We start from the raw sequence: 72,089 nt of genomic DNA on the forward strand, positions 1-72,089 counted from the left end.
GGAAAATTTTGAGAATTCCTACCTTGGAAATCGGTTCAAAAGTACTAATTAAAATTTTTGGACCTCACGGTGACGTATATGACACATACGTTCTATCCATCCATTTTACCACAACAGTTTGAGACATGAGGCGAAAAATTATGTAAATCAAACACTCAAGTGGCCCACAGTAAAAGAAACAGTGGCCCTGAGAAGTTTTTAATGGTAAGTGTTTGATTCACTTTTTTCTATTGCGCGGTCCACTAGAGCTTTGGATATGCCTCATTTTTTTACTCATGTCATAAATTTAGCTGCCATAATGGATAAGCAGTGTGGATGAACGACATGCATCACGGTGGGACCCATAACTATTTTGCAGCCTTTTCGATTTTTACATCCAAAAAGTAAGCGGTCAAATCAAATAAAGGAAGATTGCAGTAAATGCATAAGGAAATAATCATTATGCATTTACACTGCATTTACCACCGAATTGAAAAATCAAACAAGTCCTAAGAGAGTCTAATTCATCCACTTAACCATACCATTCTAATCTTGTGTGGTGCATTGTGTTATACCTTACGATTCCTTTATCTTTACAAAACTAATTGAATTCCCCATAAGTGAATTTCCTGCCATTATGTCCTCAATGTTTTCTCATGTCGCCCTAATTGTTTTTCACCATTGCCTTCTACTATTTAAAGTTGATAAAAACTTCAAATTTACTTTTCAGAAAGTAAACCCACGCCTTTCTAGAATAGTCGTCAATGAACATAACAAACCATAACAACCCTCCACCAGAAACTACGAGTGATGGCCTCCATACATCAAAATGCACATAATCCAAAACCTCATTATGACATGTTTTCCAAACTTAAAAGATAATATTGATTGTTTATCATATATACAATGGTTGCATATACTAAAATCAATGATTTTAAAAACTAAGATCAAACAATGGTCAGAAAATATTTTCATGCCACACTTGCTCATGTGGCATAGGGGCGCATGTCACATAAATGCAGATGTGGAATCCGTTACAAATGTTACGGTTCCACCCGATGAAGTGCTCCCAATTAACCTATAAAGGTTATCATTCCTCTGTGCTTTCATTACTATTAGTACACTCTTTGAAACGTTAAGGACATGATCAAATTTAGTGAATTTCCATCCAAGTGTCTCGAGTACACCTAGGGATATCAGACTCTTCCTCAACTAAGGAATGTATCTCATATCGATCAAGATATACTTCATTCCATCAAACATCTTAATGCACACCGATCAAACACCAACTACGTTACAAACATTATCATTACCCATAAATACTTAGTCATCATCGCACTCACTGTAACTGGTAAACTAACTCATTTGAGGGGTCATTTGATACGAAGTCCCCTCTTCAAAATCATTCACAATCAAAGTATTCGGATTTTGATGCAGTCATCACATCACTAGCACTCGCCTCCTCAATAGATTTCGTAGTGTTGGCCTCTCTTGGAGAACTTTCTAATTTCTCATTCATAAACTTGGGATTCTTTGTCACGCCCTAAAAATCGTCACGCCATTATAGAGACTCTGATATCGAATTCACAGGTATGGAACTTAATAAAAATACACGTGTGTCCTCATTCAGATTCACATTCATTTCATACACAAATAATTAGAGTAACATATTTCAACTTAGCAAATGCAAAGTAAGATTATATATATAGGGCCCTAAGAAATACTGGATTCAAGAAAAAAAAAAAACTAATAATAATAATAATAACATCTAAACAAGGATCATAGATTAACTTAGCAAAGACGTGATCACTACTTTAATTATCATATGAAGTGGATCGATGGACCATGTTGATAGCTCAATAAATCACCTGTTTGTTTTTTTTTCTTTTTTTTCTTTTTCTTTTTCCTTTTTTTTTTTTTTTTTTTTTGAGCCGTGGTGTCTAATGGGCTGTGGCATCCATTTACATGGCTTCCGTACCTTGCTCCCTTCTTCGATGAATAGTAGCGTGAATCACAACCTTTGACGCAGGGATGTTTTTCAAAATAATACCATTGGATATTTTTCATTTTTTATAGCTCAGTGAATTACTAATTGGGGTGGGACAATTAGACATTCTAATACATTGATCCTGATCTTCCCATTATATCCGACACATATTTAACAGGCTACCATGCAAACATCACACCAATCTGACAACTATTATCCATTTGGTTGATGGAATTTTATATGGACGGTCAAGATTAGTCACATAAAGATAGGTTAGGACCTATCATGGTTTTCATTTCTTATGACTTTCAAGAATCATATTGGTTAGGAAATCATAACCATCCGATCCATGGCTTCCAAAAGGAACGGCACAAATTGGACTCCGGCACATGGATGACACTCATCAGAAGTCTTTTTAAGTCAAGCCAATGGCATCCAGAGATTCGTTGGAAGGTAGGCACACAAGTCAAGTCAAGCGAATGGCGGCCAGCGACCTGTTGGATGTGCTCCGTCCATCATAAGACTCTGTGGGGCCAATTGCAATGTCTGTCTGAAATTTACTCCGTACATCACTTTCTCAAACTCATGTTAGGGAGTCCCTCGAAAGATGAGGCTGATTCAAAGCTCAGGTGGGCCACACCACAAGAAACAGCCGGTTTTAATTGGGGTCCTAAAAATCTTTGATCTGGCTGATATGTGTGTTTTCCCCTCATCATGGTGATAATCACTTTATGAACGGGTATGAACATCATAGAGGACAGCAATAACATTTCAATGGTGGCCGTTCAATCCCACTATTTCTCGTAGTGGGCCCCACCTGAGTCTTAGATCTGCCTCATTTTTGGAACAACCTCTTAACATTAGCTGGAGAAACTTATGTACGGAATGGATGTTATGTGGACTTCGTGGCAGACCCACAGAGCATTATGCTGGACTTGCGCAGTCCAGCGCGTTGGACGCAATCGCGTCGCGCTGTGGACACAAGTTGAGTGGCTACTTTTGAATATAAAAAAATCCCCTCGTTTCTTTCTCCGGAACCTGAAAGAGAGAATCTTGTCTCTCATTCTGTCTGAAAGCTGAGAGAGAGATCTGTAAAACAACAAGTCACACAGATGGGTGGAAATGTCATGAAGCAAAGGAGAAGATAAGGACCAGTTCCAGGTGCTTCTTTCATTTATCTTTCTTTCTTTTTTTCATTTCTCCTAAACATATTACATTCTAGCCGTCCATTTGGTGGGCGGCACCATCTAGATACCCCTTCCCAATCAGGGCAACCCACGATGCCAAACCAGAAGGATGGTTTTGAAAAGCTTGGCTAAATCTTCACTGTAGCTCAACCGATCATACTGGATTAAGGGACCATCTCATGGACCGGTTGGATCTCTCGCACGTGTGCAATTTTGGCAGTGGCGTGTAAATGCGCTTCCACCCATCAATGGCTCAGATCAGTGAAGTCTGGGGTGGGTCTTCTGGATGCTGTCAAGCCGGACACCAGTGATGCTATGTGGGGCCCACCATGATATTTATATGACATCCAAACCGTTCATTAGGTAATTCTAGCTGGGATGAACTAAAATCACAAATATTAGCCCGATCCAAAATTTATTTGGCCATATAAAGGTTTCAACGGTGGTCGTTCCATCCTCACTGGAGCGTGCACCTGCAACTGTCTCCGGGAATTTCTCTAGAGCAGTACATCGCCCAAGCTCTGCGGCTGACTGTGATTCATGTATTTTATCCCACCGTCCATTCGTTTCTCCAACTCATTTTAGGACACGAGGGTAAAAAGGAGACGAATCGAAAGCTCAAGTTGACCATGTCCCAAATAACTGTGGGGATGATGACGCCCACCGTTGAAACCGTCCTTGGGCTTACCTTAATGTTTATTTATCATCTGATCCTGTTCATAAGGTCACACAGATCTTGAGGTAGTGTGGTCCATCTGAGCGTTTATTTATCATCTGATCGTGTTCACTAGCTTAATCCAAAACTTCGATGGTCCCAAAGAAGCTTTAATGGTTACCATACAATCCCCACTGTTTACTGTAGTGTGGTCCATCTGAGCGTTGAATCTGCTTAAATTTTGAGCTTATGCAGTAATATGAGATAACAAAACGGATGGACGACATGGATAAAAGATATACATCATGGTGGGCCCCACAGAGCCCTGCTTGGACGGATTACAGTCTGGGCGGGGGTAGGAGGCAATCCGCGTCCCCCGTCGTGGGGCATTATGTCCGGTATGTCCACGCAGTCCATCTATTTTACTAACTCATTTTAGGACATGACCCCAAAAATAAAGTTAGCTTAAATCTTAAATAGACAACGTGACACAGAATCGGGGTGATTGACCATTAAAAACTAATTATTAAGCTTATATTTGTATTTTACTTTCATCTAGATTTGTAGATTTGTATGAACTTATCAATAGCTTTCTAATGAAATTTTTAATGGTCGATTTTTTAATCACTACTTTTTTGTGGTGTGGTTAACCTGAAACTTGGATCTACTTCATGTGGCGGTCATGCCCTAAAATGAGCGGAAAAAAAAAAAAAAAAGGCTAACATGGATATATAACACATACATCAAGGTGGGACCATATCAAGGCCGATTCACCAATTCCACGCGAGTATGAGTTAGCAGTGGCCTAGTATCCATCTTCAAGACTTGGGACACGTGCCAATTGAACCGCTGATTAGAGATCCCACCAAAACGTTCTAAGGATGGGATGGTGAGGATCTTCAACGAGATGATATATATATATATATATATATATATATATATATATATATATATATATAAAAGAAAGAGAGCGTCTCCTGAGATTTTGTCCCCATGACGTGTGTAAAGGTGTAAAGGTGCGCAGGGGCTCATCTAAGTGCATACATATGTATTTATCTCTTAACTAGGCAACTTCTTACGTGAGCACCCATCCGAACTTTGCACACGTGGTATGGGCAAAAAATACGAATGATCCACATGATAGGCCATGTTAAAAAGAAATAGTTTCCTTCCTTAATTTGTATTTCTCATTTCTATAGCCCATCAAAGTTTTGGATTAGGGGTAAAAGTTGAGTTGTGAGGGTTTCATGGTATTGTATTACATGGATCATGCAGATTTTGTGCCCATGACATACATGTAAAGGTGCACACTGGGGCCTACCTAAGGTGAGTAGTTCTCTCGGACGTGTATTGCGTCCCACCCCCGCCCAGATGGTAATCCATCCAGGTAGGGCCTTGTGGGGCGCACCGTGATGTAAGTATTTTATCCATGCTGTTCATCACTTTTCTCATATCATTTTAAGGTTTGATCCTAAAACTGAGGCAGGTCCACAGCTCCAATGGACTACACTAAAGGAAGCTGCAGTGATAATGACACCCACCATTGAAACCTTTCTAAGGGCCACCGTGATGTTCTTTTACCATCCAACCTATTCATAAGATCATGCAGACGTGGATGAAGTGAAAACACATATATCGGCTTGATCCGAAACTTCTCCAAGTCCCAAGAAGTTTTTAATGGTGGACGTTCAATCCCTACTCTATGGTTCAATTAAGCCTTGGACCTTCCTCATTGTTTGTATGATATCTTAAAACGATGAACGGCGTGGATAAAGCACTTACATCATAGTGGGCCCCACAGAGACCTGCCCAGACGGATTACTGTCCGGGCAGGGGTAGGACACAATCGGCGTCCATTTCTCTCATGCACACCATCTTCGGGGCTATAGTAAAAAATAGCATACTTTTGAATCCTTTTAAAAAGAAACTTCTTTTATTTTGTACAATTGTATGGTTTAACTTAGACTAATGGATGGCCAATGAATATGACAGTTTATCTCATTAAAGACTTTATCACCCTAGTTGGCTTTCAGTTTAGTTTTGTTCACGTGTGGTATGTGGGGATGTGTAACCTATTATACGGCTCAATTCAAATAGAATAACTTTACCCCAAGCACCAAGATAAACAGATACGTTGAATGCGATCATATATGACTGAGATCTAAGAAGTTCGGTCGCCTATTCAACCAATCACAAGATAAATATATGATAACTAGGTGATTGTCGGCGGGTGAGGTTCTTCCTCCGAAGATGGGTTGCACATTGCCTTTTGTCTGAAATGATTTTAATAAGAGGAAACACTCAAACAAAAAGAAAATACTTACCGTTCAATTACAGGGAGCAACTGTAAGATGCTTTTTTGAAAGATGAAGTGATTATATTGATATCGGGAATAGTCCAACACAAAAGCATAGACTTAGATTGTAGTTAAATATTACTGTTACTAGATTATGACTAAAGATTACCGTTACCGAATTATCGCTACTCTTAGGATATAGGTAAAATATGATAAGGAAAGATAATTTGATTGGTTTGGTGTGAGACGACTTTGTTAGATTTCTTACTATTTATATATTTCTATTGTGGCTTTTCTTCAGGCGTTTCCATTCTTTATTTTAATGGTTATGGAAATTAAATCGTTGCCATGTTCGGTCTTCCATATCTTTCATTCTCATCTTGGCATGTGTCTTCCTAACTGCTCTTTTCACTCAAAACCGCTTTTCGCCTCTTGGACTGCTTGGTCATGCCCCATCATCAGCTGATGGGTACCATCCAGATCAACGCCAATTGTACTTTCATGAAAAGTGCACTAAATATCTCTAAAAATATTTCACAAATTATACACTTTCCATACAATGACATGTGTCCTTTATTAATTAGCTATCTCAGGAATAGTCAGAAATAGGGTACAATGTTGCCCCCCTCGTCGCTTTGCCTTTGGACAAAAAGGTGAAAGCGATGGTCGCTCTTTGTCTAATGCAATAAATGTAATTGGTCGTCTTTCCATGTGTCGGCTCCCCATTACTTCTTCTTGACCAAGATGAAAACCGAAAATGGTTTTGCTTCTTTTCAACGGGTGTCATTGTGACACGTGGCATAAAATTGTGTCGTACGAGAAGCTATGATTATCATCTCATTAATGCACACATCCATGACCAATATATACGCGCTCCTTTCTATGATTCTTGTTCTTAACGCTTCTCCTTCTAAGTCTCCTTTCTCGATCAAAATCCCTACAATCTGCTAAGGATGCTTTTTCTTCTTCTAATCCAACTTATTTTCAAGAATATTTTCTTAGAGAAATAGATGTTTTTCAATCTGATATGGTGTTTAATGAGATTATTTTTAACACTCCTGTTGAACCAGACAATCATTCCTTACCCTCAGCCCAATTTTCATCTTAAAACTATTCTCAAACAGATCCAATCCACAAACCCATTCTTCCCTAGTTGTCTAAGCGAAAAGCTTCTTCTTCAATCTGATTCCCTTCCGGACCATGTTAACGCTTTGAAAACCTTGAGATCCTAGCCGAGACCCATAAAGGATGGTCAGAATGGTTTGATCCTATATCAAGACAACATGGTGATTCATGGAAACAAGTTCGTATCTATGAATGTATCAGTCTTTCCTTGTATGGCTATACAACTAACACTTCTCTCTCCTCATGGCTACTTTAATTTTTTGGAGTCGATCGACCAACACCTTTCATTTCAGATATAGTCCCCATGAGTCCAACAATTATGGATGTTTGTGCTTTCACCCACCTTCTTTCTTTCGAAGATTCGGTCTATCCAAACTTCTCCCAGGACGAGGAGCATTAATTCTTCATTTTAGAGAAGAACGGGCAAGCTTATTCTACCTATGCCACTTAGCATAATTCTCATGATGTTGTTGATGACTAGGAGCATATGGCATTCCTATTGATGTGGATTTACTGCTACTTGCTTTATGTGAATGCTGCTTAGATCACCAAAGATCACGTTTATTTAGACAAGGCACTAGCTAGACAATGTCGGCTAGCTCTCACTCCATTCGTGCTTGGCCACTTATACCATAGCATGTTTAATACAACCACCAAAGGTTTTTACCACAGCAAAACACCTTCTAGCTTTTCCAAGTGTGGTTGTGTGAATACTTTTGCTCTGCTCTTGTGATTCCTATTCCCCTCTAGGATTCTTTTACTTCCTATGGCCATCGTAACATCTATTACCCTAGAGCCTCCTATTCATTTTCTATTTATATGAAAACTTTCATTTCTCTTGACTCAAATAAATCACATTCTTGCTACCCTTTTATTGAAAAAGTGTTCGCCCCGGCTTGGTTTAGGAATGAATATGAGACAACCTATGTGGAGATGGCTGAGCTCCGAGACAAAGCTTGGGAAAGCCATCTCATTTGCAAAGACATTCTCTATAGGCTATAGTTAGGAAAATTAAAGAAATTTAAACACTCAAACATCCAAATCCCTTCATAACGCTGAAGACAATGTAAGGCCACTGTCTCCCAAAAGCTTATATAAACAACACTCCACAAAGAGCTCCAGGCCTCATTCCAATACAACCAAGCATAGTTTTATTTTTTTCCGTCCACTATTTTTGTTTATTTATTTATTTTAGTTTAGCCTCATTGCTACTCATAGCATAGGATCCATAGTTAGTTTTAGTTCTTAGTTTATCCATCCACAACATCCCCATGGATCGCAAGAAAGATCATTCAGTTTCAAACGGAATGCTGCAAAGCTTTCCTACTATGTATTAGGTGATTCCGCTAGCCATCTCGCCATGAAGTTTGTTCCACACCAGACGATGAACGGATAGTCAATTCATGACTATCTCGCCATGTGCTTGGTTACAACCAAGATGACATATAGGTTATCACCTCACCGGCTATCTCGCCATGAAGCTCGGTTCCGATCCATTGACAAACAAATTATCGAAGATCCACCCTCCATCAGTTGTCTTGTCACGACGCCCAGTACTGATTAAATGACAAATAGACGTGCATCCCGTACATCACGACCATCCCACTACGAAACTCAATTCTAATTGGGCAACGAACATATCGTTGTCCCTCAAGCCGCTTGTAAATGCCATTTTAAAAAAAAAAAAAATCATTAATAGAAGAATAGTTTCGGCTTATATTTTTTCTTCTATTTTTGTTGTTGAACTTTAGCAGCAAATCATGTTGAAAGAAAAAGTCCTTAAGTCCATAAACTCACATTTATTGTCATAAATGAAAAAGAACTTATTCGAAAGGATTAGCCTCATTTCCTTTCACTAGTCACTTGAATAGAGCTCAATGTTAGTGGCTGAGAGGTGTTGAGGGTCGAATATTGCATATCAGACCCTAGTTATTGCCAAGATTTACAAACATAGTACTGTTTATTGGCCTGATTTAATCATGTTTGTGATGCAGGGCGTATTCACGAGCCTGAACTGGGAAAGGGTACTAAAAGCATGGATTTAACGGTCTGAAGTCACCAAGGCAAGCGACGGACCCTAGGAGACCAAAATCGACAGATTTGCACGCCAGGGATCCAAGAAAATCGAGAAATTGAATCTCAAGTAGCCTGAAAAGTGTCCAGAATGCAAGATCATAGGGTTCTCACCATCTGATCAGTTCGAAACTCCATACGTGGTATGAGGACCATAAATTAACCGTACACGTCGAATTTCATCTGTTCAGTACCTGTGGAAGTGTCCCAACGGACAGATCAACCCTAAAATCTTGAGTTGGGGCCCACTTGATGTATGGATATGCTCCATTTTTTGTCCCAACCGCTTAAATTAAATGAAAAAGAGGATGGACGGATCAGATTGCTCACATGCATCAAGCTAGGACCCACCGTGCGTACGTGGGAGTGCACATGGGCTGTGCACTCGCAGTGCACCGAGCAAAGGAAACAGTCAAACTTGCGTTTGACCGCAAGTTCCGCCCGAACGCAATAGAGCCCACCTCTGTTTACAATAGATGGACGAACTGTCCGTCCTCCATCTTAGTATGGGCCACCAACAAGATGATCGGGACTGTCCATTTGTTTCAGAGGGTCAAACCGACCATACATATAAGGTTTTTCCTGATCTATGCTCGCATACACAGGAGAATACTGCCCAAACGTGGGACGGACGGCTAAATGAAAGCATCCATGGACCACACCGATTTTGATCCAAAAATAGTGATTCCCGCCTGGTTTTTCGAGCAGAATGCAGTGAACGGCGTGGATTTCCCAAAACAAAAGCGATGTGGGCCCCACCATTAGACAGCGTAAGTGCGTAACGCACCCTGTTTCGCAACCAGACGTTGTCCGACTTTTGCGGCGGGTTGTGCGCTCTTGGGGGCGATCGGACGGCTGATCTGAACCGTTCATCATGTAGGTCTGCCAAAAAAATCCCAGAGGACGTTCTCCTTTTAGAAAGAAAGCAAGAAAAGTGGGAGTAGAGGGTGCTGTTTTCTTGACTGCATAGCAAGATTTACGCAGAGGAGGGTTTTTGCTGTGCAAGGAGTGCGGCTGACTGTATTTTGCGCACAGAGTTCCTTCTCCGACTGGACCTCTCCACGCTGCCAGTGGACCGACCTGGGTGGTCTTACAAAAGAAAGACGTGAGAGAGAAAAAAAGAAAAGAAGTCATTCAAGGAAGGAGGGGAGCTTGGCTTGGTTGGAACGAGAAGACAGGAAGAGGAAAGGGAATTTTTTTCCTTATTTTCTTTTTCTTATTTTTTCTTTGCTGTTATTTTTTTTTCCTTATGACTCCTAAGGATTTTAGCCTAATCATGGTCGGCTAACCCTCTTAGCTAGGGCTAAGAGGTGAAGCCTGTAGCGAGATGGGAGATTCTATTTTGTGTTTTTAATTTAAATGCATGAACTGAATTTGTTTTTTTTTGTTATGAAAGGAATGTTTTTAGTCTTTAATGGTCTGTTGTGACTGAAATTACAATAGGGTCTGCAATGGCTTTGAATATTTCCTTTTTCCCTTTTGATGTTATGACGTCAGGAAGCCCTGTTGTTCACCATCGTCTCCTGGGCATGGTAGGATGATGGTACTCTTCCTGACATTCATACATCACTTAGATTGGTTGTGAATTGGTTTGATTTTGTTGCTTGCTTTGTCTCATGGGCATGGTTTTGTGATGGAATCCACTCTAATTTACACCCATCTGATCTCATGAAAACTAGATTAAGTAAGTTCAGTTTAAATTCTATAATTCTTGATGTAGGCATAAGATCTCCCTGATCTCTACAAGTGGATCCTCTGAATCCCTAGTTTCCTTCCTCTGAATTCCTTAAGTTTTACATTAATCTCTCACCATTATTCATCAATTTATATTTGATTTAGATTGCATCTTAAGCTAGTTCTATATCTACCTAGTTTCAGGAAACGTACAAGTTTCAGTCCCTGTGGATTCGACCTCGGTCTTACCGAGTTTATTACTACATCACAACCCTATACTTGGGGAGTGAACAAGAGGACTCTAATTAATCTTCAATCTTAGTATCTACTTTGCCTATCTTGATAAAAGGGGCATCAACAATTCAATCAATCAACCCTTGATTTAGGTAAACTTTAAGACACCCGTGCATCTTATTCTTACACATGTATTCAATTTAGACCCTTGGTCACAGAGTGATCTAATTTAATTGAATTGGAGTACAATACATTTAAAGTGAGAAGCAGCATACTAGTGACCTAGATTACCTAGCGGGTGCTTACCAGTTGTCACAGTTGAAGTTTGAAGAGCTTTTATTTTTCTGGCGAAGAGGAGTTAATAGCTTTTGCATGGAAGGATTGCTTCCTTATTATTGGCAGCTTTTGGTGAACTTTTTCCACATAGAGGTAGTGCTGAGGGACAAATATTGCATATTAGACCCCAGTTATTACCTGGATTTACGAACATGATACTGTTTAACGGCTTAATTTAATCGTGTTTGTGATGCAAGGTGTATTTACGAGCTTGGATTGAGATAGGAGGCTAAAAGCATGAATTTGATGCTCAAAATTCACCAAGGTAAGGGACAGACCCCAGGGGACCAAGATCGACGGATTTACACACCAGAGATCCGAGAAAATCAAGAAACTGAAGCTGGCCTAAAAGACGTCCAAAATATAAGATCACAGGGTTCCCACCATCCGTTCAGCTCAAAACTTCATAAATGGCCTGAAGATCATAAGTTAACCGTACACGTAAATTTTCAACCATTGGATCCCTCTAGAAGAGGCCCAACAGACAAATCAGCCCATGAATATCTGACTTGGGGCCCACTTGATCGCTGGATACTCTTCAATTTTGGATTCAACGTCTTAAAGAAGCTTAGAAAACAGATGGACAGAGCGGATTTCGTATATACATCAAGGTGGGACCCGCTTTACATAAGTGGAGTGCACAGAGACTGCGCTCGTCGTGCACCAAGAAAGTGAAGTCGGTCAATATGGTGTTGACCGACTACAATTCAAAAACGGCAGTGTCGTTCTCTGTTTAAAACAGGGACCTGAGGTCCTCATTTGTGGGCCATCATCACGGTTCGGAAGTCTAATCCGAACCATCAGTTAGAATCTCAGGGTCCATGTTACTAGGGCCTAGGTGTCTAAACTTTAAGAAGATAGCAAAAATGGTGTCCTAACCATTCCAACAGCAGAATCGTTGCCGCAAGATCAATCAAGTGGGCCACGTTATCAGCACTCCAAAACAACTCATATTGTAATGGTTTTTGGAGAAGAAACTAATGAACGGTGTGGATATCTCAAAACGTTACCCAAAGTGGGCCCACTAAGCTTCAGCGCAGCTTGGCGTGCGTAATCACGAGCGTCCGGACGCTGCCCGATTTCTCCGGTCGTAACGTGATCAAGATCACATTCTGATGCGTGATCCGAACCGTTCAAACGTTAGAAAAGGGGGTCTTGACCCCAACCATGAAAACAAAATCAGAGTTTGGGACGATCTTTGGTCCCAAAACTCAGTCCTAACGCAGGCGCGGTTTGCGTTTTCGCTGCGTAGCCTCTGTTTTCACCGACTGCTTACCGACTCTTGTGCGAAAGAGTTCCACCGACACCGAGCATTCCACTGCCCTTTGCTTCCTATAAGAAAGAAAGAGAGAGAACGTGAAAAGGAATTCAATTCCACGGCTAAGAAGGTGGATGTCCGACTGAGAGAGTATTTTTTTTAGAGTTTTTGTTTGTTTATTTATTTTTATTGTTATTATTTTTTTAAGATGTAGTCCAATCATGTTGAGCTAAACCGCTTAGCTAGGCCTAAGAGGTGAAGCTTGTAACGTGATGGGAGACTTTTTGCTATGCCTTTTTATTTAGACTGAATTGATGTTAATTTTGGTTTAATTAAGGGAATGTTTTTAGTTTTTAATGCTCTGTTGTGACTAAAATTACAATGGGTCTGCGATGGCTTTAAGCATGTTCCTTTCCTTTTTACGTTTATGACGTCAGGAAGCCCTATTGTTCACCATCATCTCCTGGGCATGGTCAGATGACGGTACCCTTCATAACCTTCATACATTGTTGATTGGTTGGTAATTAGTTTAATTTTGTTGTTTACTTTGTCTCCTAGGCATGGTTTGATGATGGAATTTATTCTAATTCATATACCTTTCATCTCTTGAAAATTATATCAAAGAAAGTTCAGTTTGATTTCCATGGTTACACCCTTCAACTGGATGAAGATGGGACTCCAAGTCCAGTTGAGTTCTTGAAGCAGGCATAAAATCTCCCTGATCTCTACAAGTGGATCCTCTGAATCCCTAGTTTCCTTTCCCTGAATTCTTTAAGTTTTAAATAATTATTTCATCATTATTACCCAAATTACAATCGATTTAAATTTCATCTTAGTCTAGTTCTAGTTCTACTTAATTTCAGATTACGTACAGGTTTCAGTCCCTTGGGATTCTACCTCGGTCTCACTGAGTTTATTACTACATCACAACCCTATACTTGGGGAGTGAACAAGTTTTTGGCGCCGTTGCCGGGGACTGACGGTTGCGTTTTTCTGAAATTGACTAGTTTTAGAAGTAGATTAAGATTAGGATTTTCTATCTTTAGGTTTAGATTTTTCTGATTTCTAGAAACTAACCTGTTTTTCTGTTTTGTAGGTCCTTGACATACACATTCTAAATTGGAAATCTCTTTCTAATTTTTTAGTCTTTCTGTTTTCTATTTTAGATTAGTTTTTATCTTTAAAAACTTTCTAAATCTAGGATTTCTTCTAATTTAGAAAATAACTTTCTTTCTATTTTAGGTTTAAAATTTTCCTAATTTGTTTTTAAAAACTTTTTATTTTCCTTTTTAGAAAATTTTCCTTTCTTAGAAACTAGTTTACTTTTTATTTTTGGATCTCCTGCTATTTCTAGACTTTCTATCTATAGAAACTAACTTGGTTTGTGTTCACTCCCCAAGTGTAGGGTTATGATGTAGTAATAAACTCGGTGAGACCGAGGTCGAATCCCAAGGGACTGATACCTGTACGTTGTCTGAAACTAAGTAGAACTAGAACTTAGACTAAGATATAATCTAAATCAAATAGAATTTAAGGAATAATTGTGGAATAATTATCTAAAACTTTAAACAATTCAGGGAAAGGCAACTAGGGATTCAGAGGATCCACTTGTAGAGATCAGGGAGATCTTTTGCCTGCATTAAGAATCATGGAAATCAAACTGAACTTACTTGATTTAATCTTCACGAGATGAAAGGAATATGAATCAGAATGGATTCCATCATCAAACCATGCCCAGGAGACAGAGCAAACAACAGAATTAAACTAATTACTAACCAATCAGATGATTATGAAGGTTAGGAAGGGTACCGACGTCCAACCATGCCCAGGAGACGATGGCGAACAACAGGGCTTCCTGACATCATAATCAAAATAAGGGAAAAAAATGCTCAAAGCCATTGCAAACCCATTGTAATCTCAGTCACAACAGGCCATTAAAGACTATAAATATTCCCATAATAAAATCAAAAATCAATTCAGTGTAAATAAAAGGCATAGCAACAGTCTCCCATCACGCTACAGGCTTCACCTCTTAGCCCTAGCTAAGAGGTTCAGCTAGACATGGATGAACCTGGATCTCTTAAAAATAAACAAATTACAATAAAAATAAAAAGAAAAAGAAACTCTCTAGCTTCCTTGTCTGCGCCACGGCTGCCCACTATCCCCGTCCTGACCAAGCCTCCTTTCAATCACCCCGGCAATTGGATCCTTCTCCTCTTTTATAGGCACCAAACCCCTCAAGAAGCAGTCCTGAACTCCTCTTTTACGCAGCCCTTTACACAGAAAAGGTTTCCTGCGTAAACTCTGTTTCTCGCAGCAGGAAACGCATAAAAAGCTGCGTTTGGACTAAAGATCCGGACGTTGATCGTCCCGCTTACCGTATCTGCCATCATGGCTAGGGTCAAGCATGGCTGGGGCTTCCATTAAACGGTTCAGATCTCTGATCCGATCACGTTCGGGGTCACATAACTCCACGAAAGATCTGGATTTTTCGGATGTGCAATCTTGGCTCCAACCTCCGCTGACGTGTTCGGTGGGGCCCACTTCGCTTTTATTTTGAAAATCCACACCGTCCAGTAGATTCATCTCAAAAAACTGTTTTAATATGGTTGGTTTTGGAGTGCTGCTGACGTAACCCACTTTCTTTTCCATTTTGCCGTCCAAGCTGTGTTTGAACGGTTGAAAACCGATCTGTGTTTTTATCTGGAATTCCGACACCCAGGTGTGGGTTGAGGCTACCACACGAGACGAATGGACGGTCCAGATTATTTATCTGGATGATGAACGGGCCTCACAATCTGTAAAAACGGACGGACAGCGAAAACGCTGTTGCGTTTTCTGATTTGGAAGAAGAAGTCAGTCAGCGTGCACTGACCGACTATGGCTGTAATGGTGCACGGCTGGTGCACGTGTACACCTTGCACACGCACTGTACATGTGGGTCCCACAGAGATGTTTATGAGACATCTGTTCCATCCATCCGCTTTCCCATTGAATATAAGGCGTTGAGTCAAAAATTGAGGCATATCCAGATGTCATGTGGGCCCAAAATCGACGGTTTATGAGCTGATCTATCCGTTAGGCCACTTCTACTAGGATCCAATGGCTGAAATTTGACGTGTGCGGTTAATTTATGGTCCTCAGGCCATGTATGGAGTTTCGATCTGAACGAATGGTGGGAACCCTATGATCTTGCATTCTGGATGATTTTTGGGCCACTTGAGCTTTAGTTTTCCGATTTTCTCAGATCTTTGGTATGTAATTCCATCAATCTTGGTCCCCTAGAGTCCATCCCTTGCCTTTAGTGTCATCAGAGCGTTAAATTCATGCTTTAAACTCCCTTTTCAGTCCATGCTCGTAAATACACTCTACATCACAAACATGATTAAAGCAGGCCATTAAACGGTATCATGTTCGTAAATCCAAGCAATAACTGGGGTCTAATATGCAACATTTGACCCTCAACAGTTTGTTTTGTTTTGTTTTATAAATTCTTAATTTAAGACTTCTATTTTGGCAACTTCCTTTCAACTCTTTTTTCTTATTTTTTTTCCTTTCTCTTAGGTTTAAGTTTAGAATTTGAATTGAGGACTACGAGTGTTTCATGCCCAAAAGGGTCTGTGACAGTACTCTACGTCCCAAGGAAGATTAGTTGAGGGGTTATCTATCCATCGCAGGATTAGACACCACTTGAGATCCTCAGAGTTAACTGAGGTTATGGCTGTAAATCAACCTGTTTTACCCCAACCTAGGGTGGAGGACATCCAGGATGAGAACGAGGTGCATCAAGCACCCCCGCCTCGTACGTTACGAGATTATTTACAACAGGTGGGGGTGAGTATATCCTCATGCATGGTTTTTCCAGAAAATACATGACACATGAATATTAAGTCAGGGGTGATCCAACTCGTTCCAAAGTTTTATGGGCTTGAATCTGAAAATCGGTATCTACACTTGAAAGAGTTTGATGAAATCATAGTCAATTTATACTTTCGTAACGTATCTGAGGACATGGTCAGGCTGAAACTCTTTCCCTTTTCTTTGAAGGAGAAAGCTAAGACATGGTTACATTCACTATGTCCCCGATCCATTGTCACATGGAATGACATGATGAGGGAGTTCATAAAGAAATTTTTTCATATCACAAAACGAACACCCTTAAAAAGTCAATCATGAACTTCGCCCAAAAGGAGAATGAAACATTCTCACAATGTTGGGAGCGGTTCAAGGATCTTGTCAGCTCATGCCCACAACACGGATTTGAAACGTGACATATTATACACTTTTTCTATGATGGACTGACATCTTCCATGCGTCAATTGGTCGAGACAATGTGCAATAGAGAATTTATGAATAAAAATGTCGTTGATGTGTGGGATTACTTGGATAGACTTGCAGAAAACACACGAGCATGGGACACATACCCAAAATCAAATACCACTTCTAGGCCCACTCAATCAAAGGAAATGGGTGGAGTATACCTTTTAAAAGAGGATGATGATCTCAATTCTAAAGTGACTAATCTCATAAAGAAATTCGAGGCCATAGAATCAAGGAAGGACAAGGGTAAGGAAGTTGTTTGCGGTATTTATCATTGTAACAGTCACACAACTGAAAATTGAGCCGTTAAACAGTATCATGTTCGTAAATCCAGGTAATAACTGGGGTCTAATATGCAATATTTGTCCCTCAACAGGTAGGCACTGGACAACTCAATCTGGCTAACTCGACTCGCCCGACTCGACCCGAACTTAATGGGTGAGTCGGTCCGAACCAATTAGGCTTTGCCCAATCCAAACTCAAACCAAGTCGAGTTCGAGTTACCTAGTAACTCGACCCGACTCAACCCGAAACTCGATCCGGTTAGACCCGACTCTCTAACCCTATCCACCACACCCTACCTCGACCAAATCCCAAAATCTATCTCTCCCTCCCTCATCCTCCTCATCTTCCAAGCCCGGCCTCTCTCTCTCTCTCTCTCTCTCTCTCTCTCTCTCTCTCTCTCTCTCTCTCTCTCTCTCTCTCTCCCCCTCATCTTCCAACCACCCACCACCATCACCCTTCTCCTTCTCCTCTAAGCCCGGCAACCACCCGCCACCATCACCCTCATCCTCCTCTCCACTCTCTCAGTCTCTCCCTCCCTCATCTTTCAATCCAACTCAGTGCCAACTCAACCTGACTCAGTACTTCTGACTAGATCAGACTCGGTCCGAATAAGTCCAAGCCAGATTGGACTCGGATCGAGTCAGGCATGCTAGACTCGGTATCGTGTCGGATCGAGTTCGGATCAGGCCTATTTCAAAATCGGATCGAGTTGAGTCAGCCCTAAGTCGGTTCGACTCAACTTGATGCCCAGCTATATTTCCACGTATGATTTGCACCCTATCCAACCTCCATGACCATTATCATTCATGCGGATTAAAAAAGGTTGAACCTAGGCCATACTCTTTAGAGAAGCTTCTAAGGTGACCCACATGCCAATTAGGCTGCAAACTGTCGACGCAAAAACCTGGACATCTGAATAGGTATGTGAATTTCCTGCATTGTGTGAACTTAGGTGGGGCTACCATTATGTTTGTGAGAAATCTACTCTGCCCGTCCATTCTGCGAGCACATTTTAGGACACGCAATTCTAAAAAAGAAATAGCCAGATCCAAGACTCAAGTGAGCCACATGAGAAAGAAAATGGGGATGAGAAATGCCTGCTGTTGAAATCTTCTAGGCTCCACCTTGATGTTTATACGACATCCAAACCCTTTATAAGGTCATTCCCAGTACAAAACTTTTATGGCACTGTTGGATTAATAATATTTGGTGGTGAGCCTCCACCTTAGAAAAAAAAAAAAAACCTTCTATGGCCACATGAATTTTTCAATGGTGGTTGTTCAATTCTCACTGTTTCCTCCCGTATGTCCTACTTTAAGTCTTTGATTGGCTAAAATTTTGTCGGACGTCCTAAAATGAGCTTGCAAAACGGATAAACAGGTTGGATTTCTCAAAAACACCACGGTAGTGGTGTCACCTAGGTTCCCACCGCAGTAACTCTCTGCAAAAAGGGTTTCTAGGAAATCCTCGTTCTCTGAATATTCCATGGTTCCTTGAATGGAAGCTCGATGTCGTCTCTCACAATGATTGATACACCGGGACGGATGACGGCATCAAATAGTCGGCACGAAGTAGGGGTGTCCCCAGTTGCGTGCGAGCAGAAGTAGCAGTACCGCATCACTTTGATTGATTGCTCGAGACCAGTCGCATTAGAAAAACCTTCTTCAAGCTAATCCCATAACTTCTCTCAAACCAGAATTCCCCAGTGGCTATGTTTAGCCCCCTTTGAAGTAGAGAAGGGCCTTCCTCTCCGTCTTCAGATAACTGCAACTGCCATCTTTGAGCAGCGACACTTGGGTGTGTTGTATCATATCTGAAGTGTTACCGCCAGATGTTTCTCAGTCGATCGAACCTGTAACACCCGCCAAAATCGACCACTAGAGAGAATTGCCGGTGCAATCTTAGCTCCAACATGCCACATTGCAACTGGGTCTTTCAAAGAATGGGGGCAAGAAGAAAACATGATCCCGCCCAACCGACGGCTTCCAAGCCTAACTCCCCCTAACCAAATCCACCACATCCCTCTGCCTCTCATAATCCTCATTCCCCTCCTTCTTCCCAAACACCGCCTTCCCCATCTCCAGCTGCATCGCCACGCTCAGCTTCGCGAAAAATGGCACGAAAACAACATCTGCTTTGTCCAAATCAAAGACCCACCTCAACATGGACGGCCTTTAACGGCTCGGGCGTCAACAGATCGCTGAGTAGCCAGTACTCGCGCTGTACTTCTTGATTAGGGCCTCTCAGGGTACGGTGAGAACTCGGACTTCGAAGATCTGAGATCCCTGTCGGCATTGGTGGTGTGGATCCTGGAATCGGCGGAGGTGGACCAGTATTAGTCGAGAAGGCCGTAGTTGTAGGATCTGATTGGGAAATTACGGGTTGGGTTTGAAGGGAAGAAGAAAATGAAGAGAGAGAGAGGGGTTGGTGCTTCTTTCCTTTAGTTTGCATTCATACGCTATCTCGGAATCCTATGGCGTGCTGTGACACAGACAACCGACATCGGCGGTGTGTTGACGTCACCAACAAGTTGTGGGTCCCGCCATGATGTATGTGTTATATCCACACCGTTCATCATTTTGCGAGATCAATTTAGGGGCAGTATCGTAGAAGAAGGCAGATATCAAAGCTCAACTGGACCACACCGTAGAAAGCAATGGGGATTGAGCGCTTACTGTTGAAAACTTCTCGGGGGCACACAGGTTTTGGATCAAGCTGATGTTTATGTTTTCCCTTAATCCAGGTCTGTGTAACCTTATGAACCGGTTTGATGGTAAATAAACATCATGGTGGCCCTAGGAAGGTTTCGATGTTGGGCATCATTGTCTCCATGTCTTTCTGTGGTGTGGTCCACTTGAGCTTTGGATCTAACTCATTTTTTAAATCATCACCTAAAATGATCTCATAAAATGGATGAACAGTGTGGATATAACACATACATCATGGTGGGGTCCACAGAACTTGGTTACGTCAACATACCACCAAGGCACGCAATCCACTTCTACCTCAGTTGAGAATCATACTTCTGTTAATTTACCTGTTTTTTTCCCTTTCATTTCCCTTGGGCCCCACCGGACCATCTACTCTCCTAACCATCGGTCCACCGTACGCAAAAGTGGACCCACCTGATCGATCATGTGTGCTTTATACACAATGTGCCCCATCCACAACGGGGCACACCAAATGAACCGTCACGATCAAAGGGGTTGGGCTAACATGTACGATAGGGATTGAGGCAACACATCGACTGAAGTTGATCTCCATAGTTTGAACTTTCCCGCGAAACTTCCACCAGCCCAGTCACAGTGGACATAAGTTACGTGCGGTTTGTAGTAGTGTCCATGGTTTCAACTTTCCCGCGGAACTTCCACCAGCCCAGTCACAGTGGACATAAGTTACGTGCGGTTTGTAGTAGTGGATATGAAATTTCAAATGCAAAGGCCATTGTATGATAACTGTCTGAAGAGATATCACAAACAAACAACAAAGGTAAGGGTGCATTGCAATGGAAAGATTAACTTATGTCCACTGTACGCAAAAGTGGACCCACCTGATCCATCATGTGTGCTTTATACACAATGTGCCCCATCCACAACGGGCCACACCAGATGAACCGCCACGATCAAAGGGGTTGGGCTAACATGTACGATAGGGATTGAGGCAACACATCGACTGAAGTTGATCTCCATAGTTTGAACTTTCCCGCGAAACTTCCACCAGCCCAGTCACAGTGGACATAAGTTACGTGCGGTTTGTAGTAGTGGATATGAAATTTCAAATGCAAAGGCCATTGTATGATAACTTTCTGAAGAGATATCACAAACAAACAACAAAGGTAAGGGTGCATTGCAATGGAAAGATTAATTACTTTCACAAACCCACACAAAAATGAAAAGGGTAAATTTCTCTTCATTTTCTTTCATAGAGACACTCGATCATAGGATGCTAAAAACAGATAAATAGAGGTGCATCCTTCCCTCTCTTGCTATCTCCTCTCTTTACACATAGCAAAGCTGCTGTTGTACTAAGAGAAGAAGCTCCCTAACATGGCTACTAACGAACATTCCTACTCTTCTTCTTCCCTTCAAGGGCCTTCATCTTCTTCCCCCATCCTGCAAGTACAACTTCCGCCCGGATTCCATTTCATACCCCATGACTGGCAGTTGATAATGCACTACCTCTTTTGCCGTACCCATGAACTTGAGCCTCCAGAGGACATAAACATCCCTGAAATAAATATTTATGATCACCTCCCTGATGATCTTAAACGTGAGTAGGAGCATGTCAATGCTATTTTCTCGTTTACTTTTGTATATCTTTTTTTTGGGTCTTTTCTTTTTCCTTCTTATTTTACTTCTGCATATTGGACAAGGGTGGAGGGATACTCACGCCATAAATAGGCCGGGCTTGATTTCTTGGCCTAGAGTTGGACCTGATTTTCTTGGGCCCCTTGGGAGAATATACGGGTCTCTTCTTTTTCCTTCTTATTTTACTTCCCACATATTGGACAAGAGTAGAGAGACACTCACACCATAAATAAGGCGGGCTTGATTTTTTGGTATATTTTTTTTTGGATCTTTTCTTTGTTCCTTCTTATTTTACTTCATACATATTGGACAAGGGTAGAGGGACACTCACACCACCAACAGGTAGGGCTCGATTTCCCGATATATCTCTTTTTGGGTCTTTTCTTTTTCCTTCTTATTTTACTTCTCGCATAGTGGGCATGGGTGGAAGGACACTCATACCACACCATAAACTGGCCAGGCTTGATTTCCTAGTCCCTAGGGCAGACCTGATTTTCCTTGCCCCTTTGGGAGAATATATGGGTATTTTCTTTTTCCTTCTTATATATTTTACATTTGCATATTAGACAAGGGTTGATTTTCCTAGCCCCTTTGGGAGAATATATGGTTTTTCTTTCTTTTACTTTTTGATTTTCAAAATATATTGCTAAGACCTGATTTTTAGGGGCCCTTAGGAGAATATATTACTGGGGCATATTTGTTGTTCCCAAAATTCGAACACAAAATCTTCGACCCAAATACCTTGTCAAGCAACCACTTTCTATAAAAGCAATCGTGTATCAATGTATATAAAGGGACTTTAATGGAATTTATTTCCTTCCTTTTGTTGGTATTTTGAATTGCAATTGCAACATAAGTTTAAGCTTCATTAATCTAAGAATAGCTCCACCTATTCTTTGTGCTTTTTATGATGGCATTTTCTTACATTTCTTCATTTCTTGTTAGACTAGTTATTTTGTTGATTTCTTTCATATTATATTCTATCTCATGTTAATAGATTATGTATATATACACGTGCACATGCATACAGAAGATATATTCGCAGGCTATCATGCCAAAAAAAAAAAATTGTACTAATTGGATGATCCAATCCATCCTTCATTTTGCCTTATTTTATAAGTTGGTCCTTTTTTTTGGCCATCGATGGGATGGCTAGGATTTCCTAACAAAAGTGATTCTTTAGAATCATAAGTAGTCCATGATGATCTCTATCAAATAGATAGATAAAATCATTGATTGGACATATTTTATGGAATTACTGACAATCCAAATTAAATACCATTGCTTGAATAGATAATATTTGTTAGGTTGGTGTGATTTTTGCATGGTAGACCAAGAAGTATTCTTTGGATCTAATGAATGGTCTAGATCAATGGATTGGACAGTCCAAGTGCCCCAATGCAACTAACTACAATTAGGAGCACTATACTGCTCGGAGAGCACAGGAACATTTTATGTATGGATATATTCATGTATATATTATGGATGCACGGAAATGCTAATGTCCCTACCTTGGGGATCTGAGCAACGTCCCCAAACCCATTGCCTTACACATGGGACATGAAATCATTGATAGAGAGCAACGGGAGCAATCCATGGTATAAGAATCATACCAATGGGATGATCCTAACCTTTCCAATTGGACGAATTTTACAATGGCCATAGCTCAAATGGTTAGAATCACCCAACCAAAAATGCTACTTCGGAATTAATACAAAGCAGGATCTATAGAATAGATGTTTCAAGATGAGGATTGGACTTATTTTACTTCTCCGCTCAAATCTTGACTATGCATTTTCCATTGTATTGATTGGATGGTTAGAATCATCTATTTGTCATGATTCATGCACCATGGCTAGCCTCTACCTGTATGAATGAATGGATGCTTCAAATCGATAATGCTTCATCTCATGCGTCATTGCTAACCTCCACATAAAGGTGTCCACGCTAGCATTTCTCTACATGCGTGCGTGCACATTCACACACATATCTATGTGTCTTTGTGTGTGTGTTTTGAATTGCAATTAATTTGATTGTAATAAGTGGTTTTTTAGTCTTAGATTTCTTTTTATTTCTGTATATCTTTTTTCTATTTCTTGGTCATATCTATTCTTTGTTACTGTAGTTCGGGAACTTTTTTTTATGTAATTCGATGTATTGAATGCAATAACATTAATATATGAGGTTATCTCTCAAAAAAAACAAAAACACTTCCTATATTGTTTTTTTTTTTTTTTTTTTAAATCCCTTTTTTATTGTGTTAGTTGGTTCTGTAGTACTCTTTTCTTCTCACTTTGGGTTGAATTGTGTTTAGACTAATATCAAGATCTTGTTGAATCAATGATCAGTTTTCGTGTTTCCTTCTTCTTTATAGGTGTTCCCTCTTCTTTCTTTGTTTTGAGTATTTTGCCAGTTCAGTTCTGTTTGATTTTATCTATCATGTTGTTATTTTTTATTATGACTAAATCGGACTCCGTGGCCTTGTTTAAATCTAGGATCACTTGCCTATTATCTTCTATATCTTCTGTTATCGATAGGCTGTTTATTGTTTCTTCTCTCTTTGTTACAACTGTGGTTTCTATACCAAAATGTGAGTTCATATAAGTGTTTGTGAAATCTTAGATCAGTCCTCATTCCTTCAGTGTTCTTTCTTCTTTCATTGCTTCAACTGGTGAGAAAGTTCTGCTTTGTCCATTTTATCTTATCTTGCTGATATAATGAATCTAAGAACTCCATTGATTTGTAGGCAACTTCTATTATGGCTTCGAAGGTGACATGTATTTCTACACTCGTAGGAAGTTCATTGGAGAGCGGGTAGAACGCCTTGTAGCTGGCGGTCGTGGATTTTGGAAGAATACTGGCAAGGATGACAATATAAAAATTTCCAAGGACATCGTCGGGATTAAAAAGGCATTTGCCTATCGTGAGGAGAATGGAAAACATGCGACCGGTTGGCAGATGCAGGAGTATAGGCTTAAGAATACGGAGGTAATTATGATTTGGTGATGTCGACATTAATTATCAGTGTGTGTGTGTATAATGGTACTATGAGGTCGACCTGTGTGGGCCCCAGCGTTACGTGTGTTGAACATCTACACCGTGTATATGATGGGTCCCTTTAGTTTATGGTATAATTATCCCAAAATTCAGCCGTATATGGAATTTAGGTGGGCCATACCATCTAAAACCATGTGAGGACATGCCTAAAATGTATAAAATCACTTGGTGGGGTCTACCTTAGTTTTGGATGCGGCTGAAACTTGGTCCGACCCCTCATCCAGGTGGGACACACACATGGATGGTATGGAATTGTGAATCACGTCTCAGTGCGCCTAATAAAGTATTATGAATGTTTTAATGGAAAAATAACCCCTCTGTTATATGTGGTGTGGCCCACACAAGTCATGGATTGACTTGATTTTTAATCCCATGGCCCACCATGGATTGTTGCATCCGACTTATGGGTAGTTCTCATGAGGTCGAGCTGCGTGGCCCCACCGTGATGCATGTCGAACATCTACCCCATTCGTTAGATGCATCATTCCATGTTGGGCCTTGGGTTTAAAAATCTAGTCAATCCATGACTTGTATGGGCTACACCACATATAAAAGTTAAAAGGGGTTACCATCCCATTAAAACATTCATAATTATTTATTGGCCCACCAAGATGTGGTTCAAAAATTCAGCCCATCCATTATGTGTGTCACACTTGGATGAGGGGTCAGACCAAGTTTCATTGGCATCCAAATTATAGGTGGGCCCCATGAAGTGCTTTTATATGTTTTAAGCATGTCTTCACATGATTTTAAATGGTATGGCCCACCTAGTTCTGTATGTGGCTGATTTTTGGGATATCCAATAATTTAAAGGGGACCCATCAAATGCATAGTGTCTATGTTTGACACGCATCATGGGCAGAGTTCCCATGAGGTCGAGCTTGTGGACCCCACCGTGATGTATGTTGAACATCCACACCGTGCATTTGGTGGGTCCACTCTAGGTTAGGGTGTCTCAAGAAACTGCCGTATCCAGAACTTAGGTTGGCCATACACTATGGAACCATGTGAAATCATACTTAAAACATCTAAAGGCACTTGGTGGGGTTCACTTGAGTTTTGAAATGGCCTGAAATTTGTTTTGATTCCTCGTCCAAATGACACAAATAATGAATGGGTCGGATGTTTGAACCCCATCTTAGCGGCCTTGTAAAAGGAAGGTTTCAATGGGTGGGCATCCACTCTCAACTGTTTTCTATTGTGTGGCCCACCTAAGTCATGGATGGCTTGATTTTTAGGCCCATGGCCCACAATGAAAGGGTGCATCTAATTGATGGTGGACGTCCAACACACATTATGGTGAGGCCGGCAGAGTTGATCAACCTCATGGGAATAAAGACTCTTAGACCCTTGCCACACACGGAGAGAAATATTCTCTTACTAACTACCCGTACCTGTGAGCAAAGGGGTCCATAGTTCGGGTGGGCCCCACTGTGATGTATTTCCAATATCCACTCCAACCATCACCTGCATGATTGCATTTTAGGCCTTGGGCTAAAGCACAAGAAAAATTCATGATTCAAGTGGGCCACACCAAGGAAACAGTTGGAAGGGGGACGCTCACCGTTAATTATTTTACAGTGCCCATCATAATGATCATGTAAAATCCACTCTAACCATCATTTGTACCATTCATATTTAGTCCCAAGGCCAGAAATCCGGCCGAACCGCAATTCAGGTGGGTCGCACAGTAGGAAACAGTTGGGATAGGGCAATGTCCACCCTTGAAATTTTACAGGGCTCACCATGAATCCACTCCGATCATTATTTTCCTTGTGAAAAATATGCCTGGCGAAACTTTCATTAGTCACAATGGTTATTTATGTGGGCCACGTGAAAGGAAACAATTTGGCTGTTTCCACTCATGTGGTCTAATCAACTGAATAAAACAAAAGCCCTTTTCAATATTATTTTCTATGGTTTCCTCTATCCACGTTTTTCTTTAAATGTAATGTTTTCATTTCCAAATCTTTTTTTTTAATTCCACCAAAAGAGGCCCTTCCCCGCCTTCCATATTCTCCTACATTCGTAATATGTACTTAAAATTGAAGGTTCCAAAGGTTTCATCCATCGTTGTAGGTTGAGAAAAATACCTTGTTCAACCACAATATATAGGACAGAAATTTGAATCAACTTGTATTTATCAAAGCACGTCATTTTTTGGGTTTAGGTTTGTTGGTGATCTTTATCAAAGTGTGTGTGTGTGTATAAAATAACCTAATCATTTTAAGATTTCTCCACCTGGTTGTACAAAACAAAGTTCATATGGTTGTATTTACAAAACAAAGTTGATAGTTTTGTCACGATTTCTTGTTATCTCCAAATCCATCATCACTCCATTCCCATTTCCGGGTGCATTTTGTGGATGGAAGCATTCAGTACATCAATCTGTTCGAATTCACTGATGTGCCAAATGGCTCTTGACTTCCAAAAAATAAAAATAGAAAATTTTGTGAGCTTGGACATTGATCTTTCTTTAATTTGCTCCATCATTCTTCTTTACATTGTTTCTCCTTGCAGGCAGACGACGTTGTTCTATATAAAATTTACAAGAACTAACCGAAGCTCTCGTTCCGGAGGTATACAATCAATGGAAGCAACCAGCCACAACATGCATAGCAAATGCAAGCTTCGTTTGAGGACTCTTTCACTCCTAACTCCACTTGAGTATATAGGATTTGGGTTTTATATATGGAAGTTTCATATGATATCCAGATGCATTATTTGATTTCATTCCTTGGAACTCTACTTAAGTGTATAGGATTTGGATTTTATATATGGAAGTAATTTCAAATGATATCCAGATGCATTATTTGGTATTAGAGCCTTGTTAATTAAACCCCACACGCATGCAATAAAGTTCTTGTCCGTGCCATATATTGGCCAGCATGGCACGATAGGTCCTAGATCTAGTCCATCCTTCAGAACAGGACTGCTATAACGATGCCCTAGACCAAGAATCAGGTTAATCACTGGTTAGGTGGGCTATATTTTCTGAACAACCGTACGGGTCTGAAAACTCGTTGAAGTTTTCTAACCCATCAACCTGTTTCCATTATTAGGCCCACATGCTGAGTGCACCATATTTATTTTTGTGAAATGGTAGTGGATCCTCTTACCTCTATCATGGTATTAACCTCGGCCTTGACTTTGAAAATAGTCGATGGGATGCAGCTAGGGGTGTACATGGGGCCGAACCGAGTCGAACTGGGCTCAACCCGGCCCGGTCCGCTCACCAGCCAAAGCAGCCCGACTCGGCCCGGCCCGGTCACTGGGCCAACATGTCTAGCCCGAACCCGGCCCCGGTCAGCAATCGGGCGAGTTCGGGCCAGTTTCGAACTCACGATTTGGACGACCTTGATTTTTTGACTCTGCTCTATCTACTCCATAGGAAGAGCTTAGGCAGATAATTTAAATGGCCTTCATTTTTGGAAAGAATTTTTGTCATAGATTTTTAGGACTTTGTTCCATCTACAAAGGAACCTACGATTTGGATGGCCTGGATTGTTGTAAATGGTTTGGGTAACTAGGTAAGAATTTAGAAATATATATATATATATATAGGCCGAGTCGGGCCGAACTGGAACCTATCCGAACTCGGCCCGAACTCAGTTTCAGGCCGAAGAAAATGGCCCGTCCTGACCCGAACTCAGTTATGGGTCGGGCCGGGTCGAGCTTTTTCGGGCCGAGTCGAGCGAGCTAATCGGGCTAGCCTGGTTTGTGTACAGCCCTAGATGCAGCCCCAAAAAACCTGTGCCATGTGTGGCCCACCTGATGCGTTGACCATGCAGATTTTTGTTTTTGATCATCTAACTGATTAATCCAGGGTAAATTGACCATTGATTGTTGATCCATGACCCTTACTCTTCAGCTTGGTCCACCTAATCGACTTCGGACCATCAGATGTAAGCATACACAAATCATGCCATTGGATCTCATGTTAAGTGGTTGGGTGTTGGTTTAGACAACTTGAACCGTTGATCTTCTTTTGAATGGTCAAGAGTCGCATTGGTTAATCAATTTGGATTGGCGATATACAATTATGTTTGTGCCCTGTGATCCGTGTGCATGTGCATGGCTGCATGAGATGGCTACAAAGCCTTTTACAGCATGTTGTCATGGCTTATGTTTGTGAGATCCGAGCTATTCATTAAGCAGGGATTTTACCATGACCATTCCCTAGCCCAAGATTATGCCAGGCCACTCACTAGTCAGGTCAGGCTTGTATAATATAGACCGTTGGTCATCTTTTGAACCATGTACGTTGTCTTACACTAGTATAGACCGCTGGTCTCAGTTCAAGACCATACAGATGACACAAGTGAATTTGATATGGATTGTTAGGGGATTTTTGCTCGACGGGTCAGATTGGCCTGCAGGTCAACTGGCTAGACCCGATTCTGAGGTGAATTTAGACCAAGCTGAACTGGTAGTGGATCAGGTTCTGGTTAGAAATATGGCCGTTACTTAAATAGGTCTGGCTACCATTCCGAGCCCAGCCGCCCATATAGTTTTCAACGTGCTGGGCCTTGGGTGTGTCAATGGGCTAGGTTAGGGCCAGGCCAAGCTCTGCTCAAGCCCAGCCCACATTTTTTAACATTAGTACAAGCTCAACCTGGCCTGTGATGAGCCAAAATAGTCCAGCCCAAGCCCAACCCGAGATGTTTATCCTTGGCTTGAGCATAAACCCTAGTCCAGGCTAATGGGCTGTTGTTCACAGTCCCAACCTGTATTTAAAATAAAAAAAATAAAAAAATATTTACGCGCACACCACAATGGGTACTCGAACCTATGCCATTAGTATTGAAACTCCTGTAAGCCTACCACTAAGCCATGAGTAGGGACCCAGTCGCCCCCTATCTAGATTTGAGTAATGGTCCTCAAGCCTGACCCTTGAGATTGATACTCTAGCTGAAGCCCAGCCACAAGCAGGGTAGACCCAAAAGCCCAATGGCCACACCGGCAGCCCTAGCTGCGTAGGATGCTGGTTCCACCCAACCCAAAACAAATTAACCAATAATCAAATAGATACACTCATAATGTATGTATCTAGTAACTAGAACAAGATTGTATACTTTTAGCCCCATATGTCATTATCAAACGTAAAGTGAACTCCCCTTGGTTAGGCTGATTAATAGAGCACAACCCAATTACAATTAAATGGCCAGGTCAGGTCTTCAGTTTGATGAAATTTTAAGTGGGTTAAGTTGGCCGGGGCCACGGGATAATGGGTCATAGGTCAGGCTTGGGCTAGAATAAACAGGTCGCCTTGAGCTGACCCAGACATGACCAGTTGCATGCCCCTGGGTCATTTAATACTCTAGCAGATAACCCCCCTTCAACACTACGGTCTTGGTATCGATACTCAGGTGGCAGACTCTGGCTGCAATCAGACCGTGAATGGAGTATATCTATACCGTGAATGGAGTATATCTATAGAGCTCAGTTTGGATTAGGCGAGATCCCGGCCTCACCTTAGATGGTGTGGCCCTTAGCATAGGGTTACCATGGGGCCCACCTTGATGTATGCATAATGTATATATTGATGTTGTCCATCCTTTTTTACAAATCATTTTAGGAAATTATCCCAAAAATGAAGCAGATCCAATTATCAGGCAGACTATACCTTAAAATGATTTGCAAAAATGACTAGACAATACATAGTACCTGCATCAAGATCTACTTCAGTTTTATAATAATGCCTTGAGATAATTTGAAAAATAAAAATAAAAATGAATAGACAATACATATACATACATCAAGGTGGGCCCCATGGTAACCGCATGATAAGGGCTGCACTACACCATCTTAGGTGAGGCCAGGTCTCACCTAAACCGCTCTCTACCAGAGAGCGGATTGCATCCTGCCCCTGCCTGACCAATTCATCTAGGCAAGGGCTCTTTGGGATCCATTTTATCCACTTAGTTCATCCATTTTACCATATCATTAAGGCTATGAGCCAAAAATGCAGCATATCCAAGGCTCAAGGTGGACCTCAAAGTGGGGATTGAATCCATGCATCACGGTGGGCCCCTCAAAGCACTAGCCTGTTCTGAACTCGGGACAAGGGTGGAAACTAAACCACCCCCACCACTGGGCGCTGCAAAAGCCCTATCGCAGGAAGTTCTTGCCTGGAATACTAGGTGGGGCCTACCTTGATGTTTGTGAGAAATTCACTTTGCCTATCTGTTTTTCTGAATTATTTTAAGACAATAAAACATAAATCAGATCGATTCAAAAGTTAAGGCATCCATACCAGAAGAATCAGTGGGAATTTAGTGACCAATGTTGAAAATTTTGTATGGCCACAAAAGTTTCATATCAAACTATGTTTTTAATGTTTTCAATTCATTTCCATGAAAATGACCTTATAAACTTGGATGGCACATAAACATCAAGGTAGAGCTATGAAGGTTTCAACAATAGAAAACTCTATCCCTTGTTTACCCTTTTGTATGGCTGACTTTAGTTTTGGGTCCACCTGAATTTTGGTCTCGTATTCTAAAACGATAGGCAAACAAATGAATAAAGTAGATTTCTTACAAATATCACATTGAACCCCAACTAGCATCCCAGTTTAGGACTTCTTGCCAAAGCCCTCACAGGAAATCTGCGTCCAAGAAGTACACACTGTTCCACGTCCAGAACCAAAATTCAGTAGATTGAATATTTTTAACAGCCAATTCTTGGACACCTGTTTGTTGAAGTAGAACCATTGATATTTTTTATTTTTTTACCATCCAATAACTGTCTGCCAATCAGTACTCACGTAATTAAGTAAGAGTTTTTTTTTTTTAATGGTAAAACTAAACTAAGGTACATGATTTGAAACACCCAGATCCATAGCTTAACTGGCAGACTGAGTGGACACTTGAGGTCTTGGTATGATCCCTAGTGGGGGTGGCTAACATGGAGTGTCTACTGACATGGGTGTGTACTAACAAGCAAACCCAAAAAAAAAAAAAAAAAAAGTACATGATTTGAAAAGTTTAATTATAACTACTTGTATGCTAGGTGTGTCATAATCTTTAAGTGCCTGCCTTTCATCTTTCACCAATGCCAAGGTATCTTACCTATTACCCAATAAAATAAGGGAACGAATTGTCCGTGCCCATCCATGGAAGTTCCGGTGGTCACAAGATATGCAGGGGCACAGATATTCCTGTGAGAATTCAACTATGTCCATCAGTTTTCCAAGCTCACAGTAAAATAGTATTAAAAAAATATATATTAAATAATAATATAAAAAAAAAAGGCACGTCCAAAACTCACATGGGCCACATCACAGGAAACAGGCACCCATTATTGAAAACTTTGTGAGGCCTGCAGAAGTTTTTTTTATCAAGATAATATTAATTCCTAGGTTTTATCTCAACTGTAATAAACTTGTGAATGGTTTGTATGGCATCTAAATGTCACCATAGTTTCCACAAAGGTTTCCACACTGTACATTTCCATTCTCAATGTCAACTGTAATAAACTTGTGAATGGTTTGTATGGCATCTAAATGTCACCATAGTTTCCAGATCCTTTTAAAAAGCCATGGCCCACCAAAAAATTAAAATTTGATCCATTCCTTCACCGGTTTAATTGTCATAAACTCAAAGATAAGCTGAATTTTAATTTTTTAGTGGGTACCTGTCCTTTATGAAACGATATTTTCCATCTCAAAACAAGAGCCTCCCATATGAGATGCAGTGGTGAGAGGATTATTTTTGTAAAAATAAACTCAGGTCTACAAATTTTTAAATTTGGTATACACGGGCTCCTGCAATGACAACGGCACCATACGTCTGGCAGGGTCATCTGTGTTTTTATTTTAAAAAAAAACTCAAAGGTGAAGTATGGGCGGCATCCATGGAAATGATTCAGTAGATCTGGGTTGTCTGGATTTCCTGAGCTTCTCCATCAATAATTCACGCAAGCACTCACCGTATACGTGGAAGAAGATGTATCTGAGCCGTCCATTAATCACCCTGGAAGGCTAGCCTTTAACACACAACCGATTGGGAAGATCAAAACAAAAATTATTGATGGTCTGTATTTATGGGGGAAAATCGGTAAAGATCTCAGCAGAATCAAATGGTTCGTTTTTTTAATCTGAACTTGGGTTCAACTGAAGTTGGTGTTCATTGGATGAACGATCCAGATTCACCATAACCCTAGCCAGGTGTGCCACAGGAGCTGGGCTGGCACAGGTGCTGAGAAGAGATATGCACCAATGGATAATTTCCCTGGCGACAGCGACCTCGGAACATGTAAACGGCATCCACACCATTAATTGGATGGGCCTCATATGGAGATGCTGTAGCCATAACGACAAACCATTATGAGCGGCATCGGGAGCAGTGACTTGGAAACACGTGTGACTCACACATTTTTGCCTAACGTTGATGACGTGTTATTCGTTTCTGACCATCCAAACACGTATGCTCGACCTCCCACGTGCGGATTGTCTGTGGCCAATGGCAGAAGAACCCCTCGACAAATGGCGCTAGTCTCGTAAACGTGTGTGCCGTTGTTGCGTGTCCGTCCAGTCATCCGTTAGCGTCGAGGGAAGCAAACACAGCGATACTGAGAGAGAATCGCAGCAGATTCCATAGCATTATTCTCTCTCTCGAAAGCTGCTAGAGAAAAGCAGGTGCTTTCTCTCTTCCAACCTTTCAAAACCTCATCTTCATCTCCGCATGGCTTCTTCTTTAGTACCCATCTCACAATCCCATCCCTTCCCGAGCGAAGCCTACTTCAAAAACCCCAAAACCCGGTCCGCTTTTGCCTCGGTTTTCGTCAGAGATTCCAATCTTCAAGATAGAATCTTCAGCAGGGGATCCTCTGCTTTGAATGGCCGTAAAAGAGCTGAGAAACCATTCAAGACGTTTCTCGTGTCGGCAACAACAGCGGAGAAGCCGAAGAAGCGGTACCCCGGCGAGGCGAAGGGATTCGTTGAGGAAATGCGGTTCGTGGCGATGAAACTGCACACACGCGACCAAGCGAAAGAAGGCGAGAAAGAGCCCGACACGCAGCCGGTTGCGAAATGGGAGCCATCAATCGAAGGGTATGTCAGGTTCTTGGTGGACAGCAAAGGGGTGTATGATACGCTAGAGCAGATCGTCGAGAAGGCAGCGTGTCCTTGGTGTAAGATGATATAAATCCCTTTTCTGAGGTTTCTTCGACAACCCATATTATATTTTCTGGGTTTTGTTTGATGGGAGTGTTTGATTAGATTAGTAGTTGGAATGGGATTTTTTGTCGAATGTAGGGAAATGATATTCAACTCTGTATGTTCGTCTGTCAAGGTTTTTTTTTTTTTTTTTGTTATACCTTTTGAATTTTCACAAACAACCCATCATTTTTTTTCAAACAAATTGTTGGACATTTTCTATTTCTTTTGTTTTTGTTTATATAGTTATGGAATTCTTTTAAGCTGAAATTACTCTAATACACAAGGGAAAAAATTCTCTAAAACCATAATAAAATTGATAATAATGAGAATTGTTCTTTTACAACGGCAACTGATATGGCATATATAAGCCTTGACTTCTAAACTTACCCAAAATAGTAAAGTTTCTTGAAACAGTAAACTTACTAAAAATGGTAAATATGTCTAAACTGACTCAAACTCTCTGTAATGACTCAAAAAGGACTTTTAAGTTATGATTGGACTCTTCAGCACTGAAAAATAGCAAAATCGTTGCTTAATAAAAATAGTAAATTTTGACTTTAAAATGAAATTTTACCCTTAAAATGACTTATTTTGCAAAATCCAAATCTTAAGACTCGTCAATAGCTTTCCAATGATATCTTATATGTATGAATCCCATAACTGGTCGCAAAGCTATGGCCATCAGAAGCTATAGTGTGCGTTAGGCAGTTCATACCTTACCTCTGCCCTTCCCTACCAAACTTCTTTTAATGCTAGCCCTCCATGAAGTCGTCCACAACCTTTCCTATGTCATTTGCTTCCACTCAAAGAGAACTTGTCCTCAGATTAATTACTGGTTGCGACTACTCCCCTGATGCATGATACTTGAACAAGTCTGCATTGAGGAATTATCATCGCATCCTCAGGGGGATCAACAACATATGAGTTCTTATCAATCTTTGTAAGTCTCTGGTACTGACTTCTTGTCCTGTCACTTGTGGTATGTCTTCACTGGAAAATGCACTTTCCAAGTTACCTTCTTGGAGCACTCGAGACGCTTGCCCTTGTCAAGTGACAATCCATTCAGGGAACGTTTAATGTCATCTCCTCGAACTCCCTCTTCAAATGGCATTAATTTTCCTGGAAATGTCCATCATGTGTTTGCACATAGATGATCATATTCCATGTTCCACACATACTTATGCTGAGAATTCATTTTGCCTCTATCGCAGCTCAAGATCCTAGGTGCATTACCACTCCCTTGTTACAAATCATTCAGAAGGAGGGATTGCCCCTTCACTTGGGAAACTTGGGGTCAGATCTCCTCTGTCATAGGACAAGGGTAAGCTTCCTCCCATATGTAGTTGGTCTGTGAACGTTACCACTTGCCGTGGCTTGTTCTCTGTTAAGTCATTACATGATGACAAGTGGTAAATTCTTCCACATACTCATGCATTGCGCACTTTCTTGATGGCAATTTTGTAGGTTTGCATTGGTTCTTTTGATTGTTGCGTCCACATGAGAATTGGAGTTGCTCCCATCATGCTAATGCTCCGCCTTTAAGCTCATACGCCACTGGATTTACCTTCTTCTCCTCAGGGATCTCTATGTAATTGAATAGCTCTCTACCTTAGTGAGCCAATGGAGGAAGTCCTCGATATAGAGCTGGCCATTGAAGGGAGGTCTACCCTAAGTCAGTATCCCCATCTTGCCTAGCACCTCTCTGCCTGTCATTTTGAAGGATGAACATGTTCGTCTCCTTATTACAAGACTCACTTATGTCAGGTTGTGGTCTAAAATTTGGCTTGAATGCTGGGCCATGAGCTGGCTGATTACAAGTTCCTTCGATGGTCATGGCCATTTACCACGAATCTGATGGCACTCAAGGCCTCTGATAACCGAGCAATTGCCACCTACATCTCTTGCATGGATCGTTGGTTTTCCTATTGAAAGGCCTTGAACACCGCCATATCATTTCTTGATTCTTCTCTATACCGTTTGTAGGATTGTTGTCATCCGATTCGTTGTTGGAAACCATCGAATTGAGAAAACAAAAAAAAAAACATCGCTCTAATACCAAATAACTTAACTAAGAGAGTGGAGAAAAGGGGAGAAAGGTCACCGTTTGCTTCCCCACAAGAAGCCTTGATTACAAGGAAGAAAAAAAAAATCTCCAAAACAATAATAAAATTGATAATAATGAGAATTTTTCCTTTACAACACAACTGATTTGGCTTGTATATGCTTAGACTCCTAAACTTATCTGAAACGGTAAACTTTCCTGAATTTACTAAAAATGGTAAAGGCTTCTAACTAGACTCAAACTTATCTAAAATGTATATTATATGTAATGGATGTACCATTGTATAAAATCCAGTAAACTGTTGCAATGTTGTTTTCTTTCTTTTGGAGATCTTCATTTTATTTTTATTTTTCATTTAATGGATATGTTCGTTTTTGGGTTGTTTCTTCTTTTAATTCCTGGATTTTGGATGGCACTTTGAGGAATCATTTAATTCTGGATTTATTTTTTTTATAAGGTTATGCCATGCCTATGGCATGTTGATTATTGAGATAATGGGTTTTGGCTGCATATCATTCATGTAAGCTATTATTATGCCTTTCTACAAAAATAATAATAATATTAATAAAATAAATAAATTTGTCAAACAACCTATCTTTTTTATTTTTTCTTTTTTAACTTCATATAGTAGGTATTTTTGTTTCTTGGTTAATCTTGATTACTGGAATTGGGTTGTGTCGAATGTAGTCAAAATATGGTTGGCAAACTCGGGGCTCGGACTCGACTCAGCTCACCTGTCTAATTTGAAGTAGGTGAGTCGAGGCAGTGATTCGGGCAAGTCATCTTTTCTTAATTAAATCAATGTAAGGTTAGTAAAAATCAAATAAAATTTCTATATAGAATACCTATAAATTACTTAGGTTCACAATTCACGTGGGATGTAAGCTTTATAGAAGTAAATGAGACATTGTACTAGAATAAATCATAAAGAGCAAAGCATCCAACAAGTCTAATGTGAGTAAGATCCAGGACATTCATCTAGCGGGCCCTTCATGGATGTTCTATCCTAAAAACTATTTGAATCCAGTCGTTAATCATTCCAATCTACATTTTTTCTTCTTATTCTTGTTTTTTCTTTCTCTTTCTTTCTTTCTTTCTTTCTTCTTCTTCTTCTCTTCTTCTTTTTCTTTTTCTTCTTCTTAATAGGGTTGACTCAGGTGAGGCACGAATCAACCTGTCAAGTCAGCCAACCTTGAATTATATGAGTTGATCAAGAGCAAACTTTGACTTTTAAACTTGGCTAGTTGGCCAACCTTGAGTGTATAAATTGATCCAACGGCAGTTTTTGGCTACCCGGCATTCAAGTACTCGGGTAATAGAATTCTTTATTTGCTTTTAATAGCCCATCCTTTTTCACCATACTTGGTTTGGGGTGCATGCATGTTTGTCAGTCTGTTTTAACTGTTAGAATTGGTCTTGTACTGAAATCAGAAGCATTATGGCCAATTTGATTTGTTGGCATAGTTTCTTGGTGATCTGACTTTCAAACTTTTAAGGTTAAAACAGTTTTGAGAATTCCATCTTGTATGGTCATAACCGTTAGTGTTTGAGAAAGTGGGTTTCTTATAATTAGATAGTAGTGATATAAGTGTGTCAGATTTCCTTGTTCCTCTGTAGATAACACCATTCTTGCATAGGCTTACAAGATTTAATGGATTGAAGACCATCATGAACCATCTTTTTCTATGGATTTCTACTCGTAGTCCTTTTTTTGATAACTTTTCCCAACTCAAAACCTGCATTCTTGTTTCCTTTTCCTAACTTGAATTCCGAAGTCTCAAAAAAATAAAAAATAAAATCTCTGTTAGATGATTGGTTCACGAGCATCCCTTGAAGTCCTCATTTGTAAAGCAATTTAGGTTTTCATGTGTCACTCATTTTCAGTTTGCTACATCTAAATAAAACAAGTACCCTTTCTTTCATCAAGTAAGCGTGCATCTTATCATGTTCATGTTATTTGGGCACTTCAATTCGACTGCTAGACATGTAGCATGCAATGTTTTTACACATGCATACTTCCCTCTAGAAAGAAACGGTTCATCAGAGCTTATAGATTTCTTGTTTTTGGTGTTTTAACCTAGTTTTCCATCTTCTTATCCTCTTTTTCTTTTTCTTTTTTTTTTCTTTTTTTTCTCTTGCTATTATATTTGTAAGAGTCTTCTATTTCTGGACTGCCATTCTATGCCCACCATTTGACAATTTGCTGGGCATGTGTCGACACCACTGTGACTATTTGCGGAAAAGAAAACCATTTTATCATTTTTCTTGATTTTATTATTTCTATACTTTATGGAGGATTGCAGTATAGATATATGTGTAGAGGAATCATATGATCCTCCACCTGAGGATATGCATTATGTACTCAGGTCTTGTAGAAATCGGACCGTGGTGCAGTTTTCCAGACCATTGTTACCCCATCATGTAGATGGACCATGCCCCCGAAAAAATATCCTAGCAACTGAACCTGCCCATTTCAGCTGAATGGGGCCCATTGCTGTACTTCTCTTCTTGTCCATCTATTAGAAGACAGGCTGAAAGGTTAGGACTGTCCGATCAAGGAGAATTCTTTGCATGGTTCATCCACAGTGGGGATCAAAAGACCATCGATCGCTGATCCATACACACCACATATACAAACGGAAAACCCAACTATATTTGTGCATTCCCTTGATTCGAGATCTTATGATTCATCCTATTCTTTATTATAACTAATACCTTTTCATGTTCTCATCTGCCTGTAAGGATATGTTAGCATGTCTGATTTTCCAGGTAGTCATGCTGGGTGCCTCTAGTATGCCACTGACAGTAGCACACTTGTCCATGTAAAAATCAAATAGCTCCTCAAGAGTTGTCGGTTGCATCGATTGTTTTTGTTCTTTCAGGGATCATTCTGCTTAATGCATACTTGATGTAGATAGAAAATGACATGTGGTAGAGATTGTCTGCCCAAAATTTCCTAGGGTACCTTCCTTTTAGTTCAAAGTGCGGACAACACTCTCTTCCGTCATGATTCTAGTTTTTGAGTTCGATCTAAGCATAAAACTCCCATATCCAAGCTCGTAACTTCCCGACAGTTTGAGTCATTTGTCATGCAAACCCATGGCCCACCGTAGGGCCCAACATATGCTGATTTTGGACAGTTTATTTATAGAGTTGGGGTCTAAATATCAAGAGCTACAAGTTACCATTTGTGGGAGATATGGGAGGATGTGATGAATGATATTGGGCTGATTTAAAGATGTAATTGAAGATTTTGAGGATGTGATGGATGATATGGGGCTGATTTAAAGATGTGATTGAAGATTTTGAGGATTATTTCTTAGATTTGCTCTTACAATTATTAGGCTTTTACCATCTTAGGTAGATGAATTGATTTGAAATCAATCTCTTAGTTGAGGGGAATTCTCATTAAAGATTCATTTAGGGTCTATTTAGGGGATAGGAGGTAAGCATTCCAAAATTTTCCAAGTGTAAGTTTACTTGAGTATTTAAGAAGAAATTTGATGTCAATAAGGTTATTTCTCCATCTCTACTCAAATATTATTGAGTGTGTACTCTTGTCCATTTCTTTGCGATTCGAGTGTCGAGATCATTGATGGATAACTGAGTTGCACCATTTTGGTATCGGAGTAGGTCATCTTTAAATATTTTCAACTCTGCATCATCTCTTAATGGTGTCAAAAGTGGGTGACACACGAAGAGTTTGTGCAAGTAGTTCAATTGATCTGCATACTCATAGAGCGAGTAAATCAACTCACGCATACGGTAGGCAATTTCACTAATCAAGTGAGAGAGATCCAGCATGGAAGGAATCCAAAAACCGAAGTTGGAATACGTGGACACATAGAGGAAGGTTCACGCCAAGGTACTAACCAACATTGGGCAGCCCTAACCCTAATGAATTCTTAGATTGTTGGAACATGATAGAGAGCCCATAATTGGGGTCAAAATTTTGGAATTCCATTTTCCGTCACATGTTGACGATTTTATCGATTAGCTAAGTAAGGTGGAAAATGTATTCTAGTACAAGGAAATTGTAGTCAATTGAAAGGTTAAGTCAATAGCCATAAAGTTTTCCAGTCATGCGTTAGCATGGTGGGACGATCTCCAAGCTAAACGAATCCATCAAGGTAAGGAGAAAGTAAAGTCTTGTAAAAGAAAAAGAAGTTAAAAAGGAAGTTCCTACCTACAACTTATGCCCATGATCTCTATCAAAGATGCTAAATCTACATCATGGAAAAAAAAAATCAGTAAATGAATATACAGAGCAGTTTTACATTGACATAAGTTTTACATTGGCTAAGAAATGAATTGGTTTTTAAAGATTTATTTAAAACGTTCGATGCATATACACTTGCATAAGTTGGTCCATGCAAGTGTGGGTTTACTTAGAAAACTCTTTCAGATATCTCATCAACTTAAGGGAACTTACAACAAGCCCAAGTCTAAAAAGATGGTCCATGCCGAGTCCAGAGGAAGTAGAGTGACAAGGCCTATGAGATTGAGTTGCCAAATAACTTAGATATCTCATCAACTTTTAATGTGGCCGGTTTGTTTGAGTACCATGATGAGTTGTTTGACGTGCAAGATGAAGTCACTATCGACATGGATAAACAACTCCCAAAGAAAAAAAAAGGAAGGAAGAAGTTGAACATGTATTACACATGAAGATTACTGACACAACAAGGACAATACAAGCAATACTTGGTAAAATGGAAGAACAAGCATCATTCGGAATGCACATGGGTCACAGGTGACGAATTGAAAAGATTGGATCCGAACCTCTACTAATTGTATGAAGCGTCCAACTCGGCGGAGTCAAATTCTTTCCAACTCAAGGGAAATGATGCAGACCCATGGCCCACCGTAGGGCCCAGTAAGTGCTGATTTTGGACTCTTTATTTATATATTTGGGGCATAAATATCAAGAGCTACAATTTACTATTTGTGGGAGATATGGGAGAATATGATGACGGTTTGTTTGAGTACCATGATGAGTTGTTTGACGTGCAAGATGAAGTCACTATCGACATGGATAAACAACTCCCAAAGAAAAAAAAGGACGGAAGAAGTTGAACATGTATTACACATGAAGATTACTGACACAACAAGGACAATACAAGCAATACTTGGTAAAATGGAAGAACAAGCGTCATTCGGAATGCACATGGGTCACAGATGACGAATTGAAAAGATTGGATCCGAACCTTTACTAATTGTATGAAGCGTCCAACTCGGCGGAGTCAAATTCTTTACAACTCAAGGGAAATGATGCAGACCCATGGCCCACCGTAGGGCCCAGTAAGTGCTGATTTTGGACTGTTTATTTATATATTTGGGGCATAAATATCAAGAGCTACAATTTGCTATTTGTGGGAGGTATGGGAGAATATGATGAATGATATGGGAATGAGTTAAAGATGTGATAGATGATGTGGAGTTGATCTAAAGATTTGATTGAAATGTAATTGAAGATTTTGAGGATTATTTTCTAGATTTGATTTTACCATCTTAGGTAGATTAGGTTGATTTGATATCAATAAGCATTCCAAAATTTTCTAAGTATGAGTTTTCTTAACTATTATTAGAAGTTTGATATTAATAAGGCTATTTATCCCTCTGCTTAAATATTCTTGTGGGTTTACTCTTGTCCATTTCTTTATGGTACAAGTGTCAAGATCATTGGCTCCATAATCGGGTTGCACCACTTTGTCCTAAAAGAAGCATAATTCTTAACTTCAATTGCCTCTCCTACTCTACAACAATGCTCCCCACCATTTTTTGTTACCAAGTCCTGAAACAAAGTTCTAGGTTAAAGACAATGAACTAGAGAAAGTGCAAAGTTGTAATTATGCAGAAGTCTGAAGTGATTTCCTTTTAGGTTAACCATGAATTACTTAGGAAAATGCTTGTGTACCTTGCTCTAGGTACCTACCGGCTTTACTTTGTCTAACGCGGGGTAAACGACCTAGCGTGCATGAAATCCACACCATCCATGAGGTACAGTATCCTTTTTTTGGCCTCAATCCCAAACTCAGGCTGATCAGGCATCCCCGAAAAAAAAAAAAAAAACTATACGTGAAACCTCTATATTCTCATGGTATGGCCCACCTGAGTTTTGGAATAGTGTGATTTTTGGGTAAGTCTTCCATCCTGATGAGTAATATCAGATGAATGGATTAGTTGGCATATAAACACCACTGTGAGCCCTACACAAAACTAATGGTGGGCGCTCCAACTGTTTCCTTTGTTATGGCCTACCTCAGTTTTGGATGATAATGATTTTTGGATTCAATGGTTAACAAGAGGCAGCATACCCAAAGGATGGGGTAGAATCCTTTTGTAATTGGAGTTCCCTATCCATGGAGGGGCCATCAGACCAACAATATGGAAGCAAGCACGTGGGGTGCGGTGACTGGATTAGGATACTACATGCGTCCTGATGCATCAGGACCAGATACTTGTGGAATCATTGAGGTTTTCCCTGTCTCAGCCGAAGTGTACTCAAATCCCAGTCAAGTCAAAAGTCTTTAAACTTTGGTGTATCATAAGTATTGCAATTTCCCATTTATCCATTCTCATTGTCAACATCCACTTTTGATTTTTCTGCGGTCCATCAAAAAGGTTTTGTTCTAAATGCAAAAGAAAGGAGTGAGAAATATTCAAGATCGGAGAGTTGATGTTTTCAGCATGTTGTTTCATTGTCTTTTAGATGCCGAGTTCAGGAATACGGGCTTGGAAAGGTCGGAGAAATTGGCGAAAGATTTGGGGTGGTTCAAGGAACAAGGCCATGCAATTCCAGAACCATCTTCTCCTGGGACTTCTTATGCTCGCTATCTTGAAGACCTATCTGAAAAGGACCCTCCGGCATTCATCTGCCACTTTTACAATGTATATTTTGCTCACACAGCTGGGGGTCGAATGATCGGTAAAAAAGTACGTGTTCTTTAGCTCATGCTATTCGTTTTATCACAAGACCAAAATCAAAATCCTTATTGTAGGTGATGTTTCTCTTGTTTGCAATTGGGTGAAGACTACTTGGAGGCAAGGATTGGTGACTCGTTTGAGTCGGGTCAACTTGGGCTCAGTTGAGTCCAACCCGGTTCAGCACCATGAGTCTTATTGAAAATACAGGTGACCTAGGACTCAATCAAGTCCCAACTCGACTTGGGACCAAATGATTTGGTCCAAGTTGCCAAACATGTAGAGGATCTGAGCAAACCATCATGTAAGCCCTACCTTGGATGGGGATAATCCTATTCCTAACCGTAGTAATGGACGACCTTTTTTATGGAAACATGGACAGTCAAAGAATACTTTTTTATACCATCTATCAGGGTATTTTCTCCAAAAGTCCTCCAATGGAGTGGTTAGGATTGTGAGATCAATGTGATTTCTGGGGTATGGCCCATCCAATGCATACCTTAAACTTATGATTGGTTGCAACTTGGCATCCCGTAAGCATTGCCACAAGTTCAAAAGATCGTCATGGTAAGAAATTATTTAAAGCCCTAGTCTAGCCCAAATACTTGCTGTTATATGTCTCAACTATTTTACAAAATTTCTACTCGGCCGCAAGAAATTTGTTCATGGGAGTATACAAAAGTTCTGCTTATAAAGGAAAAAAAAGGCATCTGTAAGTGCCGTTCGCGTGGCATTGTATGACACCATCCAATACAAATACACAAATCACAATTAAATCGATTGGTGAAAATGGATTGCCATTTGAATCAATGCATGAACTAACCCGATGATGGGGTCTGATCTGACTCCTACAGACCTGATGTATGGCTTCATGTTCCACAGACAGGCCACGTGTGGAGAGGTGTGTGCTGGTTTATTGATGCCGTATACAGTGAATACAAACTAGGTAAATAGAAGTTACATTGGAGCTATATAAATAGCATATAATATCACCCAAAAAAAGAGAGGAAAAAGATAAATGGAGCTTCTTGGCCTGTAGTACTCTGCCAAACTATGCACATCTGATTGTAATTCTGTAAAAAATAATAATAATAAGATGATTTTGGCAGCGGTAAGATGATTTTTTCTCTCCTCTCATGTAGGTGGCTGAGAAGATACTTGACAAGAAGGAATTAGAGTTCTATGAGTGGGATGGAGACCTTTCCCAACTGCTGCAGAATGTGAGGGAGAAGCTCAACAAAGTCGCAGAGGTAATGTTCTTCTCCCATCTACCTTTCTTATAACCTCAACATGTCTCTTGAAAAGGTAATGATTATTTCAAATGGCACTGTTGAAAAACAGATTCCATTTAGGGGTCCTGTTTGTTTTGCAAGTGGAAATCCTAGATTCAAGTCCACCAGAGACTTACAATTGTAGATAAGGTTAATGATTATTTTACAGAATCTTTAGTTTTTGGACAATCCAAACAGTGAAAAACGTCTCAAGGGATAGTTTTCTTTTCTCAGGGATTTTGCCTAAACAGACAGGCCCCTAGCTGTTTGACACTCCCGGGATTCCTCTCAAACTAGGAATTTATCTTGTAATTCTCATTGCTCAGCTAAAGCTATTCATCTGTGATTATACTCAGAGCTGGTCTAGGGAAGAGAAGGACCATTGCTTGGAAGAGACTGAGAAGTCCTTCAAATACTCAGGACAGATCCTTCGCCAGATATTTTCATGATGTTCAAAACCCCGCCATCCCGACTGAGAAGTCTTTCAAATACTCAAGAGAGATCCTCTGCCTGATATTGTCATGATGTTCAAAACCCCACCATCCCTGTGAAGGGTAAGTAATTTCCTACACAAGATGGCTTGACCATTCTGCCTACACCGTTGCACTGATTTCTTCTTCTTTTCCCCATGATTACTGAAAAGATTATGATTTAGTACAAAGATGTTTGTTGTTATTGGCATCATGAATGAATTATAATTAGTCATCTACCCTTCTGCAAAAGAGGTTTTCAGTTTGCACAAGAGATCGTAGTAGTTGAATCTTAGGCCCTTAGGAGCCAACTGAAGGGTTAATACTTCCCTACATGGGAATTTTGTGGCGTGCGGTACTTCCAGGGTAGGTATTGGCTCAACAGTTTTGATCAACTGAACAATGGGACCCACTTGTGCAATTGGATACTTGAACATCCTATGGAAGCTCCAAGAGGAGCATTGAATGTTACCTCTCTTACAGTGTTTTTTGGTCGATCTGTCTTCTTTTTCTTTATCAATACTTCAATAGTGTAATCCATGGAAAGCAGAAAACACAGGTCGTCGCCCACGCCAAACCATACATGGCCAGGACCGGGAGGATTGCTTGATCCACCGCCCAAGCATATATACAGTTCCACCCATTTGTTTTTTCATAACAAGAACTCTTTCTTGACTGGGCGAGTCTTGCCAAGTCGACAAGCTCATCAGTGAGTTTGCAAGAGACTATGCTTGTAACCTGGCTGGGCTGAGTTTTAGAACTATGGTCCCGAAAGCCCTAGTGACAGGACAATTGTAAGAGACTCATCTTGAAATCTCCTCAAGTCGAGTTGATTTGGTTGAGTTTTAGTGATATGGTCCTGAAAACATTAGCCCCTTTGATAAGGAGGGTAACAGCTTAGTGGGTAAGGCCCTAACCATGGGGTCCACCTTGATGTACGCGTTGTGCATTCACTTGGGCCATCCATTTTGCTAGATCATTTTAGTACATGGTTCAAAAAATGAGGCAGATCCAAATCTCAGGTGGACCACAGTAGGGATTGAATTACCATCGTTAAAAACTTCTTGGGGTCCACACAAGTTTTGGATCAAGTTGCTACTTGTGTTTTTCCTTCATCCACATCTGTGTGGCCTTATCAACATGGTGGATGGCAAACCAACATTACAATCTGTAGGAAGTTTTTATTGGTGTGCGTTCAATCACCATTGTTTTCCGGTGGCGTGGACATCCCACCTAGGGCCGAAAAGCTTGTCTGAATGCTGCAGAACCTTTTTTTTTTTTTGGTTAGCTTGTTAGTACACCCCACTGTCAGTTCACACTTCACTGCAGAACCTGAAACCCAACCCAAAGTAATCCCTGAGCCCAAGACTTGTTCAAAGCTCAATCCAAGCCCAGGTCCAGGCCCATTTAATAGTAAGACCCTAATAAAGCAAAACTGACCAGCCTAGGAACCCAGGGGAATGCTTGGACCTCACCGGGGCTCCTGGTGAAATCCAAGCCCCATCTATGGGCCACCGAGGTAGGTAGAAGAGAAACGAAATGTAGGTAGAAGAGAGACGAAATTCCACCTTGGGAGTCCTGCTCGGATTGAAATGATCATTTTGTTCCTAATTTTTCTCAGCCAATCACAGCTTTTTTAACCTTTTTTAGCCCCTATTTAAAAAAAAAAAAAAAAATCACCAAAATGCCACCCATAACACTTACAAATACTTCTCTCCCCTTAACTCTCACCATTCCTCATCATCACCAAAAATCTAAAGATATCTCAACTTAAGAAAGAAAAGAAGAAAGGGTGAACCCATCCATCCACCAATATATATGAGTAAAAGGAGAGGAAGCTATTCTAACTCTAGGTTAGCCTGGCCAAGCCTATATCCAAACCAACCGAACCACTAAAAAGCCAATCCGATCCACTCCAATAGATCCTTTCGACAAACCGTTCATGCACTCACCCAGTTCAGATCAACTTCGTTCATATTCACATCAATATTATACATTATCACTTCCTTCTCAAACCCCATGTTGTTTTCTTTGTCTATTTGAGTGTATGCTTTACAACTTTGGCAAAATCTCAGATCCAGTGTATTAAAAACTTGGATCAACTAAGATTTTGTATTTCTTGCTATCCTAAGGTAGACATTGCATTTGCATCACCTTTGCATTTCACACAACCACACTAGTTAATTTGAGTATATGCTCTGCAGCTTGCCGGTATCCTAAATCATTCCCATCAAAAATTTGAATCGACTTGAGCTTTATTGCTTCTTCATATAAGTGGGTCTGGGTAAAGATTTTCTCTCAATCTCTCTTTTGAATCAGGCATCACGCTATTACACAACATACCATCTAATCCATTGCACCATTCAAACGCAAGAACTAAATCCTGTATAGTTTGTCGAATCATGTAAAATAGAGATTGCACTTTTGTACGAGCAAATAGAGTGTCTAACACCTTTCTTTTCTATCATTGCATTTCCTTATATAGATTCCCAAGTCATAGATCACGAGTCATCTGGATAAGAGAATCTTTAAATTCTTTGGTTTATAGATTTTGCAGGGTTTAGCTGACTAAGGAAGTCTAAGTTACTGGTTAGTGGTGACTCCAAATCAAACATATAACATCCTAAATCACAACAGCACTAATAAAGCATGAAAAGGCCCCCCATGAGTGTGATCCACTCATGATCCAGCGTCCACATGTAGTCCACCTGAGATTTAGATCTGTCTTATTTTGGGATTTACTCTAAAAAAAGCTGTAAAAACCACACACTCTTTGATAGGGTAAAAGCAAAGTAAACACAAAGTAAAACATGTTGACATGATGTTCCATGGGGTTTGATTTGCAAGATCTTTAGAAATTGTCCAGGTAGATTCATTCCCCCACCACTTCAAGAGAAATTCACAAATGACTACCTCATTAATACAATATTTACATCCTAGTGCCTTTTCAAAATGATTTTCAATATGACACACCAATAACTTAAGTAATCACGAATGGACTACCTTCCGTTGGCTTTCTTAATCGTAACTTCAGGTTCCATACTGTCAACAAAGGTTAGGCTGCTTGGTAGGACCCATGGTGATGTTTATATGAAATCCACTTAAACCACCATGTGTGTCATCCATGTTATGCTTAGGGTCCAAAAAAATCAGCCCCATCCATGATTCAAGTGAATCAGACAATTGAAAACAGTGTCCAAGGCAACACTTACCCTCCACACCGTCTTCGTTGGGGTAGCTCACCTGAATCAAGAATAAGTCTGAATTTTGGTTTGGGATCTGATGGTTGACGGTTGATTTCATAAAATCATTACGGTCGGCCTTGTAAAAATAAAGGGCCTACTTCTCTCTCCCAACAGTTTCCTTCTGTGTGACCCACCTGACAGCCTGATTTTTTGTGCCTAGGACTAACATGGGATTATGTCTAAATGTTGGAGTGGATTTCGCATCCACATCTAGGTGCGTCCCACCAAAAATCAAGGGTGGCATCACCTAAAGTATTTTTTAAAAGTATGTATTAAGTCCAGTGGGTTGGACCACAAGTTATGGTCCACCCAGTGGATAACTTCCAACTTATTAATTGAATGCAACATCCCATCCTTTTAATAAGTTGACCCCATAATAAGGATCAAGTATTAAAAAATCAGCCCCATTTAATCATCCCATAGGCTAGACAATAGAAATTAATTTCATTTATTGATAAATAACAAAATACAAGAAAGGTCCAATAAACGAGTAGATGTGACAGTTTATTGCGTGATGAAATCAACATGGTGATTTGAACCTACTGGACGGTTTGGATGTTGCACGCATACGAGTGGAAAGATATATTTTGGATGACCATAATTTTGTGGTTGGACTGGTTGGACATGAGCACTTCTCTTTCTTTTAAGCATACAAGCGCAAATTTAGTATAGTTAAGAGATCTAGCTGACTATTGATTTTTTTAAGGGGGCCTCATTAATGCATATGTGAAATCTGCTTCGACTATTAGATGCCTAATCCTATATTAGGCTCAGGATCAAAAGATCAGGCTGACTTATAAAGTCAGATAGGCCACACCAAAGAAAATAATTGGGACCGAGAGGTCCACCCGTAATTTCACACAGGTTACCTTTGATTTTTACCAGGCTTATCACGGTGTTTATATTAAAACCACTCCAACCATTAAGATTCCAAATCAAAATTTAAGCTTAGAGCCCAAAAATCATATCCATCCGTGATTCAAGTGGGTGGTACAAAGAAAATAGTTTGGAGTGTGAGTGTTACCCTGGACAATGTTTTCAATCACATTATCCACCTCAATCATGATTAGGGTTGATTTTTGTCCCAAGACTAATATAGGGTGACACACCTCACGGCAAATTTCATGTAAACATTACGGCAAGCCACGGACCCCTTGCTCACACCACCCAACCCCAACTTACTATTAAAAATCTAACAGAAGGTATAACGAAAAGTCACGAAGGGTACTCCAATGACAATTACTGAATTAATGGGTTGGCTTGTTAGAAGTCTCTTCTTGAATTTTTTTTTTTTATTTTTTATTTTTTATTTTTAAGTACCAACACCATATTAATGAGGGAAGCATATTGCGTATTGCATACTGAGTAAACTCTGTGGGGTCCATCGTTATTTATGTATTTTATCCCCTCCGTCCATCCATTTTACCAGATAATTTTAGGGATTTAGATAAAAAATGAAGCACATCGAAATCTCAAGTGGACCACACCATAGGAAATAAATTTTAGGGATTTAGTTAAAAAATGAAGCATATCAGAATCTCAAGTGGACCACGCCACAGGAAATAGTGTGAATTGAACACACCGCCCTTGAAAATTTCTTGAGGGTCGCAGAAGTTTTGATGTGGAAAAAGCACATGCACTACAGTGGGCCCCATAGAGATATACAAGTTTGCTTCTTGGATCACTGAGAAATGACGGCTCCTCTAAGAATAAAAATTCATTCACTAGTGGACTTGAACCCATTAAAATCAGTTACCCAACTTACATAACTGTACCTTTCATGTACACTAGTGTAATTGGAAAAAATAAATCATAATTAATCATTTTCTTTAAGTATCTAAGTACTATAGAAATAATATTTTAAAGATCTAAACTAGGGTTATTGGTAAACGTACTCAATTTATCTACTATAAAAGTAATATCAGGTGAAGTAAAAATCATAACATATATAATACTCCCAATTATCATAGAATATTTAATCTAAGATATACTAAGGTCTTCATTTTTAACTAACTTAATAAAGTAAAAATCATAACATACATAAGACTACCGATTATCCTAGAATATTTTATCTAAAATACACTAAGTTCTTCATTTCTAACTAACTTAATATTAGAATTACAAGGAGTAGAAACTAAATTCTTATTATAATAATCAAACTTTCTAAGTATCTTTTCAATATAATGTGACAGAAATAGAATTATATCATCATTATTTCTCAATAGCTTGATATCTAGAATTACATTAGCTTCATTCATATCATTCATGTTGAAGTTAAAGGATAAAAAAAATTTAGTGTCTTTTATAACTTTTAAACATGTATTAAATATTAACATATGTTATACGTATAGACATATAATTACTCCTTCATTACCAGCAAATTTTGAATACACACTGTTATATATAGAGAAAATAAACCGACTATTGAGAGAAGGTCAGGTCAGAACCTTGAGCACTTCGCCAGGTCGGACAAGACTGTAGAATCAATCTCCTACTCCAAAACCGAGCAAGAGGCGAGCTCAATCTCAGCATCCCGTCAGCAAATTTGAAAATCTGCCGACTTGCTCGACACCAAGGCCACTTACCAACAAAGTCAGGTCAGTACATCTCAAAGTCAGCATAACTCGAGGTCAGCACAGCCCACCTTCTGTCAGTTCCGATCTGATCTCAATCGCATATATCCAAAATCATAGCCCGAGATCCTAGCCGGGAATCTGGGAAGATCTTCGCGATGAATATGGAATCTGAATCCTACTATAACTCGTCCCTGCTAAACAGAGAGATCTCCCATACGCCACCGCCTCTCCTCACCTATATATGAGAGTCTCTCCAATGGTGAAAGGTATACATAATTTCTCACTCAGAACCCCTCAATACTACTAGAACCCGATTCCTAGCCTAACTTTGGCCTCGGAGGGTCCACTGCTCTAGCCAGGGTCTCCTTTGTCTTCTTCCTGTGCAGCTACTAAAAGGTCTAAAAAGGGTAAACCAAATTTTTGCATCAACACACACATTTATCAAATTCATTAATCTTAAAGCTATATGAGGTAACCACCATATCAAACTTTTCATGTCATAGTTTAGGTGCCTATTTAACTGCGTACAATAACTTGATCAATTTACACACTTTATTTTCTTGTCTTAAAATTATGAAACTTTCTAATTGCTCCATGTATATATCTCCATTAATGTTACCATTTAGAAAAGTTGTATTTACATCCATCTGATGGATTGTTGACTTACAGATAAATATTAAAGCAACTACAACTTGGATAACCGATATCCTCGCTACCAAAGCATATGTATTAAAAAAAAAGTTGATACATTCTCTGTGTAAATCCTCTAGCCACTTAACTAGGCTTAAATGTTTATGTGATCCTATATGATCTTAGTTTTCTTTTGAATATCCATTTACAACTTACTGGTTTTTATCCTGTAGGTATACCCACTAGTTTTCATATCTCATTTTACAATATATAATCCATTTGATCACTCATAGCTTTCTTTCAAAATGAAGCATCCTAAGATCTAAAGGCATTATCTAGTGTTACAGGGTTATTTTTTATGTTACATACCAACATAATTTTTCTTGTTATGCTTTCTCCATCTCATTCTATTAACAAAAGGTAGAAGCCGAGTCCAAAGAATTTACCTATCATAATCCTCTTAATCCTTGTAGGTTATCTGTCTTCTTTATTAGAAATTTGATATATTGAATATTTTCTAGTTATAGAAGAGAATAAGTTTTCATAAAACTAAACATTTCTAAATTTTATTATGATGTTTACCGAAACTGCGTCATTAGATTCTATGATTAAAAACATGTAGGCATTACTTTTTTTGTGCATATCTTATAAAAATGCACTAAATATATATCAACCATATATTGAGTCTTTTAAGCATAGTAAGCCTAACTAAGGCTCTATAGCCTCACACCTTAAAGTATGAGAGGTTTTGAGTCATATACTTCCATAGTTCATAAAGAGTCTTATGTGTCTTAGAATGAAGCATTTAATCGCACGAGGATTCTCTTCCTGATATTGTGCGCGGGATCTTCTCCTGGTATCACGGAGATAGGATCGTGCCCATCTCGAGCCTTCGTCCGATCCCGTGAGCTCCGGGGTCGGAGATCTTATCCCAAGGTATCCGGGATGAGGCTTGATCTTGTGATGGTCGAGCTGGTAAGGAGGTCCGCCCGACGCATGCCCGGAATGCTGATGAGTCGTCCGAACCGACTCAACCTTTGTCTCGGTTTAGCGAATCATGCCTCGGATTTGACACATCCTTTGGTGACCCGAGACATTAAGTCCGAGTCAGCGGACTTGTATTTTTTGTCCCCAACAGTAAGCCCCCCCTACTCCGTGTGTTTCATATGACACTTAGGAGTAGCGAGTTTTGAGTCGGTTCACAACCCAGTCCGAGACAGTAGGTAGTCATTTAATGCGTTCCGTGTCGCCTTTGACGGGAGGCGGTTCGGTTCCTGACATCGCATGCGCCGTCACCCAAATCGCTCATCCCGCCAATGAGGGTTGGACACGTAGCAAGGGCATTATTGTCGTCGACGACGAGCGCCACGTGTCGAGTGGGGGAATCGATGCAGGCGTCGAATCATTTCCCCATTAATTACTTCCGCCGTATGGCAATCTTATAAATTGGTGGGGGTCCCGCATTTTGAACTTCTATTGCCATTCCTACTTTTCATTCCCTTTGGAGCCTTCTCAGTCTTTCATCTTCTTCCTTTCCTCTCTCTTAACCGTCAGCGCTTCCTTCCGCCATTTTCGTTTTCCTTTCTCCCTCCGGTGAGTTTCTCCTTCCTCTTTATTAGGTAATAATGGCGGATAGGGGTTCTCGAAGTCCCCAGGGGGGAGCTTCCGGAGACGAAGGCGAAGCGCAACGTTTTTGGAATGTTGCGGAATCGCCTTCCTTACTGACGGAGATAGCAGTGGATGTCAACGCTGCTTTTCTATCTGAGAGAGTCACTGAAGCTCCGGCGGAGCGCCCTGCTTCCGTTGTTCCTTCTCGTGGTGGGTCGTCTTTATTAACCCGCCCGGGAAGGCCTAACTTTCCAAGGGGCATGGAGGAAGATGAGGAGGAAGAAGATGAAATGTTGATTGCCGAGGGAACCTCTGATCCAGTTCCTGTCGATGAATCGGCGCACGCCGAGTCTGAAGGAGAAGGATCGGGGGAAGATTTAAGCGGTCCGGTTCCCTCAGTTTTAACTGAGGCGGACTTAGATAGAATCCGAATCGGATATCACATCCCCGAGTCGGTCATCACCTATCTCCCCCGTCCGAATGACTTGCCGGATCACCCTCCTGCTGGGGCGGTCGCGATTTACCAAGTGTCAATGCAATGCGGCTTGCGTCTGCCCCTTCAGGCCATCGTCCGGGGAGTTTTGTCTCGCATTCAGATTGCCTCGGGCAGATAGTCCCGAATGGGTGGAGGAACTTACTCGGATGTGCGGTGTTGTGGGCTGAGATGGAACAGCCACCACTTACAGTCGACGAATTTCTCCACCTGTATCAAGTGCGAGTAAATCCGAACTACCCCGGCTTCTACGTCTTCGCTGCTTGGCGAGGCGGAGGCGGTTCCCTGATAATCGACCCTCCCACTTCCAACAAACATTGGAGAGAGCGTTGGTTTTGGGCATGTGGTCGCGGGAGACGGATGAATCCGGGTCTTGCGAGGCTCGTGTTCCTCGGACATTCCAGAGAGCAGTGACTTGGGTCTTCTCTCTCTCGCCCTTTTTCATTTTTGTAATATTCTCGAGTCGACGGGCTTGTATGCGAGATATTCAAGAAGCGGCGAAGCTTCGACTCCGAGTGCCTCGGCTCGGATCAAAGAGTTAAGGACGTTGGATCCGGCAGATAGGTCTTGGAAGGTGCTTTTACAGCCGAAGCGTTCATCTTGCAGGTCTAGACTCGGAAGTCACGGGTAATTGAAAATGTATCTTCGTGTATCTTCTGAATTTTCCCCTGACTTACTTCGTTTGTTTTTTTATAGATCTGCCCGAAGCCCATCCCAATCTCAGGATTGTTCACGAACCGGCTCCCTCAGAAATGACTGGAGCTCGTCCTCCCCTTAGGGCAGTCACGAAGTTGAAGGCTCCTCCGCGGTCAGTTCTTCTGTCGGAGCCTCGGCCGCCGAAGAGGCAAAGGGTGGTGCGGAAGGAGAAAGAGCCAGCGAGTTCTTCTGCCCCTTCCGTCGTCGTAATTCCCGACCCGGAAGAAAGGGCGGAAGAGACGGCGGTCGCTGCCTCGGAACCTCAGGCGGCACCCGACTCGGTACACGTTGAGACGGATGTTCCGAGACAGGAGGAAGAGACCAGGGCCGCGTCTTCCAGAGGGGAAGGTGAGACGAGGACCGCATCCTCCAGAGGGGAGGAGACGAACCAGGAAGGGCCGTCTCTGCAGCCAGTGGTATCGGGGATGGTTCCTGGGCCTTAGCCCACGGGGCGAAAGAGAGTTCGTGAGGCTCTACAACGCTCCGTCATCGCAAACCGCGCTATGCGAAGGGTGCTTTGAACTCGCTCCTTGCTTGATTAAGGCTGACAAGGAGCTATCCTCGACTCACCGGCTGCAGACTCTTCTGTCGGAAGCCGAAGGGCGACGCGAGGAGGCCGAAATCCGGGTCGGCGTCCTGACAGGCGAGGCGGCCCTTGCCCGGAAGGCTGCCGAAGATGCGAGAGCAGAGGCGGCTTCCTCCAGAAGAGCCTTGGATGAAGCGCAAGCAGAGGTTGCTCGGGTAGTGGCTCTTCTCTCCAAAGCTGAAGAAGAGAACCGGCGAGTTCTCGCAGTTCATGCTTCGTGCGCAGATGACTTAGCTCGGGCTAAGCTTGAGGCGGCGGAGCATATTCAGCAGGCCGACGAGAAGACTCGGGAGGCTGAGAAGGCTAGGGACCAAGCCGTCCAAGCTTTCCTTGAGTCGGCGGAGTTCGAGGACGAGAGGGACCGCTTGTTCCAAAGCGGATATCTGGAATGCGTCAAGGATATAAAGAAATCTTTTCCTGACCTTGACCTTTCAGAAATCGAGGGTGGAGCAGCCTCGGAATCCGAGAACCCGGACGCCGCTGCTGGGGACGAGGCCGGTGCATGAGGACAGTTACCAGGGCCCTTCGATTTTTTCTTTCTATTTGCTTTGATGTATTCACACGTTGTATTTGCATGTGTTTTGATGAATGAAAGAAAAATGCTTAGCTTTATTCATTTGACTTGGCTTTAATCTTTCTTAGTTCAGAATCTTTAAACATTGAGTACCGAGCTAAGGATAGTAGACCTTGAGGTGTTCAGCGTTCCAAGGGTGAGGCAATGGTTGTCCGTTTAGGTCTTCTAGCCGATACGTTCCTGGTCGGATGGTGCCCGAGACGATATAGGGTCCTTCCCAATTGGGTCCCAGCGTACCCGACCCAAATTTCTTGGTGTTGGAAAATACTTTCCGGAGAACCATATCTCCCATTCGAAACCTTCTAATCTTAACTCGGGTATTGTAGAACCGAGCCACTTGTCGTTGCCGCGCCTCCGTGCGCAGCCGCGCCACTTCCCTTTGTTCGTCCAGAAGGTCGAGTCCGAGTGCAAGGAGTTCTTCATTCTCTTCTGCATTGAATGAGGTGATTCGAGCCGAAGGTAATCCGATTTCAACGGGAGTGACGGCTTCCGAGCCATAAGCTAGTGAAAACGGAGTCTCTCCTGTGGCTGTTCGAGCTGTAGTTCGGTAAGCCCAAAGAATTTTCGGGAGCTCTTCGGCCCATGCTCCTTTGGCCCGGCCAAGCTTGGTCCGAAGATGTTGCTTGATAATCTTGTTAACCGCCTCAACTTGTCCGTTAGTTTGAGGATGATGAGGCGAAGAATAGATGTTTCTGATTCCGAGGTTGTTGCACATCTCGCGAAAGCTTCTATTATCAAATTGCCTTCCATTGTCTGTGACAATGGTACGGGGTACTCCGAATCGGCAGATAATATTTTTCCACACAAACTCGGTGATCTTCTGCTCGGTTATTTTAGCTAATGGCTCCGCCTCGGCCCACTTCGTGAAATAGTCCACTGCTACCACAGCAAACTTGGTCTGACCTTTTCCCATAGGGAGCGGGCCTATGATGTCGACACCCCACTGTGCGAAGGGCCAGGGACCAGTCATCGGCGTCAGTGCCTCGGGGGCTTGCCTCGGAATTGCCGCGAACCGTTGACATTTGTCGCATTTTTGGACGAGCTGGCGAGCGTCGTGTTGGATAGTGGGCCAGTAATATCCCTGTCGTAGGACCTTATGGGCGAGAGATCGCCCTCCAGAGTGGTTTCCGCAGATTCCTTCATGGATTTCCCGTAATACATAGTTTGCCTCGCTGGGTTTGAGGCACCGCAGCAACGGGGCGTAGTAACCTTTCTTATAGAGGGTTCCGTTGAGTATGGTATAACGGGAGGCTCGGATCTTAATTCGTCGAGCCTCGGCGCGATCCTCAGGCAACTTTCCTTCGTCAAGGTATTGGCGGATTGGATCGATCCAGGATGGTTCCGAGTTGATTGTATTGACGGCCTCGCTAATTGGTTCATCTATACTCGGCTTATCGACGTATTCGACAGGGACGGACCTGGGTATTTCATCTTCATCGGCTGAGGCGAGCTTTGCTAACAAATCGGCTTTGCTGTTTTCCGTACGAGGGATCCGAGTGACACGATAGAGTTGAAATCCGTTGATAAGTTCTTTCGCTTTCTCCATGTATGCCCTTAACTGGTCTTTCTGTGTCTGGTATACACCGGTAACTTGATTAACAACCAACTGAGAGTCGCTGAAAACACCGAGGTGCGTGACCTCCATGCTAGCGGCGAGTCGGAGGCCAAGTAACAACGCTTCATATTCCGCCGTATTGTTCGACACTTGGAATCCAAGTCGTAAGGCATACTGTATATAGGTATGATCGGGGGTTTTTAGCACGACCCCAGCCCCACTTGCCTTCGAGTTGGATGAACCGTCGACAAACAGTTTCCAGGGTAGGATCGATGGAGCGGTTGTTGTTGGAACTGCAACATCCTTCGGTATATCATCGATCGGGGGTTTAGTTGGTGGTGTTCCCTCGGCAATAAAATCAGCTACGGCTTGCCCTTTGATTGCTATCTTCGGTCTGTACTGAATGTCAAACTCACTCAGTTCGATAGCCCACTTCGTGAGTCGGCCGGAAGCTTCTGATTTCTGCAATACCTGGCGGAGCGGAAGATCGGTCATCACGATGATGGTATGGGCATGGAAATACGGCCTGAGTCGGCGAGAGGAAGTTATCAAAGCCAAGGCCACTTTTTCCAAGCTTGGGTATCTCGTTTCTGCTGGCAATAACGCTTTGCTGACGTAATAGACCGGCAGTTGCTTTTCTTCGGATTCTCGTATCAAAACCGAGCTAACCGCTGCCTCGGATACTGCTAGGTAAAGGAGCAGGGACTCCCCTGATTCGGGTTTTGATAAGAGAGGCGGAGAACCGAGATATGATTTTAATTGTTGGAATGCCGCTTCACATTCTTCCGTCCAACCCATTGTTTGCCTTCCTTTCAACTGTTTGAAGAAAGGGAGACATTTATCCGTGGCTCTGGATAGGAACCGATTAAGTGCTGCGACTCGTCCAGTCAACCTTTGGATGTCCTTTATGGTTTTAGGGGATTCCATATCAATCAAAGCCTTTATCTTCTCAGGGTTTACCTCTATTCCTCGCTGACTAACCAAGAAACCGAGGAACTTTCCAGAACCCACCCCAAAAGCACATTTACTCGGATTCAGCTTCATCCGAAACTTCCATAGGGTGAGAAACATTTCTTCCAAATCATTCACATGATCTGCCGCGTGTATACTTTTGACGAGCATGTCATCAATATATACCTCCATGGTTCGACCTATAAGCCGAGCAAAGATTTTGTTAACTAATCTTTGATCGGTTGCGCCGGCATTATTCAGACCAAATGGCATCACTCGGTAACAATAAAGGCCTTTGTCGGTGACAAAGGTAGTTTTTGATTTATCTGTTTGATGCATTACAATTTGATTATACCCTGAATAAGCATCCATGAAGCTAAGGAGCTCATGTCCGGCGGTACTGTCTACCAGCTGGTCTATCCTTGGAAGCGGAAAGCTGTCCTTCGGGCAGGCTTTATTTAAGTCAGTATAGTCAATACAGACTCGCCACTTCCCGTTGGATTTCTTTACAAGCACGACATTCGCGACCCATTCTAGATAGTGTATTTCTTCTATGAAACTAGCCTGGAGGAGTTTATTGACTTCTTCTTCAATGATAGCGTATCGTTCAGGGCCGAGCGGTCGTCGCTTCTGTCGGATCGGTCGATACGACGGATCGATGCTGAGTCGGTGAGTCATCACAGAGGGGTCGATCCCGGGCATATCTTCATGACACCAGGCAAATACGTCGGCGTACCTACGGAGCGGGGCTATCGGCTCTTCTTTCAAGGGGGACCGAAGACGAGCCAATTAAATGCCGTCTTGGATCCATCTGCTTCGACCAAGGGGTCCGAGATAAGATCTTCGGCCGGTTGCCCTCGTTCATGATTCTCGCCCCGGGGGTCCAATGATTCGATCGTTGATATGTTGATCGGACTTTTGTCGGTCGCTCCTTTTACAGCTATCATGTAACAACGCCTCGCATCTTGCTGGTCTCCTTTGACAATTCCTACTCCCGACTCGGTCGGGAATTTAAGCGAAAGATGGTATGTGGATACCACGGCCTGGAGGAGGCTCAATGAAGGTCGACCGAGTATTGCGTTGTATACTGAGGGTTGATCGACGACCAAGAATTCAATCATCATCGTCGTCTGACGTGGGGCATTACCAGTAGTGAGTGCTAACGAGACAATCCCTTCGGGCAGCACCTGTCCTCCAGAAAAACTGATCAACGGGGTCCGAACTGGGCGTAGCATGGACCATTCGATCCCCATTTTATCGAACGCCTGAGTAAATAACACGTCTGCAGATGACCCCGTATCGACGAGTATCCGGAACACTTTTCGGTTAGCGATAGTCAGGGTGACAATCAATGCGTCATCGTGGGGGTGATGGATACCTCGGGCATCTTCCTCTGTGAATGAGATGCAATATCTTTCCCTTTTCTTCTCCTTTGGTGGCCGATCTATGATCATAAGCTCGGACTTAGGCTGACTGAGCTTCCTCGCGTGATTCTTTCGAGCATTGTTCGAGTCGCCCCCACCTCGCGGGCCGCCGATAATTGTCCGGATTTCTTCCATAGGATGAGTCTCGGTCGGACGTCCCTCAGCTACCCCAACTTTAACCACATGCTCTTTGAGTCGGCCGTCCCTTATGAGTCGTTCGATCTCTTCCTTTAGGTGTCGGCAATCGCTTGTGTTATGCCCGTGATCACGGTGATAATGGCAGTATTTATCCTTATCCCGCCGATTAGGATTACTCCTGAGCTTACTGGGCCAGTTGACAAAGCCTTCGCTTTTGATTTCCATCAATACCTGTTCCTGAGTCTTGTTCAGGGGGGTATATATGGAAAATCTTCGATCTGGCCGTTTGCCTGACCTTCGCTCATCATGCGCTTGATCATCCTTGCGTTTTTTTCCTCCGGCCGAGTTGGCCTCCTTTTTGGCCGACTCTTTGACCGAAGTTTTGGTTTCGCGTAGAATTCGCGTTTCCTCGGCGTTTGCGTACTTATCTGACCGCGCCATAAATTCTGCCAAAGTATCAGGCGGAGTTTTGTCTAGAGATGCCAGGAATGGCTTATCTCTAACTCCTTGCATGAGTGCATTGAGAGCCGTTTCTTCTGAATGCTTTCGAACCTGAAGGGATTCGAAATTGAAACGCTTGATATAATCTTTCAATAGCTCTCCCTGCTTTTGAACTATGTTGTTCAAATGTGCAGGGGGCTTCAATTTCTTTTTTCCGCCGATGAAGTTTGTGAGGAAGGCGTCGCTCAGCTCAACGAATGAGCTGATGGACTTTGGTTTCAACTGTTTGAACCACAGCCGAGCTACATCGGTCAATGTAAGAGAAAAGGCCCGACACATCACTGCATCCGAGGCATCGTGGAGCTCCATATAGGTTCTGAAGCATTCGATGTGCTCCGTCGGGTCGGTTTTGCCGGTGAAAGGAGTGATTTGAGGTAAGCGAAACCTCTCGGGCAACCGAGCCTTCATTACCAAGTCCACAATGGGGGATGCCTTAGCTTCGGATCTGGCCGAGTACATATTCCGGTCATGCTTTATGTCTGTCATCTCTTTCACCATTTCTTCCCGTACTTCTCTTTTAAAATTTTGAATCTCGGCCTTCCAAGGCTCATTGCTTTCGGCCGTGCCTTCCATGGAAGGGCGGTTGCGCCTTCTTCGTTCTATCTCGTGTCGAAGATCGGTCGGGGGCAGGGAAGTGTTGGCCGACTGCGCTGGAGATGGTTCTGACTCGCCTTGGGGTTGGCTCGGCCGCAGAGACTGCGGCGCCGAAGGTTGAGGATCAACCGCCGCCGTCGAACATGCTGCTCTCCCCTTGAGGTGCGGGAGCGGCGCATTTGTCTGATACATTCGTTCCAAGATCTCGCTTCATCATATTCATATCGAAGCGGATTTCTTGAACCTCCTTATCCAACCGCCCATCGTCGCGACCCCGCTGATTGTTTGTTCTGGCCGCCCCTCGTTGGCGGTTGTTAGGTGGGTTCGGGGCTGGGGGAACGGGACCCACCGGCCCTTCAATCTCATTCAAGTCTTCTTCTGGGACCGTCCTTCTAGTCATTACCATTGGAATCAGTATAGAGATATGAGATGGCTTTTTTGTACAGTTTCCCACAGACGGCGCCAAGCTGTTGATGCAAATATCTGATTCGTCCTCCTGGACCTGCGTGTGCCTGCACAGAAAGAGGACAAAGGAGACCCTGACTTGAACAGGGGACCCTCCGATGCCAAAGTCAGGCCTGGACTCTGGGTCTAAATGTATTGAAGGGTTTTGAGAAAGAATTTTTTCGTACCTTTCAAGGTGACGGGGCTCCCTCTTTTATAGCTGCGGGGACATTTAATCGCATAAGGATTCTCTCCCTGATATTGTGCGCGGGATCTTCTCCTGACATCACGGAGACAGGATCGTGCCCATCTTGAGCCTTCATCCGATCCCGGGAGCTTCGGGGTCGGGGATCTTATCCCTGGATATCCGGGATGAGGCTTGATCTTGCGACGGTCGATCTGATAAGGAGGCCCGTCCGACGCATGCCCGGGGTGCTGATGAGTCGTCCGAACCGACTCAACCTTTGTCTCGGTTTAGCGAATCATGCCTCGGATTTGACACATCCTTTGGTAACCCGAGGTATTAAGTCCGACCCTGCGGACTTGTATTATTGCGTCATTAGATTCTATGATTAAAAACATGTAGGCATTACTTTTTTTGTGCATAACTTATGAAAATGCACTAAATATATATCAACCATATATTGAGTTTTTTAAGCTTAGTAAGCCTAACTAAAGTTCTATAGCCTCACACCTTGAAGTATGAGAGGTTTTGAGTCATATACTTTCATAGTTCATAAGGAGTCTTATGTGTCTTAGAATGAAGCATTTTATTCAAAATATGACCGACAATCAATAGAGCTTGTATTCAAAACTCTGAACTTAAATCTGCATTATTTAACATAAAGTTTACCATGTCCATAAGAGACATGTTTTTGCATTCTACAACCCTACTTTGTTATAGTGAATAAGAATTCACAACTTGGTGAATTATACTGTGAGTTTTTCAAAACTCTGAGAGTTTTAAGAATAGATATTCCCCGCCCCTCCATAACTTTAGAATTTTGATTTTTCGATCTAATCAATTCTCTACTTCGACCTTATATATCTTGAACTTTTATATTACTTCATATTTATTCCTTAATAGAGATGCTAGGGTATAAGATGAGAAATTATCTATAAAGGTTATGAAATATCTCTTTTCCCCTCTAGTTATTATCACTCATCTCATATATGTCATTGTGAACTAGGTCTAAAAGTTGCAATTCTCATTTTATCTGAGGAAATGATTTCTTAGCTATTTTGGATTGTACACATATATTGCATACCTTCTATTTTTCTACAACCTTGGTTTGTGGAGGCGTTTCTCATGCATAGTTATTGATCATCCCTCACTATCTCATAGGAATTGAACATGCTGTGATTTTTACACACACGTCTGGTAACGCCATAGTCTATCTCCATTTAACATCCTTACTATGTTGACTTTAGAAATAATGGCTATCGGATTCATATTTTCTATCATATTGACTTGTTTATTTTCTTGAATTTTTTTTATTTTTTATTTTTTGTATTTTCGGCAATCTTTCTTAAGGTGGTTGTAGATTTTGTAAAAGAAGCATCAATCCTTCTAGCATGAGTTCTTTTTTAAACCCTTAATTATTGGGTTAAAGCCAATCATCATTCTCGAAAGGTGGTTTATCTAATTCCCGATTCATGTTATTCTCAATTAGGTTAGCATTGAGTTCTTTTTTAAACCCTTGATTATTGCCAATCATCCTTCTCGAAAGGTGGTTTATCTAATTCCCGATTCATGTTATTCTCGATTAGGTTAACATTGTTGAAGTGATAAAGTCCCTTGATATACATTGATACACTACCCTCTGACAGCTTAAGCTTTTAGAGTAAATGATTGTTTGACATGGTATCAGAGAGGAAAATTCTATGTTCGAATCTCGAGAGCAACAAATGTCTCCCTAATATATTATTCTCCCACAAGGGGTCAGGAAATTAGGTTCGGCCCAGGGACCGGGAAATCAAACCCGACCTATTTATGGTATGAGTGTCCCTCTACCCTCGTCAGTATGTTCCCATGCATAACTTAAGCTTTTAGAGTAAATGGTTGTTTGACAAGCATAGAGCTAGGGTTGTGATGTAATAATAAACTCGATGAGACCGAGGTCGAATCCCAAGGGACCGAAACCTGTATGTAATCTGAAATTAAGTAAAACTAGGACTAGACTAAGATGAAATCTAAATCGAATGTAATTGAGGGAATAATTATGAAATATTTATCTAAAACTTAAGGAATTCAGAGGAAGGAAACTAGGGATTCAGAGGATCCATTTATATAGATCAGGGAGATCTTATGCCTGCATCAAAAACTCAACTGGACTTAGAGTCCATCTTCATCCAGTTGAAGGGTGTAACCATGAAAATCAAACTGACCTTACTTTCATATAGTTTTTAAGAGATGAAAGGTATATGAATTAGAATATATTCCATCATCAAACCATGCCCAGGAGACAAAGTAAACAACAGAATTAAACTAATTACCAACCAATCATATGATATATGAGGGTCAGGAAGGGTACCGTCATCCAACCATGCCCAGGAGACGATGGTAAGAAGAGATTTGCCATAGTCTCCTGGGCATGGTTAGGTGAGGGAATCACTTCCAAATCTTCACCACTCTTATCTATTGATGACTAGATCCATGAGAAGTTCAGAGATCTGACAAATCTCTTCTTACCAACTAGATAGGATAGGACTCTGATTCCACTTGTGTCCCTAAATCAATACAAGGTAACTTCCCAATTGCTACAAGTAGATCCTTGGCACCCTAGTTTCCTACCTCTGATCTCTCTAAATTTTAGATAAATATTTCACCATTATTCCTTAAATTTATTCTATTTATATTTCATCTCAATCTAGTTCTAGTTCTACTTAGTTTTAGATAACGTACAGGTTTCAATCCCTTAGGATTCGACCTCGGTCTCATCGAGTTTATTACTACATCACAGCCCTATACTTGGGGAGTCAACAAGTTTTGGCCAATTAGATCCGATTGTTCATCGGATCGAGTTTGGATCATGGTCAATCCGATCTGATCTGATTCGATCCAATCCGGATCTATTATTAAGTGTATATATATATATATATATATAATATTTTTTATTTTTTACTTTTCTTACCCGTCTTTATTTTGTCTCTTTTACTTTTTAGTTTTTACCCCGCACCCGAACGGCTGGTCATAACCTGTCAATTTCATGCATAAGAAAAAGCTCTTGAAAAACGATGTACCACCCTCCATACCCATCTACGTGTACTTTGTGGGCCGAAATATCATTCATGCAATTTATCCACTCCGTCCATCTCTTTTAACAGGTACTTTCAAGGATTTATGCCAAAAATGGAGTGTATCCAATACTCAAGTGGAGCACACCACTGAAAACAGTGTGAATTGAACATCTACCGTTGAAAATTTATTGGGGGCAAAAGAAGTTTTAGATCAAGCTGATATTTGTTTTTTCCCTTAATCCATGTCTTTCTGATCTTTTGAACAGGTTGGATGACAAATAAACATCACTGGGCCTTATAAAGTTTTCAACGATGGAAATCAATACATTTACTTTTTCTTGTGGTATGGTCCACTTGAGCTTTGGATATGCATCAATTTTGGGCTCAAACCCTAAAATGATCTGGAAAAATGAATGGACGGCGTGGATAAACCATATGCATTCACTATGGGCCCAACAGAGTTTACTCAGTACGATAAAAGCGTACTGAGTAACATACTGTAACCTGATTTCTTGTGAGACACGCTAGCGATATAGCTGGTGTAGATATGTGTCGTGCAAAGACAAGCCCTGATGCGCCTCAAGCTCCGAGTTGTACGAACGGCTCAAATGAGATCAAAGTTACAAGGGCCCCACCATAACGTTTATTTTCCATCTAATCTATTAATAAGGCTAAAAATACATGGGTGAATAGGAAAAATAAATTTCATATTATTTTGAAACTTCTGTGATCTCCAAAAAGGTTTCAATGGTAAACGTTCAATCCCCAACTGTTTTTTGTAGTGTGGTCCAGCTGATCTTTAGATCTGTCTTATTTTTTAGCTCAAGCCTTAAGACGAGCTCTCGAAATGGATGGACGGTTTAGATATAACACATACCTCATAATTTGACCCACAGACCCAACCCGATCTGAACCCTACCCAACCCGATCCGACTCGGTTTCCTTGACCGAGTCGGACTCGGTTCGGGTTAGGCCAACTGTGCATTGGATCGGTTCGAGTCAGATGTCTTGGACTTGGTCCCGGATCGAATCAAGTTCGGGTCAGCCCATGCAAATTTTGAACCGAATCGAGTTCAACCCAATCCAATCCAACTCTGTCTGATGCCCAACTCTAGACAAGCATTACCTAGGGTCTGGTATTATTCTTCCTTTTTGTCACATAGCCTAGATTCTTTTATTCGAAGAAACATCAAGAGAACCTCTAAAGACATTTTATAATTTATATATTTCAAGAATTTTCTAGTATCCTTCCATATAGGTGGTAGTTTGGTTATAATGGTAAATATTTCAAAGGATTCATCGAGATTAGTGCCATTAGCAATGATCTTTTGGATGATGATGTGTAAATCATGAACTGGATTAAGGATAGGTCTTTCATCCAACATCTTGAATTCTAAAAACTAACTTACAAGAAATGTTTTGTTGCCTTCATCAACTGGTGTATTCTTAGCTAGCAACGCCTACCACAATTCCTTAACATTCTTCTTTTGGCGATAGACAATGTATAATATGTCAGAAAGAGCATTGAAGATGTAGCCCTTATATAAGTAGTCGTTACGCTCGTAATCCTGCCACTTATGAACTTTTTCACTATATCATTGTTGGAAGGTGGTCCATGAGGATCTTGAATGCGTATGTGTTCTAGCTTGAGCGATGTAATGAAGAGATGCACCATTAATTCTCATCAAAGGAAATTTAAGTCGTCAAATGGTGTTACGTAAATAAAGTTGAGATGACCTATAGAAGAGGTGGAAAAACAAGTGAAAAATACACTTGAAGATAGGCTTAAGGCGCGTTACAATATCATTATCGTTAATATGATATTTGCACTCTGTTGTTGTTAAACCAGTTTGCAAGAGGGTTAATACAAATCCTATTGCAGGATATAATAAACCTCTTATCCTAAATTGGATAAATGTAGACTTTGAATTTCAAATACACTTTTGCAATGTACACCCTTGACTTCTTTGTTATTATAATTTACCCCATAATTTTTTAACTGTTTGTGTTTTATCCCTTGAAAATTATGCAATTTCTGCAACTTTTATAAAAATGACCAAAATAGAAAATGGAAAAGAATGAGAGAAGATTGTTGGAGTTGTTGTGATTTGGATTTACTCAATAATGAATTTTTATGCAGATGCAAGGGTCACTTTAAGTCCCTTTTCATGAAAAGACATCTTTCATGGTGTCTTTTTCATTAATGGCATCTCTTCACCACCATTAATGGCATCCTTTCACCATTATTTTGAAATCAAATAATGCTTCTGTTATGTATATTCAATCAAACATGAGGCCACACATGTAATTGAGGGCATGTATTCGGATTTCATGTGTGTACGATGCTAGGGAATGCTAGAGTATACTTGACTCAATGTTTGATTGAACCTTGGTGTCCCCATGTTAAGTCAGACTAATTAAAGACTAGACGTAGTGATCCAACTATCCTATCAACCACCGGTAATAATCAACGATCAAGTGATTTATGAAAGGGTAGGAGTTAACTCTTTCAAATGGATTCTTTTTGCCCTGTGTTAATGGACTCAAGGATTTTCTCTTTCACCAGTTCTTTAGTTTGATAATTTTGAAAGGAATAAATATGAACATATGAATAAAAGAAGACTTAACAATGCGAATTTTAATATTAATATTTAAATGCTTAGTCCATTATATATTATAATCGATAAATTATCAAACAACCAATATAATAAAATAAACGAAGGTAAATACTTGATCAAGGCAATTGATCAGTAGGATGTGACCAAATTAATATGATTAACTAAATTAGAACTTAGTTGATCATAAGTTAACAACTTAAGATTGCAGATATTTAATCTACTCCTATGATACTGTAGTGGTAGTCACTATATATTAGTAACCTATGGTAGAATAAGACTAGGATATGAAAGATAAATTTAAAAAGTAGATAGATATGTTTGACATAAAGCCTCAAGCACATCTTGAATTGCTCATTTTATAGTTTGTCAAGGCGGCAAGGTACTCGTTGAATTTCTTTGTTAATCTTAGATCATTTACATATCTTGAATGCTTTCCAGATAAGAAAGTCTTCGGATAGATTTAAAACTAATGGTTTCTAGATTTTTCTTCTCATAGCCGATTCCTTTGATTGGAGATGATTGTGGCCCACCAATTGGATTAATTAAACGATCTTTGATCTTAGACCTCTAATTGATCATGGCTGCTCATAAGGTGGCCCACCTCTTGCACTTATTATTGAGGTGTTAGACAATCTAGATCAAACTATCTCCTGCATTTTACCTTACTCAGTCACCACTAGTTTGGAGTGCTCGAGGGATTTGACACCAGATAGTGATTTGCTATTGGATGAGATCAAATCTACTTCTCCCATTCTCTTGATCCCAATTAAACCATAGCCACATGATTGAATCATGGTTAATAATGAAATTACACCCACATCCATAGCTCAAGTGGTAGACTGAGTGAAAGATACCTCGTTTCAACACAGGTCTTGGCATCGATTCCCTAGAGCGGGTGGCTAACAGTGAAGTGTGAACTGACAGTGGCTGTGCTAACAAGCTAACAAAAAAAAAAGGGTTAATAATGAAATTCTTATTGACAAAGGAAAATCAGTTGAAAATACTATTACAATTTTCACCGATACTAATTATTTAATATCGATACGTGAAAGCTTCCTACTGAACTACGTTAATGCTCCAAAACTAGGAGTAACAGCATCATTTCATGAAACGGTTTAGATCATCACGCGATGGTGGAGAACTCGTGAACCACATGGGTGAGCCTTCTTGTCATATTTCTCTGTTATCACAGAGAAAAGCTCGAGAGCACTATAACTTATCGGGCTCCTGGTTGCATTTCTACACTAGGAAATCCATGAGAAATTTACCACTATACGACCCATTTATGGCCCGTTTATCCGTTGAAGCCCACCTCATTTTACCTTACCAAAATAAGCCCCATCTGTACGGACGACTTGCCAAAGGTCAAAAATGCCTCTGCTTTTTCCTTTAAGCAGATCGGCTGGTGCTCGAAGATGAGCGCTTACGCTCCCCGAACTCCGAGTTGTCCGAACGGTTCAAAAGAAATCAAAGTTACATGGCCCCACAGTTACGTATTTATTATATCCACAACGTTCATCCATGTTTCGAGATCATTTCAGAGCATTATCCAAAAAAAAAAAAAAATCATATCCAAAGATCAACTGGACCACACCACAAAGAGCAGCAGAAAATTGATTTTCACCATTGAAACTTTTGTAGGGCCCACCATAACATTTATTTTCCATCCAATCTACTCATAAGGTCACAAAGACCTGGATGAAGAGGAAAAACAAATTTCATAATGATCCAAAACTTATGTGACCCCCAAAAGGGTTTCAACGGTAGACGTTCAAAGCAGACTGGTAAAGTCATTTGCTACGGTCAGACCCATAGCTACGGATTATAATTGTAGCCATAGATACCCTAATCCGTAAGCATAGAAGTCTATCTAGGGTGGGCTCGCCGAACTAGTGGCCCCCGCGCCAGTTGCTGGCCTGTCCGATGGGGCCACGCCCATCTAGTGGCTCCTGTGGCTACGGATTATAACCGTAGCCATAAACGGACTACTATGACGACAGTATGTGCATTTTATTTTTATTTTTTTTTTATATTTTTTTTTACATGGAGAACTTTATTCTACCTATAATTTTCTCTAACACATATTTATATAAATATGTATATATAAGCATATAAAAAAAAATTTCTCTTTTCTCATTTCTTTCTTTATTTATTTAACAAGAATATCGTCTAAACTAAAATTAGTTACTTGATATACCCTATATGATTTTAGGGTAGGAGAAGCTACTTCAACCAACCAACCTGGTTATTTTCCAAGATTCCATCAGGTCGATGGTCGAAAATCCATTTCATTCACTTAGCGGTCAATTTCATTCATTTCATTTACTTCGTAATCAATTCCATGCATTTCACGATCAATCTCGACGATTCCGTTTTGATTCACGATCATTTCCATGCATTTCACGATCAATTCCCTTCACTTCACGGTCATTTTTATGCATTTTATGGTCATTTCCCTACACTTCATGGTCATTTTCATGCATTTCATGGTCAATCTCGGTGATTCCGTTTTGATTCACGGTCATTTCCATGCATTTCACGGTCAATTCCCTTCACTTCACGGTCATTTCCACGCACTTCATGGTCAATTCGCTTCACTTCACGGTCATTTCCATGCATTTCACAGTCGTTCCCGGTGATTCCGTGTTGATTCACGGTCATTTCCAGACATTTCACGGTTAATTCCCTTCACTTCACGATCATTTCCATGCATTTCACGATCAATTCGCTTCACTTCACGGTCATTACCATGCATTTCACGGTCATTCCTAGCGATTTCATGTTGATTTACGGTGATTTTCACACATTTCACAGTCAATTCCCTTCACTTCATGGTCATTTCCACGCATTTCACAGTCAATTCGATTCGCTTCACGGTCATTTCCATGCATTTCACGGTCATTTTTGGCGATTTCGTGTTGATTCACGGTGATTTTCACGCATTTCATGGTCAATTCCCTTCACTTCACGGTCATTTCCACGCATTTCACGGTCAATTCGCTTCACTTCACGGTCATTTCCATGCATTTCACGGTCATTCTCGGCGATTCTGTGTTGATTCACGGTCATTTTCAAGCATTTCATGGTCAATTCCATTCACTTCACGGCCATTTCCACGCATTTCACGATCAATTCGCTTCACTTCATAGTCATTCACGGTGATTTTGTGTTGATTCACGGTCAATTCCCTTCACTTCACGGTCATTTCTACGCTTTTCAAGGTCAATTCACTTCACTTCACATCATTTCCATGCATTTTATGGTCATTCCCAGCGATTCCACGTTGACTCACAGTTATTTCCATGCATTTCACAGTCAATTCCCTTCACTTCACGGTCATTTCTATGCATTTCATGATCATTCCCGGTGATTCCGTGTTGATTCACGGTCATTTCCATGCATTTCACGGTCAATTCCCTTCACTTCACGGTCATTTCCACGCATTTCACGGTCAATTCGCTTCACTTCACGGTCATTTCCATGCATTTCATAGTCATTCCCGGCGATTCCGTGTTGATTTACGTTGATTTCCACGCATTTCACGGTCAATTCCCTTCACTTCACGGTCATTTCCACCCATTTCACGATCAATTCGCTTCACTTCACGGTCATTTCCATGCATTTTACGGTCATTCCTAGCGATTTCATGTAAATTCATGGTCATTTCCAGGCATTTCACAGTCAATTACCTTCACTTCACGATCGTTTCCATGCATTTCACGGTCAATTCGCTTCACTTCACGGTCATTTCCATGCATTTCACAGTCATTCCCGGCGATTCCGTGTTGATTCACGATGATTTTCACGCATTTCACGGTCAATTCCCTTCACTTCACGATCATTTCCATGCATTTCACGGTCAATTCGCTTCACTTCACAGACATTTCCATGCATTTTACAGTCATTCCCTGCGATTCTGTGTTGATTCACGGTCATTTCCAGGCATTTCACGGTGAATTCCCTTCACTTCACGATGATTTACACGCATTTCAAGGTCAATTCGCTTCACTTCACAGTCATTTCCATGCATTTGACGGTCATTCCCGGCGATTCCGTGTTGATTCACAGTCATTTCCATGCATTTCACGATCATTTCCACGCATTTCACGGTCAATTCGCTTCACTTCACGATCATTTCCATGCATTTCAGGGTCATTCTCGGCGATGAAGGGAATTGACCGTGAAATGTGTGGAAATCACCGGGAATCAACACGGAATCGCCGGGAATGACCGTGAAATGCATGGAAATGACTGTGAAGTGAAGCGAATTAACCGTGAAATGTGTGGAAATGACTGTGAAGTGAAGGGAATTGACCATGAAATGCCTGGAAATGACCATAAATTAACACAAAATCGTCGGGAATGACCGTGAAATGCATGGAAATGACTGTAAAGTGAAGCGAATTGACTGTGAAATACATGGAAATGACCATGAAGTGAAGGGAATTGACCATGAAATGCGTGAAAATCACTGTGAATTAACACGAAATCACCGGGAATGACTGTGAAATGCATGAAAATGACCGTGAAGTGAAGCGAAGCGAATTGACCGTAAAATGCGTGGAAATGACCATGAAGTGAAGGGAATTGACCATGAAATGCGTGGAAATGACTGTGAATCAACACGAAATTGCCGGGAATGACCGTGAAATGCATGGAAATGACCATGAAGTAAAGTGAATTGACCGTGAAATGCGTGGAAATCACCGTGAAGTGAAGGGAATTGACCGTGAAATGCGTGGAAATCATCGTGAATCAACACGGAATCGCTGGGAATGACCATAAAATGCATGGAAATGACCGTGAAGTGAAGAAAATTGACTGTGAAATGCGTGAAACTGACCGTGAAGTGAAGCAAATTGACTATGAAATGCGTGGAAATGACCGTGAAGTGAGGGAATTAACCGTGAAATGGCTAGAAATGACCGTGAATCAACACGGAATCGCTGGGAATGACCGTGAAATGCATGGAAATGACCGTGAAGTGAAGCGAATTGACAGTGAAATGCGTGGAAATGATCGTGAAGTGAAGGGAATTGACCATGAAATGCGTGGAAATCACCATGAATCAACACGGAATCGCTGGGAATGACCGTTAAATGCATGGAAATACCGTGAAGTGAAGCGAATTGACGTGAAATGCGTGGAAATGATCTTGAAGTGAAGGGAATTGACCGTGAATTGCATGGAAATGACCGTGCATCAAAACGAAATCACCGGGATTGACCGTGAAATGCTTGGAAATTACCGTGAAATGTATAAAAATGATCGTGATGTGAAGGGAATTGACCGTGAAATGCATGGAATTGATCACAAAGTAAATGAAATGAATGAAATTGACTGCTAAGTGAAAGAAAAGGATTTTTGACCATCGACCTGATGGAATTTTGGAAAATAACCAGGTTAGTCGGTTAAAGTAGCTTCTCCTACCCCAAAATCATATATGGTACATCAAGTAACTAATTTTAGTTTAGAAGACATTCTTGTTAAATGAATAAAGAAAGAAATGAAAAAAGAAAAAAAAAAAAAATTTATATGCTTATATATACATAT

General features: G+C 41.1%; 2 protein-coding genes, 1 long non-coding RNA gene, 1 other non-coding gene and 1 pseudogene across 4 annotated transcripts; 3 read left to right on the top strand and 2 right to left on the bottom strand.

Moving 5' to 3' along the window:
- Positions 1 to 16,958: 16,958 nt before the first annotated feature.
- LOC131224478 (small nucleolar RNA R71) lies at positions 16,959 to 17,065 on the bottom strand. The gene has a single exon (XR_009160959.1). It is a non-coding gene; the product is annotated as a small nucleolar RNA R71 (small nucleolar RNA).
- Positions 17,066 to 18,341: 1,276 nt separating this feature from the next.
- LOC131224147 (probable arabinosyltransferase ARAD1) lies at positions 18,342 to 20,505 on the bottom strand (annotated as a pseudogene).
- A 476-nt stretch (positions 20,506 to 20,981) lies between these two features.
- Positions 20,982 to 27,595, top strand: LOC131223166 (NAC domain-containing protein 30-like). Its single transcript, XM_058218480.1, has 3 exons — positions 20,982 to 21,678; positions 24,463 to 24,704; positions 27,294 to 27,595. Exons 1-3 carry the CDS (start codon positions 21,456 to 21,458, stop codon positions 27,330 to 27,332), a joined length of 504 nt encoding a protein of 167 aa, XP_058074463.1. The 5' UTR covers positions 20,982 to 21,455; the 3' UTR covers positions 27,333 to 27,595.
- Positions 27,596 to 33,292: 5,697 nt separating this feature from the next.
- Positions 33,293 to 45,143, top strand: LOC131223167 (heme oxygenase 1, chloroplastic-like). The gene is made up of 4 exons (XM_058218481.1): positions 33,293 to 33,908; positions 42,711 to 42,934; positions 44,065 to 44,172; positions 44,550 to 45,143. Exons 1-4 carry the CDS (start codon positions 33,461 to 33,463, stop codon positions 44,640 to 44,642), a joined length of 873 nt encoding a protein of 290 aa, XP_058074464.1. The 5' UTR covers positions 33,293 to 33,460; the 3' UTR covers positions 44,643 to 45,143.
- Positions 33,920 to 40,227, top strand: LOC131223168 (uncharacterized). The gene is made up of 2 exons (XR_009160315.1): positions 33,920 to 35,257; positions 35,401 to 40,227. It is a non-coding gene; the product is annotated as an uncharacterized LOC131223168 (long non-coding RNA).
- Positions 45,144 to 72,089: the final 26,946 nt, after the last annotated feature.

This window comes from Magnolia sinica, chromosome 13, assembly GCF_029962835.1.
Source record: "Magnolia sinica isolate HGM2019 chromosome 13, MsV1, whole genome shotgun sequence".
Classification (NCBI taxonomy): domain Eukaryota; kingdom Viridiplantae; phylum Streptophyta; class Magnoliopsida; order Magnoliales; family Magnoliaceae; genus Magnolia; species Magnolia sinica.

Bases quoted from the DNA above. Each gene is read 5' to 3' on its own strand.
- LOC131223166 (XM_058218480.1), top strand. From the start codon at position 21,456: ATGGCTACTAACGAACATTCCTACTCTTCTTCTTCCCTTCAAGGGCCT. The intron at 21,679-24,462 runs GTGAGTAGGAGC...ATTGATTTGTAG, and splicing joins CCTCCCTGATGATCTTAAAC to GCAACTTCTATTATGGCTTC. The intron at 24,705-27,293 runs GTAATTATGATT...TTCTCCTTGCAG, and splicing joins ATAGGCTTAAGAATACGGAG to GCAGACGACGTTGTTCTATA.
- LOC131223167 (XM_058218481.1), top strand. From the start codon at position 33,461: ATGGCTTCTTCTTTAGTACCCATCTCACAATCCCATCCCTTCCCGAGC. The intron at 42,935-44,064 runs GTACGTGTTCTT...CCTCTCATGTAG, and splicing joins GTCGAATGATCGGTAAAAAA to GTGGCTGAGAAGATACTTGA. The intron at 44,173-44,549 runs GTAATGTTCTTC...GATTATACTCAG, and splicing joins AGCTCAACAAAGTCGCAGAG to AGCTGGTCTAGGGAAGAGAA.